The sequence below is a fragment of the Papaver somniferum genome, unplaced genomic scaffold (genome assembly GCF_003573695.1).
Source record: "Papaver somniferum cultivar HN1 unplaced genomic scaffold, ASM357369v1 unplaced-scaffold_114, whole genome shotgun sequence".
In the NCBI taxonomy this organism is placed as follows: domain Eukaryota; kingdom Viridiplantae; phylum Streptophyta; class Magnoliopsida; order Ranunculales; family Papaveraceae; genus Papaver; species Papaver somniferum.
Window position 1 is genome coordinate 4,675,579 of NW_020620381.1, and position 72,089 is coordinate 4,747,667.

The following is a 72,089-nucleotide window of genomic DNA, read 5'->3' on the forward strand; positions in this document are numbered from 1 at the left end:
AAGCCACCTGCATCTTATACTTTATCGGTTCCAGAGAAAAAAATATTATGTGAGTGGTTGAAGTCGGTGAAGTTTCCTGACGGCTATGCCTCAAACATTGCTCAGTGTGTATAGGAAAAAGATGGTAAGATATCTGGAATGAAGAGCCATGATTGTCATGTATTTCTACAACGGATTCTTCCTGTTGCACTGCGTGGTTTTCTGCCGAAAAATATATCTAGTGCATTAGTTGAGCTTGGTGTTTTCTTTAAGGAATTGTGTTCGAAGACACTAAGACTAGAAGTACTAGAGAAAATGGAAAAGAATGTTGCCGTACTACTATGCAAGTTGGAGCAAATTTTTCCACCAGCATTTTTTGATATTATGGTTCACTTGATAGTTCACTTACCACATGAAGCTATTCTTGGTGGATCCGTGTAATATCGTTGGATGTACCCAATTGAAAGTATCCGTATCAGATGATGTACATGTTTCTAAATATAATTACAGAGACGTAAAACCTTAACTGATGCCACCTATTATAAATATCTCCATCTTTAGTTTGTGTTTTTGAATTCAGTTGATAGGTGATCTGTCTGTATATGTCATTCGCGTACAAGTTGTCAGATACAAAATCCATAGATATATTTTACAAAGTGATCAAACAGAGTGGTGACGATACTATCTACCCATACTAGATAATTTTCCAAATCCCATTACTTTTGCTAAACCTGACGTGACTTTTGGTTTTGGTCATAAGACAACTAACTTTGAACTTATTGAATCTGTCTATTATATTTTTTTTCACTGAATAAATGTCTGATCTTGAAATAGGTATTTACGCACACTAAAGCAATATGTACGAAACAAGGCAAGCCCTGAAGGTTCCATTGCCGAGGCATACATCAGCAATAAATGTATTACTTTTTGCTCTATGTATTTACATGGAATTGAAACACGTTTTAACCGGGAAGATCGAAATCACGATGGTGGCTCTGGACAACCAGTTAAGGGGCTGAGTGTTTTCTCAAATGATGCTCGACCGCTTGGAGCTGCTAAAAAAGTAATGTTGGACGTGAAAGGTATCAGCAAAGCTAGATTTTGTGTTCTGAACAATACTAGAGAGCTATTACCGTACATCGAGTAAGTGGATATAATTTTGAATGAAGTTATTTAAAATGGTTACGCATAACTAAAAGAATGACGTTTTCATATATTATGCATATGCAGACAGCATATGGATGAACTAGAAAAGGAAGATGATGTAGAACATCTAGACCAAGTCACCCCTGTTTGACATTAGAGTCAAACTGTATTCTATTTCTAGTATACTTCCTAATTTATGATTCCCTATTCTAGAACTATTCTAGAACATATTAGTTTCCTAGTTTAGTATGATTTCCTTTTCTAGTTTTATTACTTTATAGTGAAGCCTATATAAGAAGGCCTAGCCTTGTAGAATTCACACATTCAACATTATTATCTTATTTGATTTATCAAAGATATTTTATTTAGTTATTGTTCTCTAGTTTTCTTATAGCTTTTTGTGAATCTATTGATTTCACACTAATTTTCAGTATCTTTTTGGATCCTTGATCCAAGTTATTACGCTTCTGCTACGAGCCTCGATTGAGAGCCTCCACTAACATGGGTGATAATAAGATTGAAGAGTTGAGGGCTAGTTTGAAGAAGGACCTGGAAACTGATATGCAGGCAATGTCAATTAGAATTGAAACAAAGTTAGATAAACGTTTTGAAGACTTGAAAGAAGAAATCAGAGGTATGTTTTCTACCAACACAAGACAAGATGGAAAGAAGGTGATTGGAGAGTTACCTAAGACCCAAGGTGAAACTATCCCCCATCAAACTTCCATCCCTCCCAACACCACCACTCATCTTCAAACACCTCCAGCCACTTCCCAACCTTCTTCCATCCATTATGCCTCCCTAAATAAATCATATTATCATCCTTTACAAGCCACTCCATCATATTCTTCTTGTCCACCTTACTCAGCCCCACAATTTGAATTCTTTGAAGATTTCAAATCTTACTCTACTCCTCCAAACTTGCTCAAATCTTCTGCAAAGCAACAAGCAATTGATGTTGAAGATTATGAGCCATATTATTATCCTCCACCACCGCGCCAGCAAAGGAACACGGGAAATACACTAAACTATCGCCCCAAAGCTGATATAACCCCGTTTGATGGACTCTTACATATTGAAGATTTCTTAGATTGACTGTGTGCAGTTGATCGCTTCCTTGCTTATATGCGCATACCTGAAGATCAACAAGTAGAGCTTGTTGCTTTCAAGTTTACGGGACCAGCTTCCTCACGGTGGGATCATCTACAAATAGAATGAGCCAATCAAGGATTGCGACCAATTCAGTCCTGGACAGCCATGAAACAACTGTTGAAGAGAAGATTTCTTCCTTCGGACTACATGCAAACCTTGTTCATCAGTTTGCAAAACTGTCGCCAAGGGAATCGCACAGTACAAGAGTATGTAACAGAATTTTCCCGTTTGTTATCTCGGAACCAACTGAATGAAACGGTTGACCAAACAATTGGGCGGTTCATCAATGGACTTGATTAGAGTACACAAGAAAGGTTAGCTACCCAACAATATACTTCTCTTCATTCTGTCATTAATAATGCTTTAAAGATAGAATCCTTCATGCTTTCTCCACAACCATATCCAAAATCCTCACTCTCTTACCCTAGAAAGCCTTCGTTTCAAAATTTTCCTACTAGGAAACAACCTTATCCATTCCAGTCCCGTGGTTCTCTTACTCCCACTACCAACACTACCAAACCATCTTCTTCGCAAACCCCACCTACCACAAAGAATCCACCACCTCCACCCCAGCCTAGTAATCTTCCACCCATTAGACCAAAACCCCAAAACCCTTATGCATACCCCACTGAAAACAAGTGCTATAAGTGCAAGCAAACAGGTCATACATCAAACTAATGTAGAAGTGGGCGTACATTGATGACCGAAGAAGAGTCTGCTGATGTGTATGAGGAAAAAAGTGAAGAATTTATTGGAAATATGGAAGACATACCTACATATGCAGAGAAAGGAGACGAAGGAGATTATGCCTCTTATGTTATTTGAAATCTATTGTCGGTTCCTCGTGTTGACTATCCAACTCGTAATCGTTTGTTCCGCACTCAATGTCGTGTGCAAAACAAGATCTGTGATATGATCACTGACAGTGGTAGTTGTCAAAACATTGTTTCATCTAAATTGGTGGATTCGCTGCAATTATCTACTCATCCACACCCTAACCCATACTCTATTGGTTGGATTGACAATAACACCAAGAACAATGTAGATTCTCAATGTCTAGTGTTGTTTAAAATTGGGACTTACAATGAGACAATGGTTTATGATGTTGTGGATATTAGTGCTTGCCATATATTACTTGGACGCCCATGACTATACGATGTGGATGTGACTTATAAAGGAAAAGCTAATACGTATTCGTTCATGTACAATGGAAACAAAATCATATTGCAACCATCTTATGAGAAACCTAAACCAAGTATACAACAAGAAGAGACTACGATGTTGGTTTCCCCGGACATCTTAACTGATGCACAAGAATCAGGTACGATCTATGCCTTAGTTGTACAACCTTTTACCCCTGAACTTCCTACAACTATTCCAACTCAAGTGCAGTCCTTACTAGATGAGTTTGCATGTGTTTTACCATCTGATATGCCTGATTCTTTGCCTCATATGAGAAATATTCAACACCAAATAGATCTCATTCCTGGTGCAAGTTTGCCTAATCTTCCACACTACCGTATGAGCCATAAGGAGCACGATATACTTCGAAGACAAGTGGATGCATGAATTGATGTCTAAAGATTTCATACAACCTAGTTTGAGCCCTTGTGCTGTTCCAACCGTTCTTGTGCCAAAAAAAGATGGAACTTGGCGTATGTGTGTTGATAGTAGAGCTGTTAATAAAATCACAATCCGGTATCGCTTCCCAATTCCAAGATTAGATGATATGCTTGATATGCTCTCCGGTTCCATAATATTTTCTAAGATTGATCTTAAAAGTGGGTATCATCAGATCCGAATTCGACTCGGAGATGAATGGAAGACGGCGTTTAAGACAAAAGATGGTCTATTTGAGTGGCTTGTTATCCCATTTGGTTTGTCTAATGCTCCAAGTACATTCATGAGGCTTATGAATCAAGTCTTGCATCCCTTCATTGGTAAGTTTGTTGTGGTTTATTTCGATGACATTCTTATCTATTCTAAATCTGAAGAGGAACATCGCTCTCACTTGCGGGCTGTTTTCAATGCTCTTAAGGAGAATGAATTATTTATCAATCTGAAGAAGTGTCAATTTTTCACTTCAAAGGTTCTGTTTTTGGGTTACGTTATTTCTACTGAAGGTATTCAAGTAGATGATTCCAAAATCACAGCTATTCGTGATTGGCCTACTCCAAAGACAGCGTCTGAAGCTCGAAGTTTTCATGGTTTAGCTTCCTTTTACCGTCGATTTATAAGGGATTTCGGCTGTATCTCAGCTCCTATTACTGACAGTTGGAAGGATAAAAGGTTCTTATGGACAGATGAAGCTGAATCAAGTTTTCAATTACTAAGGAAAGACTTAATTCTGCTCATATCCTTGCACTACCTGATTTCAACAAGATTTTTGAAGTACATTCCGATGCTTCCATATTAGGCGTTGGTGCTGTTTTGTACCAAGAAGGTAAACCTATTGAATTTATTAGTGAAAAGCTTACTGAAGCTCGCCAAAAGTGGTCTATTATGAGTTATAATTCTACGTTGTGATTCGTGCATAAGGGTGCACAAGAACCGGTCAAGAATACCTGTACCGGTCTGGAACCGAAATTCCCGGAACGGAACCGGTGTAGCCGGTACAGGGACCGGGACAGGAGATTAAGAACCGGGATAGTACAGGTACAGGGACCGGTTTTTTTTTGGGGGGGGGGGGACCGGACTGGAACCGGACCATAAGTACCGGTTGATATAAGCCGTTAGATTTTTTAATTAATATTTAATCTTGGTCGTTTATCCTAGGTTTTCTGAGATATATTATCTAAAGAAATCTTTTCAGCTTCATTTTTTTTCTTCTTCAGAGCTACACCGAACATGAGAGGAGATGGAGGCACTGAAGATTGAAGATTAAGTGAAGGTGATTATGCTGATGAAGAAAAAGAATCCATGGATCTGAAATTCGTGAAGGTAACATAGAATTAGAGTTTGTAAAGGAAGAAGAGTTGACTGTTTATTTCAATTGATTAATTGATTAATCACAACCTTCCCCTCCACTTGGTCACAGCACCACCAGCTTCTTCTTCTTTGTCTACTGGTTAAATTAATGGGAAAGAAAAGGTGAATAACTTGATGTTTGTAATTGATTTTATATGATTGATCTATCGAACATAGGGTTTTTAATTACATGTTTGATTTAGGGTTTTTTTTGAGATCTATTTGGAATATCATGGATTTATTCGATTGAATCAATTGATTTTGTTGAAATTAAACAATAACAAGTAATTGTGAAATGGGTAGGATGTGTTTGATCTTTGTTTTGTGTCTATCTAACTTTTTGGGGGTTGTTTATACTGTCCAGGACTCCAGATTGAGTTTCAGTGAAATATTGAGACAGTAGCTGGTGGAAACAAATTAGGTGGAAAGTGTAGCTGGATCTGGTAGAATTTGAGCTGGAGAACGTGAATCGTTAGTTGTTGATACAGGTGACTGGTGAATTGGTATGCTGCTCGAATTACAGAAATAAAGAGTTGGGTTTGAGATGAAATTGAAGAAGACTATGAAGCAGTGAATTGATTTTGACTTAGTTTTAGCCTTTTAGGAGAGAAAAATCATGGAGAAGATTGATCTTTCTTCCATTGATTTGTATAATTGAATGAATGCTTGTTAACTGATACAAAACTATAAAATTATTTATTTTTTGTTATCTGCAAGTTTAATTACGTAATTGTAACTAGAATAGGTAAAAACCTGGTACCGGCGTTGTACCGGACAAGTACCGGAGGTACAGGTACCGGCCCTCCAAATGAGGTACCGACCAACACCAGGTACAGGGACCGGTTCCATAAGAGAATCGGGCCGTACCGGACTATGTGCATCCCTATTCGTGCATTACGGAAATGGATACATTACTTAATACACAAGGATTTTTTCTTGTATACTGATCACAAGCCCTAAAATATATACAGAATCAATCACCATCAAATAGGATGCATGCAAGTTGGATCTCTACGTTACAAGAATATACGTTCTCTATTCAACACAAATCTGGTTTGAACAACAAGGTTGCAGATGTACTACGCCGTTTCACAAATCATAGTGCTCGTGATTTACTCCTTATTACTATCCGTGCTGAAGTGGTTGCCTTTGACTTCCTTAAAGAGTTATATCCTAACGATCCAGATTTTTCTCTACCATGAAAGAAATGTTCCATAGCCCAACAAGGTACGGGTGATTTTGCTCTACATAATGGGTTTCTTTTTAAGGGTAGTCGTTTATGCATTCCCGATGGTTCCATTCGTGAACACCTTATTAAGGAGTTACATAGTAGTGGTCTTTCTGGTCATTTCGGGCGAGATAAGACTATTTCTCTTGTGGAAACTCGTAACTTTTGGAATTCTCTCAAAAAGGATGTCCATGATTTTGTGCGACGCTGTATGGTTTGTCAACGAAGTAAAGGTCATGCACAAAATACTGGGTTATACATTCCTCTCCCGGTTCCGGATGCTCCTTGGGAAGATATATCAATGGATTTTGCTCTAGGTTTACCAAGGACAAAGAGCTCATGATTCTGTTTTTGTGATTGTTGATCGCTTCTCAAAAATGGCACATTTTATTCCTTGCAATAAGACTATGGATGTTGTGACTACAACAAATCTTTTCTTCCGTGAGATAGTCCGTTTACATGGTATTCCCAAGACCATTACTTGTGATCGAGACACCAAGTTCTTAAGTTGGTTTTGGAAGACACTTTGGACTCGTCTCCAAACCAAACTACAGTTTAGTAGCACAGCTCACCCACAAACAGATGGGAAAACTGAAGTAGTAAACCGATTATTAGGGAATCTGATTCGTTGTTTATCCGAAGACAAGCCTAAATAATGGGATCTATCTCTCGCTCAAGCTGAGTTCGCCTATAATTCAGTTCCTAATCGGTCTACAGGTTATGCACCTTTTCAAATTGTTTATTCGAAGGTTCCCAACCACATATTGGATCTCTTCTCTCTACCATCTATTCCTAGTTCCAATGTTGCGGCAGATCACATGATAGAGTCTCTACAAGTGCTACATGATAAGGTAAAGAAAAACTTGGAAGCTGCTAATTCCAAGTACAATATAGATGCTGATCGTCGACGTCGCTTTCAATCCTACGAAGTTGGTGATCTAGTTATGGTATACTTAAGTAAGGATCGTTTTCCTACGGGTACTTACAACAAGACGAAGTACAAGAAGATTGGACCTATCCGCATACTGAGAAAGATCAACAACAATGCATATGTTGTCGACCTCCCATCTAGCATGAACATCTCGTCTACATTCAACATTAAGGATATCTTTCCTTACTTTCCAGGAGATGAAGTTTCTCTTCCAACACTGAACTCGTGGTCGATTTCTTTTCAAGAAGGGGGGCCTGATGTAGAACATCTAGACCAAGTCACCCCTGTTTGACATTAGAGTCAAACCGTATTCTATTTCTAGTATATTTCCTAATTTATGATTCCCTATTCTAGAACTATTCTAGAACATATTAGTTTCCTAGTTTAGTATGATTTCCTTTTCTAGTTTTATTACTTTTAGGAAATAGTGAAGCCTATATAAGAAGGCCTAGCCTTGTAGAATTCACACATTCAACATTATTATCTTATTTGATTTATTAAAGATATTTTATTTAGTTATTGTTCTCTAGTTTTCTTATAGCTTTTGTGAATCTATTGATTTCACACTAGTTTTCACTATCTTTTTGGATCATTGATCCAAGTTATTACGCTTCCGCTACGTTAGAAGACCCTCATAATGTGGATATGAGACATGAAAGATATTTTTCTAAATGGTTTGAAGAACGGGTAAGTACTAAATCAGATTATTTTATATACCTAGACGTTATCATTGATTTTCGTCAAGTCTGGAACTTAGTATATTCATGGGGATAGATTGTGTTAGTTGAATGAGGAGTATTTTCGGTAATTTGAGAATGTCCACATAGTCAGATACTCATTTTTATCTTGATTATATTGTGTTTATATATATAGAAACGGGTAATTTTGAATTGTTGGTGACAATGAAGAAAATCAGATACGTGTTAGCCAAGATGTATACACATAATCTTAAAATAAGAAGATGACCAGCAAGTACCTAGATTTGACCCCATTTTTTTTTAATATTTTATCAACTACAATATTTTTTATTTAATGTCTTGAGTTTTAAGACTTAAATTCTTAGTAAACATAGAGTGTCATTATGTTATTTGGTTCTTGTGGTTTTGTCCCAACTTGCTCTTTTACATACTATCATTGGGACTAGAATTAACCTTTTATCACTTTGTAGGTGAATCGTTTACGAGAAGATAATCCTCTTAATGTTTCAGTTGAAATGTATTCACTAGCAGTTGGCCCTCATCCACGCGTAGTGCGATACAGTGGGTGTATCGCTAATGCAATTCGGTTTCATACAAGGTAGCTCTCTCATCATTATCTTTTATTAAAAATACATCTCATTGACTTTTTCATATTTGATTTTCTATCAATCCCCACTCTCACCATGGGCATCCCTGTCACGTTCCTTTTTTAACAGGGAGTTTTCTCAAAATCGCATCAAGGTTGCCAGACTGAGGTATGTCTGCAAAGATGTTATCAACCTTTTTCAAACTACATTAGAAAAAACTATTTCTTGCATAACCTAAATGCTAGCCTTGATTGTAAACTGAACTTGACTATTGCGTATGACTAATTTAACAGAGAGAACGGAACTGTAGGATATTTTCTTATTCCAACGCGGTCTTTTTGGCTTAGAATGTGTCGTGAATAATGGGGAATAACACATGAAGAAACTAAAACTTTAATTAAAGATCTCCCTGGGCGTCATTTATTCAGAATTGAAATATGGGGTTCCAATGTAGGATTTGGGGCTATTTTACGTGCCAGCACGAGGAGCCCAATTGTTGTTATATCTAGGGTTTCTGAAGATTGTGTTTCGCCATTTTATAATGAGTTGCAAGGATTGTCTCCGGGTTTAAAACTTGCAATGCAATATATAATTTTTCTTTTCAATATTGTTTGCATTTCCGAAGATCTTGCCTGCTATATTATGGAACGTTGGGATTGGATGGGTTCAAGTTGTTGTCATAATCCTGAGAGTCCCATAGAGAAAAGGAAGTATTGTGTTGATTGTGCAAAGAGTAAATTAGCTGAAATTGGTGAAGGCAAGAACACAAACAAAATATTACAACTCACTGATGAAATCTTCAATATAGCTTTGGAGTTTGAACGCGAAGGATTCCAACACTTTCAAGCGTGTGCAGTTTTTCTCGGCCAGGCTCAATGTATTGCTGATGAAGTAAACGGGCTTTTCCTCTTTCCCCTCGTTCTTGACCAGTACTGCGCTGATAGCATATGACGTCGCCCCTAGGTATACGGTGAGAACGTCGTTGGGCTCGGGCCTCTGCAACACTGGAGGCTCGCGATGTGTAGCTTGATATTCTGGAATGCTTCCTCGCACTCGTCCGTCCATCTAAATTTCTCCCCCTTTTTTAGTGTGTTAAAGAAATCCCTGCACCTGTCCGAAGACCGAGAGACGAATCGCCCCAATGCTGCCAGACTTCCGTTTAATTTCTGCACGTCCTTTACCGTGGCGGGCGAAGACATTTAAAGGATCGCTCTTACCTTGTCGGGGTCGGCCTCTATCCCTTTGGGTGTGACGATGTATCCTAGGAACTTACCCGATGTGACCCAGAAGTCGCACTTGGCTGGGTTAACTTTCATCTTGAATTTCCTCATCGTTTGGAAGATGTCCTGGAGGTCTCGGATATGGTTTTTGGCTTGGCGACTCTTGACTATCATATCGTCCACATATACTTCGATGGTTTCGTGGATTTTATCTTCGAACATCTCCCTCACTAGCCTCTGGTATGTCGCGCCCGCATTTTTTAACCCGAACGACATTTTTGTGTAACAGTATAGACCTCTCGGCGTAAAGAACGAGGTATGCTCCTGATCTTCGGGAGCCAAGGGGATCTGGTTATATCCCGAGTATCCATCCATCAAAGTTATCGCTCCATGCCCGACTATGGATTCCACCAGCTGATCGATGCTTGGGAGGGGAAAACTGTCTCTCGGGCATGCCTTATTGAGATCGCTAAAGTCGATGCATACCCTCAACCCTCCTTTCTTTTTGGGTACCACCACCATATTTGATATTCATTGGGGATACTGGGATTTTCTAATTATTCCTGACGCCTGTAGCTTCTTCATCTCTTCTTCGACTGCTGCCTGTAATTCTGGCGCGATTCGTCTCATCTTTTGTCGGACGGGTTTAAACTTCGGGTCAATTCTTAGATGATGACATCATACCTCTGGGTCTATTCCTTCCATCTCATATGCATTCCACGCGAAGGCATCTATATTGTCTCGTAGCACCGCCACGAGTTGTGCTGCCTGTTCGTCCGATAGTAGAGACCCGATTCTTAGTATTTTGGGTTCCTCTGCCGTCCCCACATTTATCTCTCGAGTAGGCTCGACAGCCGTGAAGTTCAGTTTAGGCTCCTTCATCGGCCTCGCGTCCTGTGATTGCTATAAGTCACCTCGTCCATTTGGCTCGTAGCCCATGACTGCTTGGGAGATTACTTTCTCTAACTCCTGTGCAGCCTCTTCCTCCTTTGCCTTATTCTTCTCTCTCCTTTGCCTTGCGCGTCGTTCCTCATTTTGCTGGATGTCGACTTGCATGCATTGTCGGTCCTCCTGAGAATTGCCGATGACTTCCACCACTCCCTTACACGTTGGGAACCGTAGTCTCCGGTGGTAGGCCGAGGCCACACCCTTGATTCCGGCGATCCAAGGTCTTCCGATAATCGCCTCATACGGCGAGACAACATCGACCACGCAAAATGTGGTTAGCGTGTCGAGGTATCCCCCTCCGTCCGATACCCGTAAAGTTACCTCTCCCTTTGGTACGGTCACAGTCCCATTGAAATAGCTCCATTCTCTTGAAAGTGTCATAGAAAAGTACCTCGACCGAGCTTCCACTGTCCACCAATATTCTTCTTACACCCCACTTTTCAATCATGAGGGTAATGACCAAGGGGTCACCGTGGGCCTGTCCATTCATGGGGAGGTCCTTGGCGGAGAACGAATTGGGTTGCATCATCCAAGGTTCCATTGGCAAGGTCTTGGCCATGCTGAAAATTTCCTTGACGTTGCGGTCCCGTTTGTGAATACGCGACGTGATTCCGGAGCCGAGATCGTATCCTTGAGTAGCCAAGTGTGAGATGGTATTGCATAAGAATTTGGTGGACCTGTCGATTCTGACTTGGTGAACCGGGGCATCGGATGTGACGATGGTCGGGGTTGAATGTCGGATGAATTGTCTCAGGTATCCATCACGTATCAAGTGATGCACGATATCCTTCACTCCTCGGCAATTATTGGTTGAGTGACCTCGGTGCTGGTGATAATGGCAGTACTCGGGGTGATCCTTGGTTTCCTCAAACTGCACCCCTCTCGAAGCAAGGTAAATAATGTCATTCCTTTTTTCGACTTGTTTAAAAATTTCTTCTAATGGGACATTCAAAGGGGTGTATTCTTTCGCCTCATGTCGGGGTATCTTTCCTTTCTCGACCCATTCCTTCTTTCCCGCCCCTCGCGGTGGGGGGTCTGGTCGCTTCTCTGTTCGTCTAGGGGCCTCGCTTGTGGTCACCCGATCTGCTGCGCTTATTTCTTGCACTCCCCTATATTTTGATTCCTCGTGTATTCCTTCCAGGGCGATGTAGTGCTCCTGCATTCTCCTCATTTGCTTCAAGGTTTGTGGATTTTCCGAGAACATGGCTATCCATATTGAGTACGACTTCCCTAAGGCGTTTTCGAATCCAAATATCTGCTGATCGACTGAGACTTTTCCGATCTCGGTGCACAACTTTTTCCATCGTTCCGTCAAAGTCCTGAGGGGTTCCCTGAACCTTCGGGCGAGCGTAAATAATCTATTGACTCTGGGCCGAGCCTTGCTGTTGTGCATGTAGTTCTCGAGAAAGGTTTCGACCAATGTATCGTATGAGCCAATCGATCCTGGTGGGAGTCCGTAAAACCATCCTCTCGTATCTCCATCCAAACTCGTTAGGAAGAACTTACACATGACTACATTGCTGCTCTTCCACTGAAGTAGGGACATGGTATACATTTTTACGTGCTCGACTGCGTCCCCCGATCCATCAAACCTAGATAGGAACACTGGCAATGTGCATTTTGGTGGGAATGCCGATAACTCCAGCTCTCGGTTGAAGGGTGTTTTTTCAGCTTCACTTATGACCTCCGCGAGTTTTTCATCTTCGTTATTCCCCGTCAGTTTCTTAATCTTTTCTTCTAGATCCTTGAGTTTATCCTTTGTTGCCTTCCTCGCCCTTCTTCCTCCTTAAGGTTCCTCTTCCTCTACAGACGAGTTCTCGGGCGGGCCATATCCTTATCCTATCGCACCATATCCTCCTTCTATCAGACCATACCCTCCTCCGGTCGGACCTGCTGGTGGAACCGTCGGGGGATGTCCTGACTGGTCCCGGTTGCTTGACTCGCCCTGACTATGTGATCGCCTAGATCTGGACCTTTGATTTCTCAATTGGTAGTTCTCGTACTCCAGAGCCAAATTTCTCTGTTGTAATTCCCTTAGATTCTCCTCATGTCTCCTTTGGTTCTCTAGGATGGCCAACAATGTCGGGTCTGTGCTCTCGTGGCTTCAATGACCATTTTGATGGTTCGGGCGGGCTGCTGGCATGGGTACAGTCGTCGGTGGTGGGGGTAGTGGCCTCATTGGGGGAACCTGGGTTATGGCAGATGGGGCGCCTCTCGTGCTATGTTGTCTCCCCAACTGCACACTCCTGAGGCGTTCCTGTTCTCCGTTGAGGGCTTCCTGATAGTCGGCTCTTAGTCTGGCTCTTCGCCTCTGGGCCTGCATGATTAGTACCTCTTCATCATCCTCGGTGTCCGATGCCGTGAGTCCATCGATTTGCTCAGGTCGTCTATGTGTCGAGTTGATTTGTTCCAACAACGGGGGGTCGTCGTCCCGTCCCAAGTCGACTTCCTCGTCGACAGTCTGCATTCCCTCTGCCGGCACTCGAGATTCCTCTGGGGGAGGTTGTCGGCTATCCTGCTGTCTGGGTTTTGTCGCCCCTCCAAGCATGCTACTGTTGTTAACTGTGCGATTCCTTAAGGTCCTTCCAGTTCCTGAGATGCTAGCCATCAGGTCGTACGTTTCCTCTTCGGCCGATTATCGTCCCTACCTACGTCAGCAAATACAAATAACACCTTATTTTGGCCCGCTTTCGAAAAATTTTCTGGGACGTATAAGTTCAGAAGAAAAGCCTGACACTTGAACTGGACTCTTAGACGTAAGATTCCCTGACTTCACGATTTTACGACTTTTTGACTTCAAGTACAGTTTTAGACGAGGACTATGCCACGTCGTGTTTTGTACTGCACGACGTCACTTTCAGTACCTCGGCTTTGCATTAATCATTATTTGTCCTACATTCCCTACGCTCCAAATCATTAAAAACCAGTACTTGGAGAATATTAAAAAAAAGAAAAGGAATTCGAAGGTGTGCTTATTATGGGACTAATCGTACTTCCCTTGCTTTTAACGAAGCTTTCTATTTTTATTGGGACTATGCAGGATGACTTTGCCCGGAATTCCCTGGATTTGCCTCGGCAATTATTAGCCTTGACGTCTGACTACTGTTACTCCCTTACCTCCGATTTATCGCCATAATTTGGAATCGATCTATCGAAGCCGGATTTGTAGAATTTAAGGTACTTAAAACACCGACGTGGAACTCCAAGTGACTACACCACACATCAGAGATGCTACTTGGGAGATTTTAGAAGTTCTGCGTCTGTTCAGTTCTGGAATGCAAGTATGTAATCGAAAACGACAATAAATACTTAAAGCAGCTCAGATCTTCTCGCTTCTCTTGTATGACTGGCCGATCTGCTAACATAAGGTTGCTATGGTTACAACCAAACGTCGATGACGTTATTTGGGAGCTCTTGCCGATTCTCTGTTAGCTTGACTGTCTAAGATCAACCTGACTGAAGACTTTGTATTACCTCGAAATTTTATAAATGAAGATTTAACTATCTCGACAATGCCTAAAAAGAAAGAAAAACTATCAATAAAGGAAAGAACCATGCCATTAGAGTTTATCTCATAGCATCGACTAACACTCAAGGTGTTCTTAGGAGCTTCGGATTATCTCATTTGATGGACGAAAACAAGGTATCCGGAGAACTTAGCCCCTTAGTCGGCGCCATAATGTAGCCGCATAAAATCGCATACTACATCCAAGGGATGAAGCTACTTGCTAATCATAAGTGGAGATACATAAACAAATAAGAACACAAAGATATACAAACTTCGGTATGATTACCTACGTCCACGGGGTGAAGGGGATGATTGGTATTACTTCAAGTTTGGTTACAAGTGATGATCTCTCTCAACAATGACTTTCTTTACTCTAAGTATGGATTTTTCTCTCACTTACAACTTACCTCTTTCTCTCTACATGCCCTTATATTTATAGGCCAAGGCAAGGGTACAACATAATTATAGTGTGAGTCATAGAATATCTAACTTGCTGTCTTCCCTCGGACCTTCACTGGTGTTTCGCCGATCTATCGGCTCGGGCGGACACGATAAGGGCTCCCGATAGTGTCACTCCCGATGCCGACTATTAGCCCGAGATCTCCTCTTCTCTTATCGCCGCTTTATCTCCACTTGCCTTCAGGGTTTGACCGAATGCCTTCTAGTCTTGTGTCAGCTTTGCCAGGTGATGGGGGTCTTGTCACATCTGACAGTTGAAGGGTTGTCACACTCTGCCCACGTGTTCCATCTTTCTTTGTGCCCGGTATATAAGATTCAGTGCTTCCCCTCTCTTGTTTCTTGGTGCGTCTTGCTCTAGGATCTTGCCACCTGGCCCTGTGAATTATTTACACATACATTTAAACGAGGATATGAACATGTACTTGAGAGAAATAAAAGGTAAAATGAGTGTGAATGTGAGAGAGTAAAAGCTAAGACGTGTCGGGAAGTCAGCATTGACGCGGACATACATGGTGATGTGGACGCAGACACGACCAATTTTTCGAAAGACCAAACATGTTATGGTATTTCTTACTCTTTTTTTTTTAAAAAAAATAATTTGGTGAACAACATCAATTAATGCCAAACTAGCGGTTAGAAGAAAATTCGAAGAAATTTCATTAATCATTGTATTAAAATTATTAAATTTAGAACATTTTTAGTCGCTAAATATATTAAGCAACCAAAGAAGCTCAGCTAGCTCAGTCACAATAAGTCTACTGCAACTGAACCTGTTTTTCTGATTAAACGAATATCTCCGCGACTGACCTTGACTGTTGTTCGTGTTCTTCAATAGCAAAAATACTTGAAAGGGATGACTAGTTGGTTACAACGGAATTCTTGGTTAAATTACAATGAACAATTCCATTATATTAAAATCTTATATTAACATATACAAGGATGCATATTGTTTGGTACTCTTACACCTTAAGGGTAAGCAACAGAAGAAAAAAAATATTCTACCAAAAAGCACCATTAAATCTCTATCTAGAAACTAAAGAACACCCCGCTGTGTTTCTTTTTCTTGCAAATAAAATATAAGTTACAATCAAAACGACATTGCAACAAACTACATCCACCAAAAATGAGCTATCTTAATACGATCTTTCCATACCTGATTGGGATTCAAATTCTCGACAATCTTTTTTTAACATCTTTCGATCTAAATTACTAAAAATCTCTATATTCTCTTCTTGAACACACAATGAAAGAAACTATTTCTATGCCAACCACTAATAGCAACACCAACCAGACACCACCCATCACCATAAATAATAGCCAACAACCACCACTGACAACAAAGAAATGCATATGCATCTACAAAGTAACAAATTTGAACAAAACTAGCTAATTAAAATTCATTTATATCTTGAAATTTTTCGATCCCCGTCAATAGATAACCATAGTAGTTTGTGCGAGGAAAAACAAACAATCACTCCAACGAATTCCCTAGAAAATTTAAACCAATTTAAAGTGTGACAGAAGACTCATCTTTGTTATCCCAAATCAGTAGGGGTTTACTCCTATATACAGAAAAAAGAACACCTGAATAGTATTAACTGTTTTCTTTTATCTTCCACTACCACAACCACCGCCGCCACCACCACCTCCTACATAGAGAATTTTAAGAATAAGGGCAAAAATCTATCTCTAAATCATCAATTAAACATAAAAATGTGTCTTATGTACATCTTGAATTTATCTTTTTAATTCATCCTCTTTGCATTTTGAAATTCAAGGATTACTAATCGCCACTAATTAGAATGAAAGCAAGAGATGAAACTTATTTTTAAATTTTTTCATTTTATTTCCCGCAAAGTTGTACACTGTTGTGACATGAAAACATATGCTTGCCATATTTTGCACGTCCCCTTTATTACCGCTGGTGGTAAATAAAATTGTGAATCATTTACAGCCCGTTCAGTTAGGAGAATTAGAATCCTAGAAACTCAATTACCAGGTAATTCAATTCTGGAATATTAGGAATATTAGGAATTCATGTTCGGTTGAGATAATTCAATTACCTTTATTTTTACTCCGAAATCCGATTCCATCGCATCATTGGACCAATGCAATAAAAGTCTATCATTTTGGAGGGAATTGAGTTTCTATGAATTAAAATCCCCAAGAGTTCATTTGCCCTGTTCGGTTCAAACAATTGGACGGATTCCATAGGAATTGGATTACCCAGTCTCCAATTCCTTGAAATGATCGTGCTGTTATTTCTTCCCGTGGGGCCAAAGTTTGACACGGATGTTTAAAGACTTACCGCTACAGTGCTACTCCTATGAGATTGTACATCAAGGAAAAGACCCAAGCTCAAACTCCAGAAGTAACACTTGCAGGAGGGCATCCACAGGACCACAAGGAAGAATAGAAACGAGTTCTTGGGGTTCATCTTTCAATTCTTTTGCTTCAATTTCCTTTTACATACATAAAGGAAGCCAGATTAACGTTCTACAAAAGACCTTTGAAATTAATCAGAGAAGTTCAAATTTAGTAAAAAAAATTGGGGCGCTGCCACTACGGTACGCCCTGTCAGTGTCTTGACAGTCAAACCAGATTCTAGAGGTTCTGGTATATCAAAATTCCTAAATGCATGCGAAAGATATATTTTAATCTACCAGAAAAAGATTCCCAATGAAATGATGCTATCACGAGGATGCTGCAACTCCTGCAGAACAAAATACTACTAGAGTTAATTAGTATTTGGGTCCTAAATTTTGGTATAGTAGAGAATTTGGGTCCAAGTTTGTCCAATTTAGTGTTTGGATCGTTGACTCGTTAGTCAACCATATACACTGGTCAAGCCGTTAGTAAAACTAACATCAGTTCACTTCCCTTCGACTGAAAGGAGAACAATTCTCTCATTCGATCCTTCATGCAAGTTTTTATGCTATTTCTTTCCTTACTTATATGAGAAATAAACGATCACCTTCTTTTCAATCTGATCGTTGAACTTATATTATAAAAGATTAGGGCAAAACAGAACCGGGAAAATCACGGCAGCAAGGAATAGATTGCTTCTTAGATAATTAAAGGGTGTTTCATAATAGCTTGTTGCTTCTGTTGTTGATTGTTGATTGAAGAATCGATCCAAGTAAGTTACATACTGATTTGAGTTTGTTTACTTGAATCTGCAGTTGGTGACTATTTGAGTTTGAAGGTATGTCTAATCCTATGGCTAATGCAAGATGGCTGGGATTCTATATGCAACTGGATACATGAAGGATTACCTTTGAACCAGGCCATCAAACTATTTAGAGAAGGATGACGAGAGTTATAGAGAAGCTACTTGATGATGCGCAAGAAAGGAAATGTTATATGCAACTGACCTATCAATGAAGCTCACTGATCATGAGTATAAGGCTTATGAATGATCAGAAATGTGTGGTTTGCAAAAGATGATTCCTTCGTGGACAACACCATTACCAAGTCCTACCCATCAAGTGTTCGACAGAACTCCCCAACACGTTTGCGGTTTGCCTTAGTTTTATACAATGGTGACTGAAGTTGCTGAGAAAACACAGAAGATTCTTGCATTACAGGACTGAAGTTGAAGCTGTTCCCGGTGATTGAGATCTGCAAAAAAATAAATTAAAAACGGAAATGTGTAAAACTATTTCACTAACGGTGGTTAACAGACATCAACAGTTTGACCCTTTGACTGTTTTGACTAACTGGTCTTAAGACCCAAACACTATAACGGACAAACTTGGGACCCAAACACTAAAGGGTACCAAAATGTAGGACCCAAAAACTAATTAACTCGTACTACTACTTTTTCTTCTTGCCTTTATTCTTTCCAGCCTGCTTCTTTAGCAGTTCTTCCCTCTTGATTTTTTTGCTGTAAGGAGTATTTTTAATAATAACCGCAAAAAAACAGTCCATGAATAATGATTTCAATATTGGAGTCTTTGCAGTCAACTTCTTCAAGCAGTCACCAATTTTTGAGTACTGTATATCATGATCCTCATTGCTGAAACAAATTAGTCAAAGTGAATGAAGTTAATAGCACATGCTTCTATGAACCAGACAGTAGAATGCTTTAAATTTAGGGGTCCCGAAAAATGTCTGCAATGCAGAGAGAGTCTGAGTTGAACAGAGCTCGTAAAAATGCAAGCTAAATGCAAGCTAAATCGCAGAAATTGCATGTTATATTTACTTTACCAAAACCAGGAGATTTACTTAAAATAACTAACCTGCCACTTAATGCAAAAGAGAGCTGCTTTAGTTCCCACATCCAGTCTTTATATTCAGAAAAGAGCTCTTTCGAAAATGGATACTCAGTATGTAGATAGCAAATGCAGATTTCCAACTGAAAAACAAACACAAACACACACACAAATGTTACAAGTTTTGTTACTGGAAAAGGGAAACAAAGAGAAAAAGAATTAGAACCATGAAACAAACCTTCATCTGTGGGTTGCAATCATGATAGGGGATGTCCTCAAAAATCCGTTTCGAAAACATGTAGACACGAGCTGTGTTCGTAAACAACTGTGAGGATTTCACAAGATCGAACTTTTTGGTTATCTCCAATTCCGCCCTTTCCATATCATCATCAGACTCGGTTGGACATTCACTATAACCCATATGGTCAAAATTGGAGAAACAGACATTTTCCTCCTCTAGATTTCCAATCTCCTCCACTTCATCGTCTATGTTAGAATCCGAGATTTCTGGGTATCAGCAAGCAACTTATCGTAAGGCATTGAGCCCCTTTTCTCGAAGATCATAGCAAACAAGGCGGCAGAACAATTATTATATCGTATTTAGTGTTGGAGTCTTGCAACAATAGAAGAAACGTCAAATGTATCAAACAATAAATATAAAAAATCGTATCAAACAACTCTACCACGAACAAGTTGATGAGGGAAGAATCACAGGTTCAACAAGCTGTCCTTAACACATTAGTTCGCGGGTATACTCTAAAGTAATGCTAAACTCCAACGTGTGAAGATGTGTTCAGGATAAGACTGCCCGATATAACTTGTATTAGCACAATACAAGTTACCCACTCTTAAACTCAGCAACGGGGATGGAAGTAAAACGCCGCACGAAAATAAAAGCAAGAAGATGAAGAAAAGAAGACCTAGAGATGGTCGCTGCTTCTGTGTTTTGAAAAAAGATTTTCAAGTTGTATTTATAGGAAAATTAACTTGCAAATCAAGTTAGGTTTAGGTTTTTTCTTATAAAACGAGTTTTGTTTCTTGTAAAACAATTAAACACAAAAAAAAAGAATTTTTCCATAAATAAAACTCTTAAATAAATTATTTATCAAGTTAAAAAACTTGCAAAAAATAATTTCAAGTAGACACGAACTTGGTGCTTGGTACACGCGCATGGGCATGGGTCGAAACATGTATTTTTACAACATATTCATGAGAACATGGTAATATAGTGGAGCACCTCTTTAGTTTTCCACAATGTGGGACTAAAGTTTTCATTTTATTCACTCAAAAATGAGTGAGTATCCTTAGACCCATAGGTCATGAGATCAAACCACACCAAGACCAAAAAATCATTTATTAAATAACTCATTTTCTCCAACAATCCCCCACATGAATGAAATCTCGGTAAAAAACGAAAAAATCAGAATACGAAAAATACCATTTAGGCAAAGGTGTCCATCAGGTCTTGAACCTTGCTTAGTGAGAAGTTACCGGAACTACTAGCTAGACAGTGAACTATGTCTTGAACTGCTAGCGTTTGGTGTAATTCTAATAACATCCATGCATGATATCCTCCAAGTGTTGCTAAGTTCGTGCCGTTTTGTCCATTTTGGCCCTGGACATATCCTGTTTCTCAAAATGCTTTAGAGAATCGGCTCCATTCTCATTGGAAGCGACCCACTTCCTCATTCAGATAGGTGAGTTCCATCAAGAGTGTTTACTGCTACACCCCACTTCAATCTTAAATTGAAACTATAAAACTCATTAAGACTTAATTAAAAGTCATCCTCCACATGCAGTCACACTATCACATCAACACCATAGTGAAGGGACAGAGAATGAAATTCTCTGATAGTGTTTACCTTTACCCACCATAAATTAGTTGTCTCATTCGAAACCTTGTTATTAGAATCTCCAGTCAGCAAGGTTGAGTATCCTTCATGGCAAGTTTAATTATTTGAGCCTAAGCCCCATCCCCTTCGATGCTTTACTAACTATCTCCTTGGGCAAACCTTTCGTCAAAGGGTCCGCAATATTCTCCTTGGACCTTGTCCAATCTATGGAAATAACGCCTGTGGTCTTGCAAGCCACTGTACAGCAAATCATTATTAAATAACTCATTTTCTCCAACATCTAGCAAGCAGACTGTACAGCAAATCAAAGTGACGTCCACAATTCAAACATATTAAAGTAAGCAAGAGAACCAACTTGAAGACCAGATATGGGTAGTAAGCCACTCTGTCAGAATCACGTTCCCAAAGCCATTCTAGCCTACTAGAAAATATTTCTTTGATCTTGGATGCTATAAAATCGAAAGACCTCCTCGAGAAAACTTTTGAGTCAGCTACTGATAAGGAGCTGGCATTGCATCTTAGATTCTCCCAGGGAATTGTTTCATAGACAGAAGACTTAACTGTCAAAAAGGAACCATGCCAAGATGAAACCAAAAAAAGAAGACGTTCAAGGAAATAAACGAACCAGGAAGCTGGCATGATATCAAGGTCGTTTTTCCAGTCGTGGTTAAATGCTTCTTGTAATGATTTTTCAAAATTGCTAACCAAACAAACAGAGACCTCCTGATATCTTGCTCCTTTTCAACTGCTTAATGAAAGCATTATAGGATGGAGACAAATCCGAACGTTGTATTATAACTTGATAAAGTTCTTCGCTGAAGTTACCAAACATAAAAATCTGCAAGACCACACTCCACATTTCTGTATACAGTAACCTGCCTTTTTTGCTCATTATATCTATCATCACTTCGTTGATCAAATCCTTGGAAAGCTCAGTTATTCTTAGATCCATCACATGTTTGTAACACGCATGTTTCGGGACCCTCGTACAAAACTTCACGAAAAAACGCTGCTTGGAATGTCCCAAAAACTTGAGCAGATCCCCAGGAAGCTTTTTGTCCAGTATCTTGGACTCTATAATCGATTTTGCAACCTGGTAATTGTTAAGAGCGGTTAAAGCTTGTCGAAAAGGACCATAATTGTGCACGAAATAATCATTACCAACTTTGACTATATCAGAAAATTTATAGAGGCTTTCCAGCTTCTCCAGTACTTGCATACAGAGACTAAGCAATGTAGATAACCAATATCTACGAGCAGAAGACGCAAATTGGTGATCATTCATGCTAAGTAAGTCTCTGGTTTTTCGAAGAAGTCGATCCTCAATTTCATTTCTCCAACAGGCATCACTGTTCAGCAAAATGTATATAGAACTTTGATTATGTTCCTGCTTATGCACACCTAAGTAACCCAAACAAAACTTCTCATAGCTTTTGTAGTCTTGTTTATCTTGCGTTCCAAGAGAATTGAGATAATTCACTAAGTTAACTATTTTTTCCTTCCATAAATTCCAGAAGTAAGTCAACGTCTGAAGGGAGACCCTGTTCTTGGATATTGAATTCTCTACATGCTGCATTGTATTTACGAGCAGATCATTCCAAACATACTCAGAAGGTGCTATATCAAGATGGTAATCGATGATTTTCCTCAAAGAAATAATTTCACCCCGCAGACTCTTAAATCTTTGTGAAGCAACAAAACAGTCTTTCATCACTGACAATATGCTTTTGGTGTCCGACAATATGATTGCCTCTGTGCTAACGAATTCGTAAAATACATCATATTTGCTTTCTGCCATCAACCTAACTTTTGCCAAAAGTTTTTCTTTGTTCGGAAATTTTTTCAAGGGCCAACCTTTGTTTCCATTTGCCCAAACAGAATTGCCAAGAACATAAAACAGGATGACCTCTGCCGCGTCTACTATGTGCCCTGCCTTCTCTAACATATCTGCCTCAAGAAGACGATCCCCTTTTAACCTCGCAACAGTGGCAGCTTCCATAAAATTTTCGGACCCAGCTTCGAGAAGGACGAGCTCATCAAGATAATCATGAGACCTTAAAAATGTTCTTTTCATGTCCAACGAGCTAAAGGCTTCGATAAACTTCATCATGTTTTTAGTATTATTCTATTGATGATAGTGAAGGGCACATTTCCCAAGAAAACTTTGTTCCATATCTGTCAGATCCTGACTTTTGGCTGTATCAGTGTTTAACCTTGCACTTTCTTTCCAATATTCTATGAACTGAAGACCGGTTTCAAAGAGACTACCATTCGTGCAAACTTGCACGCACTTGGAAAAGCAGTTACACCTAGAATACACATCAGCTGCAGTAGAACAACATCCCGCAAGACTGAAACAGTCACCAGCATCTTCTAGCCTAGAATCTCCACAGTTTTCCAAATAAATCATACCTACATAAAAACAAGTTAAAAAATATAAGCAAGCTGAACATAACCTCAGTGACTGGAAGGATGAATTCATATCCATACACAATCAATCACCTGAAGGTTGATCAATAATCAAAATTCAGGGAGCATGTGGAAAAGGCTAGATTTTATTATACTACTGCTATACAGTGATAGAACTTTCAAGGGAAAAAACCTGATCTTTCATGCGCTATAGTTTAGTTGGAGTACCATTTTAGCTTTGAATCGTTGTACTACAGTTATTTCATGCGCCTCAGTTTCATTTCTACAAATATTACGAAGGAGATAGTATATTAAAAGATTCCTAAAACCGCTTCTACCCTACTAACTGCTAACAAGTCTTAAGTGTGACAAATCAGCTCTCTAGAAAGTCGATATTTCAGGGAATGCAACATCTATTACACGATTTGACAAAAAACTGATCCAACAATATAGGTATTCAAACAAAGCATTTTTCAATAAATATGATCGCTAGTGAAGAAAATAACAACCCATAAGTTTAATATGCATTATTACAATGGGAAAATAGTCCATACCTGCTCTTTTGTAATCCTTCAGCTCCATGAAACATTTGGCAGCAAAATCAGCCTTGCCAATGGATTCATAAATCTCAGCTGCCTCTAAGAGAGCAACGCGAGCTAGTTCAGTATTAGATCCAAGCATGTGAATACCAGCAGCTCTAAGACCAGAAGCTTTAGCCAGCTTCTCCGAGAATGAATCACCAGCTCTTTCAAAGCACATTGTTGCCATTTCAAAATTACCTTCCTCCAGTAACTGCACGGAAAATAAGCACGTAATTTGGTATTTCCAGAGCACAATAGGATATAAGTTAGTAGTGCCGATGCAAGGAAGGCGTGGAAAACATGGTCATTCACTATGTAACTATATATCTATATGAAAAAATAGGATATACTCGTGTGGCGCCAATCTATAAACGAATCTATATCTAGTTACATTTCATCTAGATATCCAACAGATGTACAATTGATGGTGCAGTCCATGCCAGGTGGCTCATGTAACTGTATAAAACAGAGACCTTTAGCTATCGGTTAACACACCTATATAGCAAAAACTTTAGGGAGGGTAAATTTTGAAAATCCAGCTAAATAAAATTTCCTGCACGGAAATTTTGTTACAATGAATGTGCATAAGAGGTTAAAGTTCAAGTTCAAAATTTGACCTTGATACCGCGTGAATTCCATTCCTCTTTGCTGCTAGTAACCTGCATTGCCTGTACAAGTGATTCATCAAGTTCTCCAACTTGAACGAGACATAACTTCTTCCAGTAATCAAACATAGGCTTCGAAAAATCATCTATATTTTCACAGATCCACAGTCTCTGCCTAGTACCAGTGATAGCAACATATAACTGCTTCAGTTCAGAGCAGAGAATTTGGTGTTTCTGCTTCCTAAACTTTGGAAATTTCACATCATTGGAGCTGAGAAGACTTTGTTCCTTCATATACCCATAAATAACTCTCCATTGACTCTTTAAAGGTGATGTTCCAAAAAAGTTGTAAAGCAAAACATCCTATATAAAAAACAAATGCAATGTCAGGCTGAATCATACACTGCAGTATATACTCACAAAATACAATAAATAGTATTAAGAAAAAAATCTAACGGAGCAGGAAATATAAAAAGAATACCATAAGCCACTATTGTATACCTGAAATTCTAAGCCCTTGCATTCGGCTATAGTAAGAACAAGAGCTTGTTTTCCAATATGTTCAGCAATTTCCTTCCTAACAGAACCATCACGCACCAAAATGACTTGTTCTGCGCCAAATCCACTCATACTCCTACCAGCATTTTCACCGCTTTTCCCGAAAATAGTTATTATTGCACTATCGTCATTCGCAGATTCAAGCCAAATTGGTGCTTCTCCATAAATAAGGCTTGTTTCGGGACTTAAGTTGTCAATGTGATGTGGGAAGAATTTGTGCAGAAGTTCAACTACACTCTGCGACAAATTGAGAACACCTGCATGAGTACGGAAGTTCTGGTTCAAATGATAGATGTCTGAGATATGAGATGGATCCATGTCTTTTGCATTTCCCATGACATCACTTCCTGAATCCAAAATAAACTCGTTGTAGAACAAAGATCTTGCATCTTGAAATCTGAAATCGACCCCACCAGCAATAGTTTGCGCAGTATCACCAGAAAAAACAAATCCTTCCACAAAATTCCTACAAATATATTTAAATAGACCAATCTGTCTCATGGTGAGATCCTGTACTTCATCAATATACACGAAATCCATTTCCTGACCCTCATAACACCCAGTTTTCAGTCGACGGTGAAGGTCAATCACAAAATCAGCCGAATCGAACTCGTCATGTAGTATTTTCTTCTTCTCGTATTCAAGGAAAATATCATAAATCATCTCCCTTCTTTCCCTGCTTAAGGATGACACCCGTCCGTCAGATAGTAATATGTAATCCTCCCGACTAAGTTTATCATCAGGTAGCTTTCCAGCAAAAAGCCCACCTTTTATGTGTGAAATAATCTCGATAAAAACCATAGATGAATCCAGCTTCTTGGTCAACTGGCAATTAAAATGAGGCCAGTAAGATGAGTTGAATCTTTCATAATTGACCTCTTTTGTTCTTATAAAAGCACGCAAAGCAAATGACCTTGAGGTTGCATTTTTAGATTGTGAAAGTTCCCTTATAACACTGAATCTATCAAAATACGAGTTTCCCATACTTCCATCAAGCATCATTAAGAATTTCTGAAATGTTATGACAAGTGGATAACTCTCAGGTGGAATGTCCCTCAGAGAATTTGGTATATCTTGATATTGAACTGCGTCATTGACATCAGGCAGCTGAACGGAATTGTGTTCTGTTGAAGCCCTGCTACTGCTGCTGAAGCTGTATTAAAAGTACAAGAAAATTAATTAGAATACATTAAGTACTCAAAAGTAATAGAGAAATTACAAAGCTGAATCTAGAAAAGTAAACTGATACCTTTTCAAGTTAGAAATTTGGTTTTTAACAGCAGAGCATAGTTTTGGACTGACTGTTACGAATAATTGCCTTAAGACAGTACAATTTGTCTCATTCCCAACAACTCTGCAAATATTCCCAGTTGGAGCACTCAAAGAAATATCTCCCAAGGGTTCCACAAATCCTTTAGAAGAAAAGTAGTGTTGCTGCTCCTTTTGAAACAATCTCATTGTCAAAACAGTGGTTTTCCCTGTTCCAGACCTGCCCAGAATGAAGGTACTTCTAGGGTAAAGAATGATGTCTAATTCCTTATCTGTTACTTCAAAAGGAAGATCCAGCTCTTTTCCATCACTTCCGGAGAGCAAATGGTTCACTAAGCCAGCTGATAAGGAGTAGAACTTCATCAGCAATAGACTATCTCTCACTTTTGAGCTTTCAATGTAACATCTCCCACCCGATACCCCGTCACTTGTACTATCTACTGACTCAGCATTGTTAGTTTTCTTATATCTAACGATCTCATCATCTATTCTCCAAGTAATTGGCACTACCAAATCCCTGCAAAAATAAATTATGAGAGTATGTTCATGTATTACTAAAATCTACCGTAAAATATTGTTAACTTTCACTATGTAAAGCAACATTGAGAATAAGAATTGATCAATACTCACCATCTGAAGTTGAATACAGAAATCAAGAGACCTTTCAATGGAAATAACTGGTGTTTTATGAGATTAAAATACATACCCCTTCATATGTTCCAGCTTACAGCGGTTGAGGTAATCATCAGTGTATATGGAGAATATGCTGTCCAGACTCTTCACTAGTTTAGGTATTTCCTCAAGAGACAAAATATCCCATATCCTTAAAACTTGGGTGTAGCATGAATATTTTGCAACATCAACGCTAGAAATAATATAAATCCTTCCAACCTTATACTGTTTCACAAGCTGGACCGAGTTACCACATAGAATTTCAACCTCAAGCTTCTTTGGACGCCAACCATTGGAAAGTTTAACCAATAGATTAACCACAGACTTTTGTGTTTGTGATGACTTCAACTTCCCAAATGACTTTCTAAAGTTATTGCTGAACAGGACCTATAAATTTGAGGTAACAGAAATGATCAATGAGTGGAAACTAAGAAAATGGTAGATATTTGATTCATTGTTGGAACAGTTTACCTTCCATAATGCACTTTTGAAAAGCATACTATCTTCATGAAGTAAGTTATCTAACTGATCAAGCTCTTTCTTCGCCTTGATCATTGCTTTGACTAACTCTTCATCTTCATCAGCATTAAAAAAACATCCCCGCTGTTTCGCATCACGAATTAAATCTTCCCAGAAAGATCCATTTTTACACAACTTTTTGTCATTCCCCAAAATCCAAAGGCAGTGCCTGAAACGTTAACACACGACAAATTAACAAAGACTAAACGATGTGTAATCAGCATATGTACAAATCTCCTACAGTATTATTTTTTTCCCAAAAAAGTGAAAAAACACACACTACTTGTACCTAGCCCGTGTCAGAGCAACATTAGCACGTTGTGGATTAGATAGGAACTCATCTGACCCCCCACTATGATTAGACCCGACAGTAGATATTATTATGACATCTTCCTCGCCCCCATAGAATCCATCTGCAGACATCACCTTCACTATAAAGTTCTTTAGCTTCTCATATTTTTGACCAACTTTATTCTCTATTGCAGCAATTTGGGCAGTGTACGGAGATATAATACCAACGGTTAAGCTATGCTTTGAGCCTTCCCATGCTGTGAACATTTAAAAACATCCTTTATAAGTAGAATAAATGGACATATCATGATTCAACAATTCAAAAAAGAAAAATTAAGACAGGCTTAATGAAATGTGTCATTATGTCTATCACATCTATAAACTATGGTATTTATATACAACAACAGTTGTATCCTCACTAATGCTTAGAATAATGCTGAGCATGAGAATGGAAGAGTAATAAAAATGTAAACCTACTTTGAATCTTCTACTCAATAACAAATAAGCTATTGCAATCAACTTACTAACTTTGAACACACCTTGATAAAGGTTTCGCACTATTGCCATTACAACTGCCACCTCAACCATATTTTTTATACCATGCCCAGCTTCATCTGGCTCCTCCATTCCATTTGAAATGTTTATGAATGAGTAGAGACCAAACATAGGTCCTGGTAGATAATGTTTTTGAAAATTTTCATGAAGAACACTTGGAGCATCTATCATCTGATCTTTATAGAATTTACGATTTGGGAAAGAGCTTATTTCAGGATGCATTCTGTACTGCATGTTGAGAAGGTCCTCCGCATGCTCAAACAAACCCAACCTTTCAAATAGACTTCTTCCAAACCCAGCTTCATCAGCCACCTAATATTAAAATGCATTGGAAAATATTAAGAATGAAAACCTTATGTTAAAGCGAAGAAATTGATGTTATACACTTACCCTGCTTTTGACCCTGGCTTGTGGATGGCACTCATCGCCAATTAGGACAGCGTGTCTTATAGCTTCAAGCTGCATGGGAATCACTGATTCACACTCTTTCAACTGAGCAGCTTCGTCGATCACCAACAAATCCAGTGGTTCCAGGTCTACCTCATGCAGATTATATGAGCTTGACACCGTGGAAAAAATGAGGGATGAATTTTTCAAACAGAACTCTGTTAAGAAAATTCTGTTAGTGGAACTTGGAAGGCGATCACCAAGAGAATGACCGACAGATCTTAGAACCTTCATAACATCAATCCTCATCTTGTGTAATGTGTCCAATATGTAATTAAATGCTCTACTCCCTTGTGCCACCTTGGAATAATTTTCTTGTCATGCAAAGAGTTCTTCTAATTCCTTGTCAGTCACCTGACATTCAGAGAGCAAAGTTCCAAGAGATTCAAGCAAACCACAAAGAATTACCATCTTTTCGAAAATGTCCGGCAAAATAAGTCTTTTAGGGAGATGGGTGCATAATATTCTGATGCTTCTTTTTAATGGCACCACTAAAGCTCTGAATCTGTTGTTTGCAAACATGAGAAGTGACATGCGGATTTCAGAATTAGTTCCAGTTTTCTCTGTTACGTGAACCTCTGTAATTATTTCACTCTCAAAACACGAACCATACTGATATACACAATCATCAAGAAAATCCACCATGGAATCGAAATGTTTCTTCCAACCAGTTAATGGAGCAAAACACTCTACAAGACTGTCCACATGATAATCCACATATATCTTTCCAAGATCATCAGATAACTCCAATCTATTCATAGTCCCAAACAAGAGAAAGTCCCCAAATGAGCGAACTGACAGTTTCTTTCCCATGTCTGATTCGCAAGCATCTCTGTGAAGGCTTAAGGTACGCAACGCAAGTTCAGCAACTGCAATGTTTTTTGGGGCACAAGCAAGCGTTCTGTAATCCATACTTAGCAAGCTATACAGTAATATACTAATCATTTTGGTCTTTCCTGTCCCAGGTGGACCCCAAACATTTTACAGAAGCCCTGTGGTTGCATTGCACTGCAGATATAGTACCCAAAACCGCAGCTCTTTGAGATTCATTAAGAGAGAGCAATAATTGTGAATCAACTTTTCGGGCCCAAATCCTGTCAACTTGTGCAGAACAGGAACCACAATTTTCCTTTACCTGCATTACCATAAAGCCACTGCAAAAATCGTTTCCCACACAACAAACATCATAATTAGTATAATTATTACTATGCTAAGAATTTACTTGTCAAAAAGGGAAGAGATATATTATTATCTATTTTCCCATATATATTCCAGTGTAACATAAAAGAAAGAGAGACCAAAACCAACATAAAAACCAATTCTGAAATTGGAAAAGAATGCTGAGGTTAAAAAGTGAAGCCAAATCGGCGCAATTGCAGCATTTATTTCACATTGCAACAAGGTTTTCAAAGACTTGAGAACGTAAGTCATACAAACTTTTACACTTAAGTGGTGAATACATCTTACCGTGGAATTGGCACACAGAACTTCCTTGATGATATTCAAGTTTCGAAACATATGTAACGCCTTCCATGTTCTAGTGTTTGTTTCCAAGTTCACCAGAAACACCAGAAACAGTGATTTCCTCCTGCCCTCTTTCTTCTCTATCTTTATCGGCTTTGAGGTCTTAACCTGAAAGCATATAAGTCTGTCTTCGTGCCCCACATAATCACACTCTTTCACATCTTCTACAACTGAAGCCAAAGACCAACTACTTCCAAACCGCTGCAAGTCCGAAGCAACATCAGGTACAGCATCACCCAAAATAAACAGATCTGAAGGTTTCGGACTATATGGTTCTTTGCCATATACACCATACCGGTTTTTCCAGGAGTCAACCTTGATACAATACAAGAATGGTCCGCCATCCAGCTTAGACTCCTCTACTGAGATTACTTCAGCGTGAGGTACACCTGACATAAACTCCATTTGTGAACAAATCTTCTTGCGAGTTTCTTCCAGCAACGGCATAGTATAAGAGCCAAGATAATGTTGTACGGATTCAAAACGCTTTGGTATTACTAAAAAAATCATACACAATTTCCAGATATAAACAACATACAAAATCCAACTAATCATAATCCAAAATCCACATCTGAATACCACATATTAGCTAAACCAGCTTGAGAAGTTACAAACCAACACAGAATATCACAAAAAGACATAAATGTAAAATAGATCATAAAATTGGAAGTAATTGAAGGCCAATAGTACTTAATCCCGTGCAGATTCAAATAACCGCCTAGGTTCACAGTCCATACGTAAAACTTACATAAGATTTGGGCCTGCAACCACCACCACTACTGCGGCAGTAATGGGTGTTCGTAGTGATGGTCTACACTGGGCCAACTCTAAAACTCTCATAATATCTCTGGAAAATTGCCATAGTGATTACTAATAGAACCTAAAATGTTCTAATAAAGCATACGTGTCCTGTGCAGCTTCAAATAACTGCTACCAAGGTTTATAGTTCATACTGTAAAAACTTCCATAATAGAGCCTGTGTGGACCACCAACATCACCAGAACACCCATCACCACCACCATGGTGGTGGTGGTCCACACAGGCCTAACTGTAGTACACGAATAACAGCTTTGGAAAATGGCCTTAGTGATTATTCATAACACCATCCTATCCTGATCTGCATCATGAATTATCACTGTGGTGATCACTAAATTGGGGATAAAATGCTCTATTCAAGCATAATGGACCTCATCGATGTAAACTATTCAAGAATTTAAACTAAAAATTACAAAAATCTACGGCAAATTTCGGTAACCACCGCTGACACCAGTCTATCCTGCACTGCACCATGAATAATCACCACTTAAGCATAAATCAAGCATAATAGACATCATCCGTGTGAACTATTCAAGTATTTAAGCAAGAAATTACAAAACTCTAAGGCAAATTTCAGTAACCACCGCTAACACCAGCCTATGCTGATCTGCATCATGAATTGTCACTATGGTGATCACTAAATTGGGGATAAAATGCTCTACTTAAGCATAATCCACATCATACACGTAAATTATCCAAGAAATTAAGCTAGAAATTACAAAAATCTACGACAAATTTCAGTAAACCACCACTTACACCAGCCCATGCTGCACTGCATCATGAATAATCACTATGGTGATCACAAAATTGGGTCAAAATTGCTCTACTAAAGCATAAAACCAGGCATAATCGACATCATCAACCCCAGCTATTCAAGAATCCAAACTAGAAATTACAAAAATCTAGGGCAAAAGCTATAAAATGAAGAGTAAGTTATTGAGAAATTGAAAGAGAGCGTGAGAGAGAGAGATTACCTTGTCTTTGTAGAGATCTTCATTGAGTATATCTTCAACACTCCAAGAAAAGAGATGATCCATCAAATCTTTTACATAAGAGGAAGTAGAAGAAGACGATGATGAACAAGGTTCATCATGAATTCCTGTAGTACCAGAAGTAGACGCCATTATCGAGTTTCACAGTATGACAGTATACGTATTCTTCTTCGTCGTCGTCAACTGCTACTTCTTCAGATTTCTACGAGAGATACAGAGAGAGAGAGGAAGGGGATAGAGGAAAACTAAAACCCTAGAAAAATTGTGTGAATGAATAGTGAAATGGGAAAAACAAGAAAGAAAAAGCTGGGACTGTCACTCTGAGAACCTTCTGGGCGCGTGCCTTCTAACTTAATGTTTAAGCGTGCGAGAAAATTATAGTTTTGGTCCTACACTAACACTTACATTCGTTGGGTGAAGAAAAGTGGGCCACTTTGCATTCTCTCATTTTTAATCAAATAACGCTTTGTGTACCGGGAGCAAATCCCGCAGCCAAACCCGTGTAAGGAGAGGTGAGAGAATTCCGGGACTCACGTTAGCGTTTACCCTCCCGATGCTAAGCACGTTCTCTTTCTCTGCCGCACGATCCTCTCATGGTATTTTTCCCGATTTTTTTTTTTGTGTCAAAATTTAAATTAAATAAGATTGTGTTCAGAGGCTTATTCCTATGCACTGCACCGAAAAAAGAAAAAAAAAAAGAAAACAACAGGTTTGCCAGAAATAGTAAGGGCCAGAGTTTTTAGCAAATTGAGATAGATAATATCGCGAGCGATAAAGGCTATATCACCCGCGCTGCCATGAATGTCGTCCAGTATTAACTATATCGCCAACGGTCGATTTTCTAATGCCTATAAATATCGAACCATCTTTTCTTCCCCTTCACACCTTCCCTTCCCTTCCGAACTATTCTCTTATGTTCTCTATTCTTATGTTTCTTTTCTTCTGTTCTCTTCTCTTATGCAGTTTTACAAAAATTTCCTAAATGAGAAAAGAAAAAGAAACAAAAAACTCAAAGGATCTACTAGTACCCAGCCACTGGATTAAGTAATTAATCTTGTGGATAAAGAATACGAGTTTCAAAATGTTAGACAATTAGTCGGTGATGGTGTGCTCCCTAATCACATATTTGGCCATCGGGAGCGACTTACTTCAGTATTTCTAAGAGGTGGATGGTCTGAGTTATGTACGGTGTTTGGTTCTTCCTCCTACTATTCAAGAGGGAGTCTGAATATATCCTTGGCGGCATTTATATCATATACAACCTAGAAACGACAAGACTCAAATAATTCAAGTTATATTCGAACGATGGTGGAAGACTACAAACATGTTCTTTTTCAAAGATTTTGAATGTGGTAAGTTAGTTTTTTCTTGTAATTAAATTTTGGGGTATTTTGACTTTGGGTCACAGAAAAGTGACCAAAGTTGCGTTTGGGTCACACAGAAAGTTTAATTAGAGTTTGGGTCACAGGACCATTGTTGGCCGCCTTGAATGTTTGAGAACTCTGTTATATCCTGAAATTACTAAAATGACCTTAACAGTTTCCTAGTTTTACTAACTAAACCAAACGAATCTTCACAAACCAAACGGATCTTCATCTTCAATGTCCAAACATAAAAACCGGAGATAAAAATCCACTAATTACTGAAGAGAAGACCCCAATTGAAGTTATGCTTCGAGAACACATCAAACCATTTTTGCTTCATGTCGAGGTTATGGGAATAACCCGGATCCCAAATTCTTATGTTTAGTTTGTGTAGCAACATCAATTAACATGACCGAAACTCTAGCCACTTTCTGCAACCACAACTGCTAACTTTTACATCTTCTTTGTTCTTCCTCAGATTCAAAATAAATACAAGGGATATTTTGACTTTGGGTCACATAAAAGTGACCAGAGTTGCGTTTGGGTCACCATGAAATTTTAATTAGAGTTTGGGTCACGAGACCATTGTTGGTCGTATTGACTGTTAGGAAAGTTTGTTAAATTCTGAAATGACCAAATATCTATTAAACTTCGAATTATTTACCAACCCTGCCATAGTACTTTCCGTTAAATTGGTGTATGGTTGGGATTTCATAAATCAATTCAATTTTAGTGCAAAAAGTCATATAAAGAATTAATAGAATTACCACAATGATGAAAAAGGGCTTCCACCGTCGTCCCAGTGTTGGGTTTACCTCCTCATATCAAAAACATGCTCAAAATATTTATTCATAGCTCCAAAGTGTTTGAAGAGAGTGAAAATACAAGAAAAAGATAAAACAGATCAATTACAACGTGTATAAGCGTTCCACACTGACTGTTACAAAGGACTACAAAGAATATAAGACTGCCTCCTAAACGATACTTCTCTGCTGCAGTAACTAAACTACACCTCTCTGCGACTGACTTAGGACGTCAGTTCTTCTTCTTCTTCCTTCTCTTCCCTGAAAGTGCAGAAACGACTCTGCAACTTTCTTTCTCCGAGCAGAGACCTTTGTTGTCTCTCCCTAAGCCTCCGTATCAACCCCAAACTCTATACTTCTCGACTCCCCTTTTTTTTGTGAGTCGACACAACCTTTATATAGCCCACAGGTCCTCGAATATATTAGGTTTATTTCATCCGTTTCTTCTCTGCCAAGGTAGGATAATAACTCTGCCACCTCAGTTAACGCGTCTTTTGATGGTTATGAACTTCCCAAATCTGGAAGATACGAATCCATGAAGATTATACCTTCTCCCATTGCACGTAACTGCCAAAGATAAATCAAAACAATGCCGAGAATATCTTTCCTGACTTGTCGACAACTTCTATTTTCTCTCAATTCTAGCACGCGTAGAAATATTGTTGTGTTATTACAACTAGTACCAAATCCAACAGTTGAGAAAATCCAACAAAACATCGACCAAATCTTTCCGTGTTTCGGTAAATAGTTTTCTCCCCTATTTTGTTTCTAATCGATACCTAACCCAATTTAGTCGGAGTAAAGGGCTATACCAGACCTGTTTAGCATTAACAGGCCTAAATAAATCGTAATCGATGGTTGAATCTCTCCGTAAAAGCTTCAAAACTCGAATCCAAACTGCCAGTAGCGTGTAATACTTTCCCACCAAAACTTACGTTTCTAATGTTGAAGAACGGTTACCCCATAACCAGAGTAGGGATGCGATTAGCGGCTGCCTGGAAATGGGATGCCCCTTAGTAATTAGGTTACCCCTTATCCAAAGTGAGAGTCCGAATAACAAATGTCCTCCTACGAACGCAAAAACCACTTTTCGAGCCAATTTCGCCGCAAAATCGTATTTCTCCAAAAACACCTACAAAGATATAAAATAACCAAATAAGTACCCAATCGAGCACTAACAATATGTACAATTGAGATAAAAATAGACATATAAATGCGTCTATCAATGACCCTCTCCGTTTGTTGTACTATTTCCACCATTAGTGCTTTGAATAGAAATCGCGAAGTGCTTCTTCGTCGTGCTCCATTATGGAATTCTCTATATGTGCCTTAGATGCTTATGAGCAAGTAGGCTAGCACTTCATTGTGGTGCTTCTATTGTTTGTTGAAGGGACTGAGCAATAAAAATACTATTTATTAAAAAGTATTAATACTTGCTCCTATCCTTACGTGAAGTTACAAGACTTCCATCGCGCATCTTGATGGCGTAGTTTTTCCAGACATCTCGTCATTAGTATCTCCTAGTCTCATCGTTAGGATTTGGTATAATGCTCTTTGGAAAACTGCAGCGGCAGTATTGTAACTTCTAGTCCCTCGCTCGGTACGCCCGTGGTTATCATGCTTACTATTTAGAGAGTAGTTATCAATGCGATCTCCAGGATAAGCGTCTTAGTAAATTTGGTGGTATTTTAACCGCTTTGCTCCTTGGTGGGGTGTTGTTTTCTCCCTTGCTCATAGTGTGTAGAGGGGAATTGCCCCTGCGCGCCTAGCTTCTCATCGTAGTCGTCATCGTATATCTAAGAGATGCTCCATCGTTTACAGGCCCTCTTAAAGATTCTCTTTGCACGGCGAGAATAGAAAATTTTATCGTCAATCGTCATCGCAGGGTGACGACCTATTCTTTTGCTGCGCCATTTTTTGGCACTATTGTTGATGTAGGAACTGTGTAGGGGAATACGATTTGCTCATTTGTAGTATGCATACTTGCCCCTATTCTCATGCTCAGTTCCGAAGCACATGTGGTGCCCCTGCTTGATTCGATTCATCATGTTATTTCCCGATACCATTGTGAAGGGTTGGTTGGGACGGGCATCGTGCTCCTCCATTTTATTATGGTAAGGATGGACCTCGTGTTCCTCCATTTTTATTATTAGATCCTGTCTTCGTCAACAAGATTGGTGTATGGCTATTCGCCTAATATCTTAGAGATGGGTCTGCCTCGCTCGGCTTTTGTTTGTATCTTTCCTCCGATTGAGTTTTAGTTTGTAGTGTTTACCTCTTGCTCGTGGAGCAATTTATTATATTTTGCGCCATTGGCTTGTTTGACCGAATCGCCTTATTTTTGCTGGCCTTCAGTTGGTCTTTGACACAAACTGGAAAATGTATTTTTAACATTAGCCCATCCGCCTTGGAAAGGAATTTTTATTCTTCGCCTTGACCTCTTGAGTATGGATAGGTTGTAGCATAATTGTAGCATATTTCCGGCACGTCTTTGTCATTTCTGCGATTTAGAAATAAAATTGTTTAGGATGATTTTTCATCTCCTGGCCATCGTTGCTGTGTGGTGGTGTTGGCGAGGTGGCACTTTTCTAGATGCATGTGCCCATGCTTATGTCTTGGGTTCCAAGTACTCCCTTGGATTGTTGCGCTTCGTATTGCATCGCGCCAGAATTTCTACTACATGGAGTTAGTTTGTATCTCCTTGCATCGGGTGGCCCGTCTGATGGCTTGATATCATTTCGTACCAACTACCATTAGTAGTTTTCGTACTGAATTTTTTTGAATTGCTAATGTATTTGTCTAGTGGCAGCAAGGTAGGTTGATGCTTCACGAGCTAAATTCTCCTTCGTTCATGTAACTAATTTTAAATAATTACCGAGTTTAATAGCGTTATGGGAGATGTGAAGCTCCATTTGGCATCCTTAGCACATCGGGCTCCACCACGTAAAGGGCTATTGTTTGTAATAATTCCCCGATACCTTCATCGGGGAGAAATATCTCCATTCTTGTGCCTGTATAGCTTTGAGTGTTGATAACGATGGAATGACTTTCCATTTTGATTGTTTTCGCCTTTTTCACCATGTAACCAGTATTGGTGAAGTCCGATGTCTCACCATTTTTGCTCCTGTGGTATATTGTTGATTATGTTTTTTGTAAGCCCTCGTGCATGGTCCGAGGCAATAGCTAGAGGTCTAGGTTCCCTCCGATACGTCGTCGTTTATCGTCCGAGGCGATAATATTCAATAAGTAATTTTTTGTAACTCTTTGTTGAATGTCTCATCTTGGAGACTTTTTGAGTAAGTCCTCGTGCTCCTTCCGAGGCAGTATGCTACTAACATTGTTGATATTTGATTTCCCCTAGGTCAAGTGATCAGGTGTTTGAGTCACTTGTTTGTTGATCATTGTGGGTAGGGCGATATCTCGGTCGAGTGATTCTTACCCTAGCCAGAGGCAAGTATCCCGATTCTGGATATCTTCTGTTATGGCAGGACATCATCTGATTTCATGATCGTGATGGTATTACCTTAAATCTGTTTCCGTCTCAGGTAGTTAGGGTATTGTTCCCCCATCATTCCTTGTAGAATGGAAGGTGTGACTAGCACCGTGTCATAATTTTGATGGGCTTTCTAGAAGAGTATTGTTTGGAATCCAAATTTTCTTACTATATGCAATGCAAAAAAGCAAATAAACAAAACAAAAGTAAATCCTAGATACGAAAAAATTCAAAAGAAAAAAAATTAAAACAAACAAGAAGAAAATGTTTATATTATTGTTCCACTGAAGGCATATAGCCTTTGCTAGTTCGACTTCGTGCCTCTTTGAGCGATTTGTATAATCCATGTTTAATGGTATTGATGGAACGTACCCTCATAGCTATACCATATTTAATGGTTTTGAAGGGATGTATCCTTCGAATTTCGTCATTCTCGCTGGAACGGTAAGGGACTCTGTTGTTGGAGATGTCCGCTGTTGCTTGGATAAATGACCTTTTTAGCAATATTTTCCTTTCACAAGAGGATTATATGGAGATCTTATCTGGCTCCCCTATTTCGCACGTCATCGTGGCTTAAATTGCAGGTGTCTGGCTTGTCTGGCTTCCGTGAGATTTATTATCTCGGACCTCCAATATGTTGTTCGTACTGTGACATCATTGTGTATACTGACTTATGATCGTCAGTGCCATCTTTTGGCTGATGGTGGTAGTAGTTACTTCGAAGTTTGGCCTTCTAGTAGGACTCCTTGGATTACTGAGCGATGTAGCTTTAGGCATGATTTCATGGGCGAGTCTCACTTAATTTATTGGGCTTCGCCTCTAGCAGCAGGATTGTGCGTCACGGGAGTCATAATTCATTATGGAGCTGAATCGTTACGTTAACGATTGCTTCGTCTTGTTAAACTAATCAGTGTATAGGGGTCTTTGTTATGAGTGCTCTTGTACGTACATAACCACTTGTGCTGTCTTGACTTTTCATTTTTCCGTGAATGCGACGAAAGTGAGATAAGAAATTTCGCTCATAGCGTTTTTGCGAGTGATATCTGTTACTACAAAATTTTCATTTCAAGTTTTGATAATTTTGAGAGTAGCATTTCTTCGATGCCCCATTCATGGGTTGCTGTTGGTGCAACAAATAGTGTGGACGGTGGTCACCATTTAGTATGTATGGCTAATGGTTCCTTTAATAGTCGTCATCGGAGGGGAGAAGTCGTCCTTCATAGACTCCCTGACGCCATAGCTTGTGTTATAGGGTGTACGCCTTGTCTGAAAATCGTTCTCCTTAACGTCATCCATTTTTGTAATGGCCTTATTATTGCATTATGATAAACATCCATCCGTTATTTATTTACGTTTTGGATTCAAAAATCCTTGATTTTTCCTCGTCATCGTTAGTGAGGTAGAAGCCATTCTTCACTGGCTAATTTAGTGCGCATTTGTATGCGGATACTTAATATGAGAGTTCGTCTCTCTGTTATGGTGGAGATTGGTGATTAAATCCAATCAACCACTTCTTCAGCCATTGGTTTTATTAGCCTGCCTAGCTGGATGACTCTTCTGGGTCTCGCGTCTTTGGCTATGGACCCTCTTAGTGTGTTGGGAAATAATCTCAATTACGCACTTTATCACCTTTGTGAAATTTAGGACCTACGTCTTACGGAGTATGAGCATAAAAGTGGTTTTCATTTAATGTGCTTCTTTACTCTAGACTCCTTCCTTCCTGGCAATGACAAAGACCCATATTCATTTCATGTCTGTAGTCCAGGCCACTGGAGAATATTGGTGATTAATTTTAATCATTAATTAGCTTCATCGGGGCTGCGGGACCTTGCTCCATGGCGCGTCTTCTTCAAATTTTGTTGCATTTTACCCATATCTCAGCACGGGATGTTGTTATTCCCGTGACATTCATTTGTGTCGTGGTCTCAGAGTCCTTCGTGCCTCCTTAGTTATATAGGGTGGCTCCATTGATCTGCGTAAGTTTTCAAACTTCTGTTTTGTCTTAACATGAGTTGTTGATGGCCGTGCCAACTCGTCGTTGTTGACTTTGTGATAGTCAGGTAGTTCGCCGTAGTAAAAATAGTAAGTTGGAGCTCAGGATTTGCGAGCTTCTTGAGTTAGTACTTGATAGTAATGGATATTGGTGTCCTAATCTTTGCTTTGATTGCTTTTGGGACTCACTTGGTTTCATGACGACTAGTATTCCCTTTTGTCTTTATTTATGAAAATGATTCATATTAAGTAATCATCAGCATTTTTGATCACCAGTCTCCATCATGTGGAGTCGTCCCTCCAGTGAGCTCGTTGTGGGATTGCCACCATTGTTTGTCCCTACTGTGAGGTCCTTTAGGCCATCTCATTGTCTAGGGATATCGTAATCAATTGTCCCTCACGAGTTGACTCGTCCGAGTTAATCGCTTGGGCGATATGTCTGATGAGTCCGAGCGAGTCAATCTGTCCTCCTCGAATCGCTTCGTCCCATGTGACTATAAATTACTCGAGATGGTTTGTCCAATCTGAGTTAAGTGGAGCTTATGAGCCTGAGTTTCCTATCCGAGTTAGTATGATTACATCATTATCTTTCCGATGATCGGATGGGCAATAACGAATTGGTTCGTCCGAGTTCATCATAGTAATGTTATTTGACCTGGCTTCATCCATTAGGAGGCATGCAGCAGCAGTTCGTCTTGGAACCATAGTGATAGAGATTGGTGATCAACTCCAATCTATTATGATGGCAGCGAGCCATTACTCCGTCATTCATCGTCATGGTCACTTCGTAAGTGCGTGCACAATTGGCAGCTCTGGTGTCTGTGGTTTCTCCCTTCACAGCACGAGTTATTGCTCCTCCGATGAGGTTAACCAAATCAATTATTTGGCTCGTCGAGGTAGCGAAAGATGGCATCACCTTCATCTGGTGGGTGAGTTCTCCTTTCATCATTAGAGCTTCTCCAATGAAATGTGTGTGAGGATAAATGTTTAACTCCACATAGGATACACATCAATTTTCTTTAAAAACCTTCTCCAACCCTAACTTGTTAAGTGAATGTGGAGGGACGTGGCTTAATTTTGGGAAGACTAGTTTTAGACATTTACCTGACAGTTTCTTCCCATCCTAGTCACCTTTATGTTAGTGAAATATTTTATAAAATAAAAATGGAATGATTGTTAACCAATTATTAAATGACATTTAAGAAACAAAATATTAAAATTCATTTGGGTTGGAAATGAATTTTCTTAATTCCCAATATTTAGGGATTTGTATTTATATAAGGGAATTTGTACCAAGAGAATGTCAAGACAATATTGACACACATGAAATAAGCACACCAACAATTGGAGAGACTCTTAGTCGCCGTGGATTGCGACCATCGGATAGCTTGTCCTTCTGGGTTGGTATTTCTCAAGATTTTGTTTTCAAAGGATTGGGTATCTTTTCTACGTCAGCAGTAACATATATTTAACTACCTCGTCGTATGACTCCTTTATCGGCAGCATTTTTCCTGATGCCATCATGCATTATTAACAACTCCTTGTTTTGGGGTTGTACTTCTCCGTTCGTCACATTAGGATGGCAATGATGGTGACTGTTTTTCGAGACTATGTTAGGAAGCTTAGTTCCATTGTCTACAGATTTTTAATTTTCAATAATAATGACGATGATCTCTTTCGTCATTATTGGCAGCACGAGCTGGATCCATCTTGGCATCGTTTGAGACTTCGTCTTCACGAGATCGGATGATTCCATCTGCTGTTAATACTTGTACTTCAGGAGATGACTCGTTTGGTCATCAGGATTGTGGTCTCATGACATCGGTTGATTACTTCTATCACATTTGGTAGCTTACCTTCATGAGATTGGGTGATCTCTTTCACCTTTAGGTTCATGCCTCCACGAGATCGTATGATCTCTTTCTCCATTTCGATAACAGATGATCCTTTTGGCCATCTTTGGTATTTCGCATTCATGAGATCGGACGATCTCTTCCGCACCAAGATTATGCCTTCACGAGATCGGTTGATCTCTTCCTCCATTGGAGTTTTTCCTTCACGAGGTAGGATTATCTTTGTAACCTACAGGATCATGCTTGCACGAGATCCAGTGATCTGTTTTCCCCGTTGGGATTTTTCGAGAATGAGATTACTCGTTTTCTCATAGGGCTTATGTCTTCAGGAGACTCTTTCTCCACTTGGTTCATACCTTCCCGAGATCGGATGATCTCTTCCGCCATTGGTATTCGAACTTCATGAGAAGACTTGTTTCCTCCTGATGATTTCATCTATCATCTTTGGTATCTTACCTTCACGAGATCGGATAATCTCTTATGCCATCGGGATGATGCCTCCATCAGACCGAATGATCATATCACGAGATGAGATCGTCTTATGAGGTTTATTTCATCTCGTCTGCAACGAGACATGGCATTATGATTACGTGGGTTGGTCGTCTTAGGATAAACTCACTACTAATTTTCATGGGTCATAATCACCGGACAATTTGTCCTTCTTGGGTTGTTACTTCTAAAGATTATTAGGAAATATAATTATTCTATATATATCCTGATTGCATCATTAGGAAGTTAAGTTAGGAAAGATACCATCTAAAGAGAGTATGATATTATTAGATTATTTTTATGTGTTGTACACATCATCTTCTTTCACCATTCGTATATCGTCCGATTGTTCGCTATACGATACAATCTTAGGACGGGTTGATCTCGAGGTCTCCCCTCACTTGGGATTTGGGGCTGCGAGGTTCTTGGCCTCATAGTTGGTTTTAACTTCGTCGATTCGATTCTTGTCTCGTTTGTGTTTGTGATCGATATTTGACGATCCCTCGGATGGGCTATCCTCGTGGTCGAGGACACCTTTGCTTCATCTGGGAAAGCGATCCGCTGTTTTCTGATTAGAGGTGTCAGGGATGTTGATTCGTTCGTCATCTTGCAAGTGTTCAAAAGGGTTTTCTTCCTCCCGGATCTCTTCGACGGTGGCTAGTGGCACCTTCTTCTTTGCTTTACGTTTCAGCCTACGGTTTCTCCGTTCCAACCTCCTATTACGCCTTTCTAATTTATCCATTCTCTCATCCTGAGCTTCTTGGGCTTTCAGTATGGCTGCGATGGTAGTATTGGCATCGCCGAGGTCTGAAGGGTCATCCTTCTTGGCCTCTCTATTTACCGTTTTCCTTGGCAAACGGTTCAACCCTCCTGGTTGAGTTAGATGAACATCATCATGCCTCTCGAAGGGGTTTCCCTCGCCTTCGGAGCTAGAATTGTCAGTTAGTCCTTCCCTATACTGGTCATCGGGTTGTCCCTCTCCTGGAACTTCACCATCTAGCATGGCCTCGCCTGACTCCATGTCGTCGAGTCCTTCTGGCTGGGATCCACCGTTTTCACCTTGTCTCATGCGAGAAGATCGTCACGTCACCATTATCTTCCCTGTAATATATGCAATAATACTTAATTTTTCCTTTCTTCAGGAAAGTGGGACCCTAGATTTGCAGGTCATGTGCAATTACTAAGTCATAGTTCAGACTGGACAGTTTAGTACAGGAAGACTTTACAGTAAATTTTGGAGCCATGTGAAAATGTCAAAACATTCCCTCTTTGCATGAGTAGCTTATGACGAAGAAAAGGTGTTTTATTAGTTCTCTTTTTTCAAGAAAAATACCTCCTCCAACATGCTATGCCTCAATTGGGAAAAAACCAAATTATGACCATTGAGTATATGTTCCCCTTCTAGGAAACATCACTCATCATCTTTTAACTTTTGATTTTGAACAAACTTTGAGTTTGATGATTGATTATATACTCATTAATCATTTCCCTTGACTTAGATTTAGGTTCTTAAGAAGGAGATCTTGGACTATCTTGAGTTTGATGAAGAACATCATGAAAAATTCGTCATTTCAACTCTCATAAGGTGATATTTTCCTTATGTAGTTTACTGACTAGCATCTCTTCCCATCTCTCTCATGGAGGAGATCGTTTGAGCACCGAAGTGTTTTAAACTCCATTTTTACTCCGATCTACAACTCTGCTGAGCTATTTGAGGAAGGCAAAAAAAAATATTTGAAATAACAAAAAATCTTAAAGAAAATAGGTGAAAAAACGTAGATCTGTTGATTTGGAGGTTCTTCTAGACTTCTCAGATCGTGGAGATCATGTTTGAGTCCGAGCTCTACTCATTCATATCAACATAACTCTACTCAGTAGTATGGAAAAAACATCTCCCTCATGGAGATTATGAAAACAATATAGAGCTGTTATTAGGGAGGTAGATTAGATCTTCATACCTCCCTGTTTCTAGCGCCAAAATGTAGTTGCACATTTTCTGATGACTACAGCCAAGTGAAATTAAAGACTAAAAACTACTAAAACATACAAGTTTCAAGATGAACAAGATGTAAAGAGTATGAAATATAAAAATTGACACAAGCATATAACGTGGTTCGACCATGAATACCTACGTCCACGCGAAAGAAGATGTTTTCGTATTGATTATAAGGTCTTACCCTTGAAAGAGTTACAAATCTCTTCTACATTTCTTAGTTTTTCTCTATCTAGATCTCTCTCAGGAATTCTTTGTAGAAAGACCATCTAATCTTACATAAGTTGTCCATCTCCTTGTACATGGACTGGTATTTATAGGCGAAATAAACTCTTGGTGGCTTGATCGTCCGAGCTTGGTGAGCTGTCATTCATCGCCCTTGCTGCTGTGTGGGTAAAATACTCAACGGCCACGTGTCAACATCCCAAGGGATGAATACATGATAAGATGATAAGATAGGAGCATCAAATCATCCTTTAAAAAGGAGAGTTTGTCTCAGTCGAGGAAACTGCACGAGCGTCACATGAATGATGCGTGTATGTAAAGGTCTAATCTGCTCAGACGGTCAAGTCTTAAAATCAAGACCGCATTTAATGAAGGATAAGAACAAGACCTGGGTAGTTCTGCATCGTGGCGGAAGGCTCGGACGATCTATACTACGACCCCGAGGTGATAGAGCACGAGGTTCTCCACAGAAAGGAAGCACGATCCAAAGAAGAGCAAGATAACTCGGAGAGAGAATCATACGGGCCATCACGAAAGACAGTATAGAACCAGTCCGAGGAAACCAAGGCGATGGAAGAAACCTCACCCAACTCGGACGATCAAGCCACCGCGAGTTTATTTTGTCTATAAATACCAGTCCATGTACAAGGAGGTGGACAACTTATGTAATGCTAGATGGTTTTTCTACAGAGAATTCATGAGATATATTTAGATAGAGAGAAAGTTAGAAATCTAGAAGAGATTTGTAACACTTTCAAGGGTAAGACCTTATAATCAATAAGAAAACATCTTCTTTCACGTGGACGTAGGTCTTCATGGCCGAGCTACGTTATATGCTTGTGCCAATCTTTGCATTTTCATATCTTTTTAATATTGAATCTTGTATGTTTAAGTAGTTTTTAGTCTTTAATCTCACTTGGATGTAGTAGTCAGAAAATATGCAACTACATTTTGACGCTACAAATAGGAAGGTATGAAGATCTAATCTATCTCCATAACAACAACTCTATATTGTCTTCATAATCTCCATGAGAGAAGTGTTTTTCACACCACAAAGTAGATTTCTGTTGAGATGAATGTGTAGAGCTCGTACTCAAACATGATCTTCACGATCTGAGAAGTCAAGAAGAACCTCAAGATCGACAGATCTACGTTTTTTCATTAATTTTCTTTAAGATTTTTTGTTATTTCCAAGATTTTTATGTCTTCCTTAAGTAGCGCAGGGGAGTTATTGTAGTTGCATCTTTTCTGGTGACTACATCCAAGTAAAATTAAAGACTAAAGATCTATCAAGATGTACAATATTCATAGGAGAACAAGATGTAAAGAACATAATATGTAAAGATTGACACAAGCATATAACGTGGTTCGGCCTTATAGACCTACTCCCACGGATAAGAAGATGTTTTCTTATTGATTATAAGGTCTTGCCCTTGAAAGTGTTACAGATCTCTTCTATGTTCCTCACTTTCTCTCTATATAAATCTTTCTCAGGAATTCTCTGTAGAAAGACCATCTAATCTTACATAACATGTCCATCCCCTTCTACATGGACTGGTATTTCTAGACGAAATAAACTCGTGGTGGTTTGTTCGTCCGAGCTTGGTGAGCTGTCCTCCATCGTTCTTGTCACTTCGGACTGGCTCTATACTTTCCCTCGTGATGGCTCTCTTGGTTCTCCCACGAGTCGTCTCGCTCCTCTTCTCGCTCGTGCTGTTCTTCTAGGGGAGACCTCGTGCTCTATCACCTCTGGGTAGTAGTATAGATCGTCCGAGTCTTCCTTCTCGATGCGAACCTACTCACATCTCGTTCTTATCCTTCATTAAATGCGGTTCTTCTTTTTAGACTTGACAATCACTCGTTCTCGCACAGACTATACCTCGCACAGATCTTCACACCTTATCCGTGACTCTGCTGACGTCACTCCTTGCGTCACTTGAACTTTGCTATGTGCGATTCCGCTCGCATACGTTGTTCTTCTTTACTTCGCATGGTTATTTACATGTGGGATATTTCACTCCTACAGCACTTAAGCGAACATATGCATCCGTTGACTAGTGTTATGAACACAAGGAGGTGGTAAAGCACCACTTTCCCATAACCGTCACATCATATTCCATTGAGGAGGACATGAGAACTACTCGCCCCAATGGAATAAAATAGTGTTCATCAAATTAAAATAAATAATAAAAAAGGACATACCAAAATGTATCCTCCATTGAAATTGTAACATATCAAGAACCAAAATCATCAAAACATCCACAGAACATTTACTGTTCATTTTTTACATTTCTTCCTACAATAAAGATGTTTGTTCTTTTTGGAAGCAAAAAAAGATTATGTAGTATATATAAGTATAACCCATGAAATTATAAATTTTGACCTCCAAAAGCTTTAGAGTTCATAGTCAATTGTAAGTCCTACTGATCGTACTTTCCTTTAGTTTCAGTATGTTAGTGGTTCTTGTTCTTGATTACATATGCACGACTCCATGCAGATAAAAATCTTTTTTTTTTTCCTAATGAAACGCATGAATTCAGTAAAACAACACCCATAGTCGCAGACATGAAGATTAGCCAGCACGTTTAAGCCCAATAATATTTTCCATTTTTTGTGTTTGTTACAAAAAAAAACTGGAAAATTGAACAAGACATGCCTCTTACAGCCGGGCACATCTATTGCGCGAAGAAAACATATGAGGAATATAAATAACTGGCAAGCCGTTGGATATACTTGGAAGAGTAGATTACTTGAAGAAAACAGAATTTGACATAAACCATTTCATTTTCTCTCCTCCACCACAACCACCACCACCACCATACTCTTCAGAAACCCGGGATTCATTTAACTCTTTGTTTCAAGCACAGAATAAAAATATTTTGAGGAAATTGTTATTGAAAAAGTAAAAAGTGAAGACATCACAGGTGTGGGCAGAGTTCAGGGAGTTCTGACCTACAGCACAATATGCCAGCGCCGCGCCCCAGACCACCTATGAAGGGGCCGTTTTGGATCATTGCATTGATTCCTTTGATTATCCTCTTGCTAATAGGTGCTTATATGGTTCCTTTAGGAGGATATTCATTTTGTTATTTCTTCTCTGGAGTCGGTTGCAAGTCTATCTCCGAGTGGCTACCACTACCTACTCCTACCAGGGAATATAGTGATGCTGAGATTGCAGCTCGTGGTGTCATTAGAGATATCTTGCAGACACCTCCTATTCAAACAAAGACACCAAAAATCGCTTTCATGTTCTTGACTCCGGGCACATTACCTTTTGAAAAGCTATGGGATAAGTTCTTTGACGGGCATGAAGGTAGATTCTCCGTTTACGTACACGCATCTAGCGAGAAACCCGTACATTTGAGCCGTTACTTTATCAACAGAGACATCCACAGTGAGAAGGTGGTCTGGGGGACAAATTCTATGGTTGATGCAGAGAGGAGACTTCTGGGATTGGCTTTCCAAGACCCTGATAATCAGCATTTTGTACTTCTTTCGGACAGTTGTATTCCACTTCATAATTTTAATTACGTCTATAACTATTTGATGGATACAAATGTCAGCTATATTGATTGCTATGAAGATCATGGACCTCATGGATCAGCTGGAAGGTATTCCGAGCATATGTTACCTGAAATTGAGTATAAGGACTTCAAGAAAGGTTCTCAGTGGTTCACAATGAAGCGGCAGCATGCCCTGACAGTCCTATCAGACAGTCTTTACTACTCCAAGTTCAGTCTTTACTGCAAGCCAGGTTTTGAGGGGAAGAATTGCTACTCTGACGAGCATTACTTGCCGACGTTCTTCTATATGATGGATCCTGAAGGCATAGCGAATCGGTCAGTGACACTCGCCGATTGGTCTGAAAGGAAATGGCACCCGAAAGCGTATCAAGCTCAAGATATTACCTATGAGCTCCTGAAGAAAATTACGTCTATTAATGAGAGTTTGCATTTTACTAGCGATGAAAAGTTGGTGATAGATGAACCTTGCATGTGGAATGGGATGAAGAGGCCGTGTTATTTATTTGCAAGAAAATTCTACCCAGAAACTCTAGATAATTTGATGAATAATTTCTCCAATTACACAACAATTTGAGTTTACTAGTGGTAAATTCGAATGGTGGTAAATACTGGCAGAGTGTTAAAGAGATGTCTTTTTATCTATTTTAATACTACCTCTGTTTCTAAATAGTAGGTAAGTTTGTGTGTATATTTGCACACAAACCTGCCTATTATTTTGAAATGAAGGGAGTAGTTGTTAGGTTCTTATTATTTGCGTTTATGTTTTAGTTGTGTGTGTCCATCTTTTGCTCTACTCTTTCATCTCTCATTTTCCTCGCCCTCAGGGTAGACTCGTCTTTTCTCATCACCATTTTGGCAGCTAAAGACTAGGTAATAAGTAATACTATGCGATGTCATTCAAATATAATGCTAGTCTTATCACAAAATTGGTCGATTAATCCAATAACGATAATTTCTGGGTGAAAAAAATATGTAAAATTTGATATTGTTTTAATGGACGAGAATGTAAAAATAAGCAGGATGTAAACAGTTTCATTTTACTTATTTTTAATTTACATCAGAATGCATCTAGTTTCATCCTCGCAATTTCTTAAATTTAAGTCAAAATGAATCCAAATTCATTTTGGCTATTTATTTTTGATGTCCGTTCATCCATACTAATTTTTCTAAAAATATTTGGGCAATTGAACCAATTTTTCTAGCCCATGTAGGACTATTAGGTGATTAGGTGGATAATAGAAAGAGATTAGTTGGTAGGTACAAATGCATACATGATACTGCCACTGCTAGTGCTGTCCGACTTGGTGGCAGTTGGGGTTGTCTGGGCCGGTGTAAAGATGGTAACCTGTTAAGGTGTGCATGTCCTAATCCCTACACAGTTGGTGTTGGGTGTGTTACCCCTTTGACTTGGACCAAGTACTATATTATGACTTCCATGCTTCTCCCGCTTCTTTTAGTCCCAACTTTCTTCGTGCATCCTTTCTTTGATGATTTGATCTTTGACATTGCTACATCAGTTCCCCAATGTTTTGATTTCTATATCCAGTATGTGTACTCTAGACATTTGAGTTCCGAAACATGATAGATATATAACCACTATCTAGGAACACAGGAGGTTGTAAAGCACTACTTGTCAATAATTGTTTGAAATTTTATAAAACGTAAAACTATTATGGATAACAGTGACATTCCGTAACGGAGGACATGAGGTTGTAAAGCACTACTTGTCAATGCAACAGCTGAGTTCAGTAAAACAACACCATGAAGAACAGCCACGACGTTTAGCCCATTTAATATAAGTCCAATCTCATAATATTACATCTTTTTGCGGTTGTTACAACAACTGAACAACATTCCATACTAGTACTATTTTTGATAATACTCAGACTACCAGAAAGATGCCAATGATTGTATATATTTCTCGGAACTGCCTATCATAGCTGACATTATAAATTCGATCAATCATATGAAATTTGATATTTAAACAGGACATGTCGCTTACACCCGGGCACATCTATTGCCTAATCGTCCAAAGCATTTCGTGGCCGAAGCAAATATATGAGGAACATAATTAATGTGGCAACCCGTTGAATATGCTGGGAACACAGTACTTAAAGAAGACAGCATTTGAACTCGTAAAAGCTTTCTCTCCACCACCACCATACTCTTTTTCTTTTAGCATCATCTTCTCTTTACTCTTAATCAATCCATGCAATCGTAACCTCTGTATCGGAACTCTTTACTGAACTTTTTTTTCAACTCTTTATTTCAAGCACTATACAACATAGCTCTTTCCAGGTGTATTCAGGACGTTGTTTCTGGCTGATTTTAGAACCGTTCCAATAAGTTGGTGATTTCACTTGACTCGGAAAAGAATCGTAGGCATAGAAAAACATAAATTCTACACACGATAGTACTCGGATGAGATTGTTATTGACAAAATAAAAAAAATGAAGACATCACATTACTCGTGGCACCGTCCAGGCATTTCTGATCTTCAGAAGAATATACCACAGCCCCGCCACAGACAACCTGTAAAGGGGCCAGTTTGGATCATTGCATTGGTTTCTTTTATTAGTCTCTTGTTAATTGGTGCTTATATCGTTCTTCCAGGAGGATATTCATTTTGTTATTTTTCTGGAGTCGGTTGTAAGTCTATCTCCGAGTGGCTACCCGTACCTACTCCTATTAGGGTATACAGTGATGCTGAGATTGCAGCTCGTGCTGTCATTAGAGATATCTTGCAGACACCTCCTATTCAAACAAAGACACCTAAAATTGCTTTCATGTTCTTGACTCCGGGAACATTACCTTTCGAAAAACTATGGGATAAGTTCTTTGAAGGTCATGAAGGTAGATTCTCCGTCTACGTACACGCTTCTGAGGAAAAGCCGGCACATTTGAGCCGTCATTTTGTCAACAGAGACATTCACAGTGAGAAGGTAGTATGGGGGACAAATTCGATGGTTGATGCAGAGAGGAGACTCCTGGGATTGGCATTCCAAGACCCTGATAATCAGCATTTTGTGCTTCTCTCAGACAGTTGCATTCCAATTCATAATTTCGATTATGTCTTTAACTATTTGATGAATACAAATGTTAGCTTTATTGATTGCTATGAAGATCTCGGACCTCATGGATCAGCTGGTAGGTATTCAGAACATATGTTACCTGAAGTTGACTATAAAGATTTCAGGAAAGGTTCTCAGTGGTTCACAATGAAGCGGCAGCACGCCATGATAGTCATATCAGACGGTCATTACTACCCGAAATTCAAGCTTTACTGCAAGCCAGGTATGGAGGGGGATAAGAATTGCTACTCTGACGAGCATTACTTGCCGACATTCTTCTATATGATGGATCCTGGAGGCATAGCTAATCGATCAGTGACACACGTTGATTGGTCTGAAAGGAAGTGGCATCCGAAAGCTTATCAAGCTCAAGATGTTACTAATGAGATCCTGAAGAACATTACTTCAATTGATGAGAGTTTACATTTTACTAGCGACGAAAGGAAGTTATTGGTGGATAAAGCTTGCATATGGAACGGGATGAAGAGGCCGTGTTATTTATTTGCTAGAAAATTCGATCCGGAAGCTCTGGATACTTTGATGCATTATTTCTCCAATCACACAACAATTTGAGTTTACTGGTAGCAACTATTGGCAGAGTGTTGAGAGAGCTGTCAGTTTATCTGTTTTAATAGTTGTTAGTTTTCTGTTATGTGTTTGGGAGTGTTGTATGTGCATCTTGTGTGTATCTCATTTCAGTTTCAATGCGATCTTTATTTCATCTGCTTTTAACAATGTTATCGTAATATATAATATAGTGGTAAAGTCATTGGGATGATGATACTAGGAACAACATATTCATGTGTTGGAGTATGGCAAAATGGCCGCCGTGTTTAGAATCTTGAGATTATTGCTAAATGCTAATGATCGAGGAAATCGTACTTATCACGTATGATTGGTGATGCTGCTAAGAACCAAGCTGCTCTAATACGACCTCCATCCTCAATTCTTTTTCAAAATCTAAACACTCAACCAGTATAAATTCCTATACTTGTAGAAATAGATATATAAAACGGCGGATATAAATTCCATTTATATATATATATATATATAAATAGAAAAGAGGAAACATCTACAAACAATAAGAAAACACGCTGGAAATGAAAACCTAGACGGAAATGGATTAGCACGAGGTGACCTTGGTGGTATTTCAGAAAGCTGTCGACCATAAACATCATACTTGAGGTGACCTCGGTATTTCAGTTCTTGTCAAATGGATGAATTTGGTTTTCTCAAATGTTTGAGGTATATTTTTGTGCTGTATATATGTTATGAATTTAATTTGTCCTCCTTTGGTGGGTACAAATGCATACATAATATTAGTGCTGTCCGACTTGGTGTTGGTGGTAGTTGGGGTCGTTTGGGCTGGTGTAAAGAAGGTCAACTGTTAAGGCGTGCATGTCCTTATCTCTACAGAGTTGGTGTTTGGTATGTTACTCCCTTGGACTTGGCCCGCCTACTAATTTCTTGACTTCCATGCTTCTCCAACTTCTGGTCCCAACGTTTAATTATTTTTTAGTAGTGGTACTCTTGTAGAAAATTAGGAGGTTAAGCTTTGTGCTAATTGGCCAATAACTAAGATGTGTTAAAAGAAGATGAGGAAATAACAGAGATTTTATAAGTAGGAATTACCTATAGATCCTATTATAGTGTTCTTAGTTAGTGGCAGGTCCACCCACTAAAGCCCAATAACCAGAGGTCCATAATTAAAAGAAAGAAGAAAAATGGACCCAATTTTTTATCACTTGGTCATGTACATGTGCGAAACTAGGAAAATATTTTCGATAAATGTCTGGATTACCCTTCATACATAATAACGATAAGACTAAATCAGTCACAGAGATTTTCATTTTTATTTTCATTTTCTCTTTCCACGACTCCAGCTCTGCGTTGAAGATAGAAGAAACTCCATTTGAAAGCATCACCGACGAGTTTTATTGAATGAATCATCAATAAAATCCAACAAACAAGATAAGTTTCATCTATTTTGATTGTTTAATTCGGTCGTAGTCCTTGATTTATCAGTTTGGATAAGAATTTACAGAAAAATCTATGGTTTCAAAAACCCTAATAGCACTAAATTCACTTTGAATTCCTAACTCGATTCACAATTAGTTTTTAGATCTGTAATCACATTTCCTTTCTCGGTGATTTTAGCTAACGATTGGTTGTATAGATCTGAGTTGTTGATGTTTGACTGTAGATCCGTGGTTGCAGGATCCGGTAGTACATATATGTCGTACTGATGGTATTATAATTGTTGTATATGTTTAAGATGTGTAAAATCCATCTCTTTGTTTTGAATGTTTATTGCTTATGAATCTCTTTTTGTAATTGATATTATTTTGATTGGGTGGATTGTCAATTTGAGATAATTTTCCGTTTTTGGTAGATTATTTTTTTCCCAGTTAAAATCATACTTTTTCTTGTTGTTTTAATTTCATAATCAGGAGTACACATGTGATGTACTGAATATAATACGGTCGTTGTATGTCTATAAAATGTGTAACATCTAAATGTTGTGTATATGTGTGTGCTTTGTGTAAAAAAAAATAAGTATCAGTTTGATAATCTAATGAATCAGCATTGGTATATGTCTTACTTTTAATTTGGTGCAGGCCTTTGTCGTTGGATTCATGCTCTGTTCTTATTCGGATCTAGAGACTAACATAATTCAGGTAGGTAGCTCTTAAGTTTTTTATTCTGATTATTCTTTTATAGTTGATTCTATTTTCAGTTGATTTTGGGTGTGATCCAGCAGTGCATATATGATGTACTGTTTATATCAGTATGTTATATATGTAGTGCTGCAAAAGAATCCAGCAGTGCATATATGGCGTACTAAAAAAGAATTGTTTTTCTTTTGTTATATTCATTACTTTTTTTGATATGCAATTTATTTTTAGTTTTTGATTCCGTCTAGTGGATATAGGTCGAAGAAGAATGATTTGTCTGTTGGTAGTTTAGTTCGGGTTAGGCCTAGGAATGGATCGTGGTGGCCGTGGCGTATAATGGGATTTCCTGAATTTCCTGATGGTTGTGTCCTTTCTCTGAAGGATCAAACTCCGGTGAAGTTCTTGGGACGATATAATGCAAACATGTAAGTGTTTCGATATTCTTGTTTATGTAATCTTGTTTAGTATGAAGTGTGTTTTAATGGGTGTGCATAATGTATGTACTGCATTCTCATGCATTTTTAGTGTGTTTTGATGAGAGTGTGTAATGCATGTATTGCATTCTCATGCATTTTTAGTGAGTTTGATGGAGTCCATAACGAATGTACTGTATTATTCCAAGATAAGTATTGTAGAAGGTTTTTGCAGCTTCATTTGGTATAATTTGGCAGTGCGTATATGCTGCACTGCTGAAAATTCAGTTTATATACGCTACACTGACGAGAAATCAGTGTATAAATGTTGCACTCTGTAAAAATCACAGTCTACACTTCATAGAACATTACAGTAGCTGCTGGTTTTTTGCTCCATAACTATTATTCTGCACTAAGCATAACCAAGTAATCCGCTTGGAGTTTTTATACATTTTTTGATCATCTCAGTTGGTCACTTAGAAGGGGGCTCAACAAGACGTGATAGTTGATATGGTTGCATAAAGTCATTCTTACAAGCAGAGGTTGGTACACCTTATCAACGCAACTACGTAAGACTCTTGCTTAAGTTTCTTTTTTCGCATAGAGGAATACCAAAAAAAAAAAAACTAATAAACAGTTTATCTCCTTGCTATACCTTTTTATCTTAGTATACCAGCACCTTCGTCTATCCGCTGGACAACCCATAACGATTTTAGTTTCAATTTTTAAGTATATTAACTCTATAATTACCCAAGTTGGACTAAGTGAAGTATTGTTAATTATGGGACATTGATAGGATCTTGTACATATTTTTCTTAACATTAAATCCGTCTTATTATGTTTAAAATCCACTGAAAATATGAGTGCATCCAATATGTACTGATAGTTGTGAAACGAAGACTTGCCTTTCTTAGCATTACACATAGGTTTAGATAGAATTAGTTGTGTTTTGTAACGCAATCACTCTCATGGTGTGAAAGGAAGAATTTTGTTTCTTAGCATTATCCATTGGTTATATGATCTTTTTGGGTTGGTAATGGAATTGGCTTATTAAGCAGTTTATGTGTCGGTTCGAGAACGATTTTTTTTTTGGATTATACAGTATGAATTGAGTTTATTCAAGGATGATTTTTGTAGATGTAAAATATGAACTGAGTGTAGGTATACTGTCAATAAATTGGGTGTATAAGTACTATCAAGAAATAGTTATTTGTTGCCTTCGAAAAAGAAAGGACCGAATAAATTGAGTGCAGATGTACTATCAAGAAATTGAGTACATCATTTATAGACTGGAAAACATTTTGCAGGATTATTACTCTTCGTTAGTTGGTATGGTTTGCTAAACGCCTACACGTCTTAAGAGTTTTCATTGGTAATGGGTGATAAGTGCCTTAAATACATCTTTTGAATGTCAATTTTTTATGCTTTTCTTAGTTATTTCTCTTGTATTTTTGTATATTACGTTTGTTTTATTTTGCAGGCATTTTGGAGTCATGTTACATGAAAGAAGAGGAGAAGAGGCATAATTCATCATTTTGGCTACGCTAGGTGCTAATGGATTTGAAGCCAAGGCAGTCACACTTATTAATCGGGGTAGCCACCTGTTGTGATAAGGGCCAGTCTTATACACAGCAACAACAAAGCTAGGTCCTAATGCACTCGACCAGTTCCGCTCATTTCATCTTAGTCTACAACCAAAATACGAAGATCTTCTGCCAAGAGATCACCGTTGTCCAACAAAGTCGACCAGCATCTAGTCACGGTTCTTTTGGTCGTGTTTGATGAGGAAAGGCGTGATCCAGAAGCTCAGAACAACACGACATAGTGAGAGATTAATACCGAGAAACCAGTTGGGAAAGAGTTGTTGTCTGTCATTGATTGGAATGAAGATCAAGGGAGATCAGGACTGGGATCTCGAAGCTGAGAAGGAAATAAAGATTGGGTATTCAATTTTGGAGAGCTTGGTTTGATTTTGAAGTCGTTTTTCTTCCAAGAGAAGGCAGTGAAGATAAGACAAGTTGTTGCCGATATGATGATAAGTGATGATGAATGTTTTTGAGTTTTGAATGAATTAGAAATGTTGATGCTTGTGTAATTTAATTATTGTCGCAGGGAAGGAGATTGAAAGATCTTAGGATTCAACATCAATTTCGGAACTGTATATAAGCAAACTGCACACAGGTTGTTTGTAGAAAGGCCGAAAAGAGCATTTCTTCACAGTTTCAAGATCAGCTGCGACCAGCTTAGAATGTCAGATGTAGGAGATGTTAAAAATGCAGACAAGGGATTGTGCAACCAGTATTCACAAATCCAAGTAAGTCTTTTGCAGTTATCATCCATGGTTACATTGGTTGTACAAGGGTTCGACCAGACTTTCGACAAGAGTTTGAGGCGAGTAATCAGTGAAGAGGGCAACAGTTCTGCCCAAGTATTGTGTAGCTGCTAGTCTTGGCTCGAGGCTGTGCACAAGGGCTGTCTGACAAAGGAAAAAGCTTGATTTAGAACTTGAGATAAACATGGAAACATTGGTCGAATATTCAAAGATTGGGTTTGTAAAACTTAGACGAAAAACCAGTTAAGAGAGTGAAGCTTCTTGCCGTTGATTTTGATAGTTAACAGTGCAGAAGATATGTACTCGAATTTATAAGTATATAAGCTATGTGTACTCAAATTTGTAAGCAGTGCAGCGGATATGTACTCAATATGATAAGGGTGTAGACACGCACACGTTTGGTAGTAGAGGGTATTATGGTAATTTCAATGTTTTCAATTAATTTTGGACCTCCAGATAAAAGAAAATTCCGGTTGGACCCTATTATAAATAACTATATGGGCCCAGTACCAACCAACAAATTTTCCATTTTATAAAGGGTTTGGGTCAAGTGTTACAGTACAATACTTATGACCCAAACCCTCTAATATACCAAAATTCACGACCCAAACACTAATTAACCCATCCTCGTTAATTAAGCTCACAAATCGGTGTTTTCATTACATTCATATTGAAAATCACCACCGAAATAACAATAATCAATGAAAAAATTGATGCCTCACTAGGTTACTTATCTATTTTATGTCGATTTCTGACTTCAATTTCTCTGTCATAAACTCGAGCAGCGGTTATGTTCTTGTTGCGAGATGTAAATTGCATCTCCTGGTTTTCCAACATTTGGAACACTCTCTTGTGCTTGGAATCGTTTGGGGGAATGTAAACCTTCAGATCAGAGTAAGAAGAACGAAAATGGTTCCCTGGATTTATTGGTGATATTGGTTTTGTCCCGAGAAGGAGATGGTGGTGATGTTGATAAGTTAAATGAAGAAGAAGAAGAAAAGAGGGACGCTGGTGGTCGTGGGTGATTTGCTCTTCGTTGAAGTCTCTTGACATGTCTCATCTTGTGTTTATACTTGAAACACTTTGAAAGTTCATGACCCTTGAGTGAACAATAAGAACATGCCAATGGATATGCTGATTCGGACTCCCGAGATATGCAAGCTGCTAGGCACAGAGTGGAACCTGAAAAATCAGACAGAGAGTTTCCAATAGAAAGGTTAATTTCTTCTTCCCTATTGGTTGAGTTTCTTTCTAGAAGAATATCAAGATTTATGTATGTATTGCTACAGTTATCAAAATCGATATCTTCACAAAGAAGTGCAACACTTGATATTTCGTCTTCATTGGAATCATAGTGATCATACATTTCATCAAGAGTTGCATCAATACCTTTGTTTCCAGTGTATTTTCTACGATTTGGAAACTTATTCGCAAAATGACCAAAACCTTTACACTTAAAGCACTGTGGCATATCCTCATCATCAGCCTCGTCAGCATCCCTGTTTTTAGAAGGAACGCGATTGTGAGGTTTAACTGACGACCTAGGTTTGTCTCTTGAACCGTTCAATTTTCTTCAATGGAAGAACCCTAAACTGTCTTGTGATCATAGAGACTGATTTGTCAATATCTTCATCTGATGAATCAGTCTCAGAAAGATCATCCTCAGAGACATAAACACTTTTACTTTTGTCAAGTAATTTAGTGTTATTTTGTGCTCATCCTTTCCGATTTTGGATGTGTGCTCATGGTCAAAGATCTTTAGCTTTACAACCAACGTGTTTCTGGAAAGAGCATCAAGGTTATTTCCTTCAACGATGGCATGCTTCTTAGAATCATATCTAGATGGCAGCGATCTGAGAATTTCATCACAATGTCCTTTTCAGAAATAGTCTTACCCAATGCAAAATATGCATTAACAATTTAAGACACTTTGTGATTAAACTCATCAAATGAATATTTATCTGCCGTACGAAAGTTTTACCAGTCGGAATTAAGGTTTTGAAGCCTAACTTCCTTTTCTCTGGTATTACCTTTGAATACAGTTTCTAAGATATCCCAAGCATATTTAGACCTAGTGCACGTAGTCACATGGTGCTGAAAATCTGGGGTACTGGCATGTATGTTGCAATTCAAACCGTCGGAGTTTTGCTTTGCAACAAGTATCTCGGCAGCATTGTATTCACCGATGTTCTTTGGAACGTTCATATTCGCTACTGCCACAACGGGAGCAACATAGCCATTAACTACATAAACCCATGATTGAAAATCACGCGCTTGAAGAAAGGCACGCATAAAAATTTTCCACCATAACTAATTAGAGTCATCGAAGACTGGACGTACGTTTATAGAGATAGCACCTTTGTCCATATCATATCCCTACAAACACAGACTTATGAGGTCTTTAATGTGTTTTCCTGCTCTGATACCAATTGAAAATGCGGGGTCTAACAACCACACCCAACAATTCGTTTGGCAATCTGAGAGGACTTACTCCAATACACTTTCTAGAGAATCAACTAGACAGTCAGACTCAATCTAGATTAAAGTACGTTTATAGAGATAGCACCTTTGTCCATATCATACCAAAGACCGATGTTCAAGTGTCAATCAATGTAAATCAATAACCAAAGGTTGGATATTCTAATCAATTGATCTTAACGCACAACCTGTGATATTTCAATTGTATAACAAAATATAATGCGGAAAAGAAATAACACAGACACCAGAATTTTGTTAACAAGGAAACCGCCATTGCAGAAAAACCCCGGGACCTAGTCCAGATTGAACATCATACTGTATTAAGCCTCTACAGACACTAGTAAGAATTGTTACGACCCAAAGTCGAAGACTTGATAGATAAATCTGTCTAACAGAAAAGTCTATAGGATTAAATAAATCTGCCTCCCACAGAAATACCCAAGAGTTTTTGTTCCGTCTTTCGATAAATCAAGGTGAACAGGAACCAATTGATAAACCGGACTTATATTCCCGAACAACAACCTAGTATTATCAATCACCTCACAATAAACTTAATAGACTAGCGAAACAAGTTATTGTGGAATAACAAACGATGAGACGAAGTTTGTTTGTGATTACATTTCTATCTTTCCTACGGAGATAAAAAATCTCAAGCCAATTATTTCAATTATACTCAACATGATAGAAACAACAAGATCAGATCACGCAACTACAAAGATAATAGGTTGGTCTGGCTTCACAATCTCAATGAAGTCTTCAAGTCTTTAACCTACAGGGCCTCGAGAAGAAACCTAACGTTAAAGGAGAATCGACTCTAGTTATGCAACTAGTAACACACAGGAAGAATTGGGATTAGGTTTCCCAGTTGCTAGAGTTCTCTTTTATATAGTTTTCAGATCAGGGTTTGAAATCCAAGTTACCTTGGTAATAAAGCATTCAATATTCACCGTTAGATGAAAAACCTGATTCAACCAAGCTAATATCTTTCGACCGTTAGATCTAACTTATCTTGTTACACACAAATGAAATATACCCTCATTTAGGTTTATGTAACCGTACCTAAATGTGTACACCATGTTTGTTCACAAATAGTTAACCGAGGTTAGCCATATGATTACTCTCATATCAACCTTATTCATCTTAACCATAACTAGTTCAAATGACTCAAATGAAACTAGTTAAGAGTTGTTCAATTTTTTAGAAAACACAATTGAAATCAAATCAATTTGATTGATTTGAATCAATCATGAACACTATAGCCACGGTTTGCAGAGATTGCATTCCTTATGATTTAAATTTTTAAGTTCATGGACTTGACTGATTTGATAAAGTAACCAGCTTAAGTACGCGTACGGGTATGCGTACTTAAGCAACCGATTTTTGAGTTTGTAAAGTTTCCAAACTCAGCCGAAATTTTCGGTTCAAAATCTTCCGCCAGTATGCGTAGGGGTACGCATACTTAAGGTGACTAGTTAAGAGTTTTGCCAAAACCAAACTCAGCAGAAATTCTCGGTTCGAGAACTTCCACCAGTATGCGTACGGGTACACATACTTAACCTGTTTCCTTCACCAATTTCGTATACACACATATGCATACTCTTGACTTCCGATTTATGGACTTATACACTAATGTGCGAACACACTATATATGCTTATATCCAAAGATGGTTACATCATCAACTCTTTATTTCAATCATTGAAACATTCTTCTATTCTTCTATAATGTCAATAGCCGTTTTCACACACTATTAGCATCAAATCAATTTTCAAGATATTGAAGTAATCAGTATTGAAACCTTCCAAGTCTTACACCAAATGATTCTATCACACAAACCATGTAAGATGTTACTCGGCAATTTTCTCATGATATAAGATGAACTTGGTCGAAGCGAAAGCTTACCCACACATATTTCGAGAAATATGTAAGCGAGATATGCTCAGCTCGAAATCTCAAATGTGTATAGAGAAAACTATATCGTAACACGACTTATGTTGCAATATAGGAGATAGTAAAAATAGACTTTCCAAGTGATAGATAAGTTCAAGTCTCCACATACCTTTTTTCGAAGAAGTTCCACAAGCTCCCCTTAGTAGTTCTTCATCTTCAAGAGATGAACGTTAAGAGATTTAAGCTCAACTACACTATCTATGTCTTAGTCCGAGACATCTACAAATAGGCTAGAAATCAAGACTTATAATTTTGATCACTAACATTGACAAACATGCTTGAGATAGTAACACATGCGAGTTTGACCGAGCAATGCTCTAACACCAACCGTTGCACAAATTCGTATCAACGTTTATAGACTTCCCAAAAATGTTGTTTTGGTATACTTCAGCAGCATCTAAAACCTATTAATATAACTGAATCCGTTCATGGACAGTATACTACCCGAACCCGATTGGACCGATTAACACCCCTTTCCTATAAAAACTCCCCCATTAGTGGTTCCATGTGTCATACCGTACATACAATACAATTCATTTAATCACTTTTACAAGAACCGCCGACTAGGGACGAAACCAAAATTCTTAGGTTTGGGTGTAAAAATTAATTTTGGGTACAAAAAATATTTTTGGGGATGAAAGAGTATTTAGTCTTAATCTTGAATTTGGATTTTGGACTAAGTTAGATTTTGGATGTAGCTGAGATGGAGTTCAAGTTTTATACACCTGCACCCAGCTGGCTCTTTCCCTACCCGGGCCAACAACCAACATAATCCAGTGGTCGACATATTTGGGGAAGTTTCATGGACCTTCTATAGTATAGGCTCTAGGTCATTATCTACACCCCCATTTGTTGTGTTCATATAGTATTTAAATTGTTACAAATATAACTTTTATTAAATCATTATGTCACAATTATTCATGCTATAAATAATTGTGCCGGATTTATTTATAATAGCAATAGGTGTTAGCAATATTTTGACTTAAAATGTTGATAACCAATTTTGGGGAGTTTTATGTCAAGTGACATGTTTAGAACCCTAAATATAATCAAGAAACTCAAAAAATAAAAATAAATGAATAAAAGGGCGGCCAAATTTAAGTTATTAGGATTTCCGTTCAAAGTAAAGTAAGTTAACTTATTAGTCTTATTTATCTCCATGTTCTTTGTAGGTTATATGCTATTGTGCTAAGAATAGTTTCATACTCTTACTCGTATTTCAGGGCCACAAAAAATAGATTACTTCCATATCATGGGAGCCTTTACACCTGACTTCTCCATGCCCCCGCTTTGCAACTCCAAGTAAAGATTGGGATGTAAGTGTTTGGGCTCTTAGAGCAATTGTAGTGGACGAGTAAACCCAAATATTTGGTCCAGTGGGCTGGCGCAGTGGGATGGATTATCGATCAAAATTTGATCAAAGAGTAAAAACCAGACCAAATTTGGTCGGCGACCAAGACCAAACCAAAATATAGTCAGGCGTTTATATAATCTCCGCCTACACTACGGACGTTGATATAGTCTACGCCACTCATCAGGCACTCGTATAGTTAACGCCCAACGAACAGGCGTTGGTAAAATGTACGCCTGGATGGGGCGTTGGTTAAATGTACGCCCCGTCGGGCGTACGTAAAGTTAACGCGGGCAACAGGCGTTTATATAGTCAACGCCTAAAGTTTTAAAACTTTAGGAAATTTGCTTGGGGCGTTGTCTTTATCAACGCCCCATTTTTTTTTATTTTATTTCTTTTTATTTTTGAACCCGGGCGAACGTATAATCTCCGTCCCACACACCAGGCGTTGCTATAGTTCACGCCCCATACCAGGCGTTATCTTTATCAACGCCCCATACCAGGCGTTATCTTTATCACGCCCCATGCCAGGCGTAATCTTTATCTACGCTGGACGATGAAGCGGACTCTATATCAACGCGCGACCAAATTTACTCGTCACCTGCTACGCCACAGGACGGACTAAACCCAAATTTGGTCTTTTTTTTTAGTCTTTGGTCTTTAGTTATACTCGCAACACTGTGGACGCTCTTACGGGGCACACGGTTGCAGTAACTTGTGTTAAGTGGAGTGGAGAGAGAGCTATATATTAAAGGTACACTTTTTTCTTTGATTTTATTATTCCAAGGACGAACACGTGGAAATGTTTAACAGCTTCTCTTCATATCAATATAAAATTTGTAGCTATAAACATTAATGCCAAAAGTAATTGATAACCAAACATATTAACTATTGGGTAAAATTATCTATTGAATAAGTTCTAAAGGGTTTAGCTGAGTTCACTTACCAATTCAGTAAGTTATTACAGCTCTTATGATAATAGAATTAAAGTATGGGAAACTACACAAGGCAAGTTGATATGCGAACTGAAGGTAAATCTTTTCTTTTGTTGCTACTGGAAGCATGCACACTGGGTATACTCCATTCTTTGAACACTGAATGTACAGGGGCATTTGATCATACTGGAAAACAATATTCATCACATGAGGACTGCTTGTGCCTATTTGCTTTAAACCCTGAACTTTATTTGATCATCAATTCAGAATGCAATGATGAGATTGAAGGTTTAACATTGAGTGAATTTTTTATTGATGTTAACTGCAGTCTCGGAAGATATTTTTAGACTATATGGATGCGGAGGGTTTGAAGAAGCTTAAAAAAGAACAAGAAAATGGTCAAGAAGCTTGCTAAGAAATACCATGCTTTCTTATTGTAGGTCTGTTTTGATTTTGCAGTTGGAAGAAAGAATGTGGATTACAATGCTAATACGTCTCCACAATGCTGGAAAGAAAAATAAGATAATGTTATCTTTGTAAGTTTCTAAATAATATCTGCTTATAGTGGTTTATGTTAGAAGAATTTGTGAACTTAGGAAGTTTCCAAAGTTTCTATGAATTAAACTTAGGAACATGGTACTTAAAAGAATTTATTTCCTTTTTCTGATATGAATTGAATGAATATTATATGAACTGGCAGAAAATGGACTGTCAGTAATATTGACCTGGTCAAAATTGGTAGATATTGACTAATTTTGACCAGGTAAATGTTGACTGGCAGTAATTTTTTTACGGTTATAAAAAAGTTCGTAATGGCTCAAGCCTGTTACGACCGTGTAGTTACAAAAATTTTGTAACGGCTCTCAGCTGTTACCACGTGTCAATTAGTAACGTCTCTCTTCTGTTACTAACGATACCCACATTTGAAAAAGGCAGTGGCCATTACAACCCCGATTCGTAACGGCTTCATTCTGTTTCTAATCCCAGAATTTGGTGTAGTAAAAGCCATGCACAATAATGTCATGACCCCGGGTTTGAAAGAGTTTGTTTTTAAAATGATAGGCTTTGCAATTCAAAAAGGGCTTGCGGCACAGCTTGTTGCTCGCTTGCCTTCTATGTAAGAACTTATTAATTTCTTTATTTAATAAATCGTATGCTATTTAAAAAAAAATTAAAATTACGTCTTTTTTTTAGATAAATGATTGTCACATTTGAAAATAAACTTGACCGTACACTATCAGTTCACAAGAATATAGAACTTGCGACATCTAATAAACGAATGATTCTAGATTTAAAAGAAAATGAAGTATATTATATACACTCATCAAGCAAATTTGATTTTTTTTTTTTCATTTTCCATCAGTAATAGGCTCATATAATTTTATAGGTGGGCTAAGTCTAATTTTTGTGGAAATTATACGTGTCCGAATGACTTTCGGAAAAAATTTGGTGTGCGAAAGCCACCCTAGCCTCCCCCGACTCCGTAGTTGGGAGGTGTAAATCACTTCTTTTCAAAAATTGCTTGACATTATTAAAAAACCACAACATCATATGAAAATTTTATATTATTCCTTGGAGCATCTCCAATGTAAAGGGCAAGGTATGTCAAAAATATGACAACCAAGGTTTAAGACTTTCTCCACCAAAGTTTCGTCTCCAGTGCAAAAGTGAAGGTCATATAAAAGGATGACATGATTAAATTGGGTTAAAGGAGAAAGTCTAGTTTATACTTTATCTACAACATTGGGTTTTATGTCTACATCATCTGTTTCTAAATTTAAACAAAGTTTTCCAAATAAGACCTTGGAGATTGGAAATGAACTTTAGGTGAATTTTTTTTATTTTTTTGTTTTTTATCAATGATCCACTGGAAAGGTGTTAATAAGAGCTCCCATATGGTAACCTTGACCCCAGGCATTCGAAATGCTCTTAGAAATCCAATTAAGATTAAAGAGAATAAAATGAATGCTCAAAATCGCAGATAATAAACCCTAAAATCAATTATCATCCTAATTTCAGAAATATGATTAAATTTGAGATCTAAGAATCCCCATTTATTTCGATCTCTAGAATATTTTGATGATCATCTACATGTTTTGAGTGCTAATTTGTTATTCGAATACTCATTCTTAATATCAGAATCACTTATGAACAAGTGATCAAAGTATATGCAATGAATTTGTGGTTCCAATAATCATGATACTGTTGATTCCTATTAATCTTTATTCACTTTAAATTTGGATTAGATAAAAATTAAATGAAGAGAAAAATGCATTCTAGATCGTCTTGTTGTTGGTCTTGGTGAACCACAATGGTGAAGGTTGATGATGAAGGTTGTATAAGGAAAATATGCAAAGATAGACGACGATTCATGAATAACTAAGAGACAGATATGATATTTATTTGTGAAACTGGTTCTGTGATGAGCAAATCTTCTAATAGGAAGCCGAAATTTGCACCCTTGTTCTATAAGGGTGCACAGACTCGACTCTTCTACGAAGCTTGAAAAGGTGCCTTGTGAATTTTTTCTTTTGTATTGTTTTTTTATTCTTTTATCTGTTAGTTAGATATATTTCCATGACAAATGAATTATGGATTGTTGTTGATAGTTTTTATAACTAATTATTCTCGATAGTCTACATAATGAGATCAACTAATAAGATAATCGTACATATACATGTAGGTTCTCTACAAAAGGTGATGCTCAGGTTTAAATTAGCATCATGATAACAATGATTACTAATATATATATATATAAGCAAGCAAAGTAAATAATCTTAGTTAAAGTTGGACAACTAAATTAACAAGTAACACACAAGATAGTTCAACTTTCGCCTATGTCCACATGATAATGTGCTATGATTGTATTAATGATTATCGGTGTGGTTACAAGAACTTATGACTAATGAAAAATGTTATATGAGACACAATGAAATAGAGCAAAACAAATATCGCGAAACAACAACATATGAAATTTGTCACTGATAAAGTCAAGATGTCGTTGTGCCTGGACTTCAATTGACTTGTACAACGACATATGAATGGTATGGCTATCTTGGTAGAAATTATAGACTTTCTACCAAGACTTTATAGATATTTATAGACTTTCATAGATTCTTTATAGATTTTTGTAGACTTTAATCAATCGATTTCTATAAATATTCATAGATTTCTAGTAATTCTATGACTTTATTGAGATTTCTATAGACTTTCATAGATTTTTTATTTGACTGACTCCCGAAGATTATCTAAAAGTATAAATATATTCTAGCAATTTTCTAAGAATATATTACAGGGTCTTTGTGACTTGTAGAAACAAAAAATTAAGATACGTAAAGAGTCTATGTGATTTATAAAGACAAAAAAATTGTAAAATATATAATTATAAATACAAAAAATCTAAAAGTTACTTTATTATGCACATTATAATCTTAATAAAAGCACCATGGTCATGGAGTCGTGATTCTAAACATGGAGGGTACTGAGGCCATCAGTTAAATAATCAACTAATCAGAAGAATATGTGAAATATACACTCGTTGGAGGAGTGTGAACAAATTTGGACTCTGTTTTCATTATCTTTATGCTACTCATCCCACATTTTATTTTTATGCTATCTCGCCACTGGTTTACTGCGCACATAGCATGTTACTTGTTCATCAGTTCAAACAAAATACCGAGAAAAAAAAATACTTGGTCATCATCTAAAACAAAAAATGAGAAAAAAATAAATTGGTCATACTCTCAAAAACAAATTTTCCCAAAGTTTCCTAGTCTCCCAAAATATCACCTCTTAAATACAGATTTCTATCATTCCTATTTTCTTAGAAAAGTCTATCCAAATCTCTGTAAACAACAAATCAATGACTTTCAATTCTCATTCGAGTAACAAGGGTGTTGGACTAACTCTTATGAAATCTTAATCCAATAACATGGTCATGGAGTCTCAAAGAATTTTGATAACTAATAACAAGAGATACGAGGAAATTCTTCAAGAATCTCTATGGATTAACACTAGATTTGGAAACTCCGGGAAATCTCATTTAAGGTACCCCTATAAGAGGCTAGATCATATAACCAAAAATATTTTGCTTCCCGAAAAGTTTATATTTGGAAATCGTTGATAACATTACAAACTGATTTTTAAAAGTTAAAAAATTAAAAAGTTACTTGTACATCCAAACACCCTCCTAGTCTCTTTCTCCTTCTCCCTCTCTCTGTCGTCTCTCTCTCTCTTTCTCTTTTACACTGATTGATTGAAGAAGATGACCAACTTCATCTCCTCCACAGAACCCAAATGGCAAATACCCAAAGATGACCGCAACAATTTCTTTCTCATCTTCAAAACGAAAAACATTTTCTGAACTATATTCATCATCATTAAACCCCTTACTTCATCTCCTCCTCATCTCTCTCTCAATTTTTTTTTTTTTTTTTTTTTTTAAGAATTTCAAAATCCTAATAATCCTGCACTCTCCTAACAGATCTATTCGAGGCCGTCAATTGATTAATAACCAGTATTGTTTTTGAAAAGGTTCAAGAAGTTAAAAAGGAACTTCAATTAGTATCAGATCTTCCACAACAATCTCCTGCTCGTCATAAGTTTTTAGATGATTGTGAAGCTGCCATTACTGAACAAATCAAGTAATTACTCTCTCACTTTCACCTAATTGCGTCTCGATTAAGCAAATTTTTTATTCGATAAGTTTGTTTAGAACACATCTTTTATTTGATTTTGATTTTGATTTTGATTTTATTGCTAAATTGCTGCTTTTGATTGAATCTGCCTGCAATACAATGTATGTTGTGTGAATCATGTGTAATGTCTCTTTCAAAAGATTTTCTAACTAATCTAGAACCCTTGTGAATTTTGATTTTGTGAGTTTGTGTTTAGTTTTCTACTGTTTGGAATTTCTTAGGTTCTTCTAGGGAAGCTAGCTTAGAGGAAAGTGGGACGGGCTGAGCTACTTATGGAATATCAGGTATTTGCTTAATTGCTTGTGTTGAAATGACTTTGTATGATCTATTTTCGGGTTCGATTTTGCTAATTAAGGATGTTGTTTTGGTAATACTACCTGTAGGAACTTCCCCCACTAGTATATCCCTGAGAATACATACAATAATACAATTCATTTCATCATGTAACATATACTGATGATATACAAGGAATCAACAACCAATTCGCATAACTTAGTCTAGGGATTATTCGGGGTAGTTTTGTATTGTTTTACAAGAATATAATTACTAGTATGGGGTAATCTGATGCGCGTAGTGTGTCGGTGTCCCATGACGTCTTCTCTGTGGATTCATTTAACTGGAAATGTTTTTGTTTTTGTTTTATTGAAGCATTCCCAACGACCAAGTACTCGGTGAATATATTCATTATTGTACTGTCAGGAAACACATGGTGGTCGTAAAGCACTACTTGATATTAGGGAGACATTGTTTCAGAAATATAGTGGAGAACATGAATACTACTCTGCCCCAGTTGGAATTAATTAGTTCATCAAACTAAAAGATAATAAATATTGTTTGTTTATAACATATACATAGCTGGCAATCCGATGAAGATGGTGACAAGAGTACTTGAAAGAAATAGAAAATTTGAAATCGTAAAAACCTCTTCCTTTTCTCTCCTCCACCACCCCCACCATACTCTTTCTCGTTAGATTCATTTTATTTTATCTTCTTCTCTTCTCTCCCGAATCTCTGCCCGATTCTCTCTAGTACTTATTCTTAATCAATCATAACCTTGGTTCTCTCTGTATCTAAGCTCTCGAGATATTCAAGATTCATTCAACCCTTTGTTTCAAGCATTCAAATGATTGAATGTATTGATTAAAACTCTTTTATTCTTAATCAATACATCATAGATTCATTCAATTAAAACCTTAGTCACTACAGAGTTAAGGTTATCATTTAATGTATTGATTAGAAGTCTCTTAGTCTTAGTCAATACATCCAAGATTCATTCAATCATAACCTTAATTCTCTCTGTATCTCCCAAATCTCCTCCTGATTCTCGCTAGTTCTTAGTCTTAATCGATACATTCAATCATCACCTGAATTCTCTCTGTATCTAAATTCTACTTACAATAGTTCTCTGATGAGATTGTTATTGAAAAATAAAATAATGAAGACATCGAAGTTGTAGCAGCTAGCGTCTAGGCAATTTGGATCTACAACACAGTATGTCAGTGCGGCGCCACAGACCACCCATTAAGGGGCCGGTTTGGATCATTGCGTTGATTTCTTTTATTTGCCTCTTGCTAATTGGCGCTTATATCCTTCCTCCAAGAGGATATTCATTTTGTTCTGTATTCTCTGGAGTCGGTTGTAAGTCTATGTCGGAGTGGCTACCACTTACTCCTACCAGGGACTATAGTGATGCTGAGATCGCAGCTCGTGGTGTCATTAGAGATATCTTGCAGACACCTCCTATTCATACAGAGTCACCTAAAATTGCTTTCATGTTCTTGACTCCGGGCACATTACCTTTAGAAAAGCTATGGGATAAGTTCTTTGACGGGCATGAAGGCAGATTCTCCGTCTACGTACACGCATCTGAGGAAAGACCGGTACATTTGAGTCGTTATTTTGTCAACAGAGACATTCACAGTGAGAAGGTAGTTTGGGGGACAAATTCGATGGTTGATGCAGAGAGGAGACTTCTGGGATTGGCTTTCCAAGACCCTGATAATCAGCATTTTGTACTTCTCTCGGACAGTTGTATTCCACTTCATAATTTCGATTATGTCTATAATTATTTGATGGATACAAATGTCAGTTTTATTGATTCCTATGAAGATCATGGACCTCATGGATCAGCTGGCAGGTATTCGGAGCCTATGTTACCTGAAATTGAATATAAGGACTTCAAGAAAGGTTCTCAGTGGTTCACAATGAAGCGGCAGCACGTTATGATAGTCCTATCTGACTGTCTTTACTACCCGAAGTTCAGGCTTTACTGCAGGCCAGGTATGGAGGGGGATAAGAATTGCTACTCTGACGAGCATTACCTCCAGACATTCTTCAGTATGATGGATCCTGCAGGTATAGCGAATCGGTCAGTGACTCTCACCGATTGGTCTGAAAGGAAGTGGCATCCGAGAGCTTATCATGCTCAGGATATTACCTATGAGCTCCTGAAGAAACTTGCGTCTATTGATGAGAGTTTACACTATACTAGCGATGAACAGTTAGTGTTGGATGAACCTTGCATGTGGAATGGGATGAAGAGACCGTGTTATTTGTTTGCTAGAAAATTCTACCCAGAAACTCTGGATAATTTGATGAATCATTTCTCCAATTACACGACAATTTGAGTTTACCAGTGACAACTGTTGGCAGAGTGTTCAGTTTCTGTTATTTGTGTGTGTAACTCATTTCAGATTTAATTTAATTTTCATTTCCTCTGCTCTGCTCTCCAATTCTCTCATCATTGTCTCGGTCAAGGCCGAATCGATGCTAGTGCTAAGAACCAATTTAACTTTTTTCTAAAATTAAACATTGTTGAAATAAGTACATAAAACATCCCATAATAAGAAAACATACAGAGACTTAAAAGCTTCCATCTTTTGCAACTGGAAATGAAAAGCTTGACGGAAAAGGATTAGCACGAGGTGACCTCGGTATTTCAGAAACCCGTCGGCCATAAACATCGTAGTAAATAACCCCAGAAAAATCAGGTGGTTGACATTTCTCACCCATCAATATTCCTCTTTGCCATAAACCACCATCGCCAAGTGACCCCTCGTCGTCCCCAACGATTTCGTACTGATTACAACTTCTTTTCTTGTAGATAAAAGGAAACGCTTTGTTACTTACACTTGCAAAAAATCTTCCAGGTGAGATCATTGTAGATGAACTAGTTGTGAGTTTTGAATCTTCGGGACAACATCCTAGTGTCTCAGTAGCAAGCTGCCGTCGCCTTATTGTGTGTTTGGCACACAGAGCTACTAAAACCGTTGCTGATACAAATAAGGCAAACGCCACTGGAAGAGAACAGAAAACATTGACAGTATGAAAACCACCACCCTGGTGGTGATTTGAGTTGAGTGTTAGTTGACGGACCATGTCGATCGACCCGTGACAAGAACTGAACTTGAGGTTTGGATAATAATTAAGTTAGAAACGGATGAATCGGGTTTTTCTCGATTTGAGGGATTTTGATATTTTTTTTCTTTTTCTTGTGCTGTATATATATATATATATATATATATATATATATATATATGATAGGGTAGGAAGAGATTAATTAGGCCTCCTTTGGTGGGTACAAATGCATACATAATACTAGTGGCTGTTCGACTTGGTGGTAGTTGGGGTCGTTTGGGCCGGTGTAAAGATGGTCAACTACATGCTAAGGTGTGCGTGTCACAGTTGGTGTTTGGTATGTTACCGCTCTTTGGATTTGGATTGAATACCAATTTCTTGACCTTCTCCGACCTTCTGGTCCCAAAACTTATTTAGTCTTGAAGAAATTAGGAAACTTAGTGCTAATTGGCCAATAACTCAAAAATGTTTAAGTCCTTCTGGTCCCAACACTTATTTAGTGTTGTAGAAATTTGGGAAACTTAGTGCTAATTGGCCAATAACTCAAAAAATTTAAAGAAATCAAGGTCCAGTAGTAAATTTACTATATATAGATTCAAGGTCGGAGTAAATTACTATATACAGATTTTAGGTCCAGTAGTTTCCATTTACGCAAGTAATTGTTTCTTGAATACCAAGTTATGATATCACTATATATATAACGGTATGGGTTCTCAAAACAAAAAATCTAAACTTTTTCAATCTTCGTCGTTGTTGTTAGCCTTAGACCTTGTTTGTTTGCAGCTGACTCGGTGTCTGGATCTGAGTCAACCCCTGACTCGCACCGAGTCAGCACTTAGACTGTTTGGTTTGCATTTTTTATAACATCTGACTCGGCATCTGAGTCGTGCCTAACCCCTGACTCGGTCCCTGTAGAGTCAGGCATGGAAATGCTCCTGAGTCGGTGCCTATTACCCCTGAGTCATAGA

The 72,089-nt window shown here is 38.2% G+C and overlaps 6 protein-coding genes across 10 annotated transcripts; 3 read left to right on the forward strand and 3 right to left on the reverse strand.

The window, feature by feature from the left end:
* Positions 1-10,811: 10,811 nt before the first annotated feature.
* Positions 10,812-12,411, reverse strand: LOC113328880. The gene is made up of 2 exons (XM_026575873.1): positions 11,248-12,411; positions 10,812-11,183 (listed from the first exon to the last, which is right to left on the reverse strand). The coding sequence occupies exons 1-2, from the start codon at positions 12,409-12,411 to the stop codon at positions 10,812-10,814; spliced, it is 1,536 nt and encodes a 511-aa protein (XP_026431658.1).
* A 9,064-nt stretch (positions 12,412-21,475) lies between these two features.
* On the reverse strand, positions 21,476-32,437 carry LOC113328826 (TPR and ankyrin repeat-containing protein 1-like). 4 transcript variants are annotated; one of them, XM_026575833.1, is made up of 13 exons: positions 32,111-32,437; positions 30,616-30,709; positions 30,264-30,521; positions 28,740-29,950; positions 28,334-28,661; positions 27,793-28,051; positions 27,456-27,672; positions 27,019-27,371; positions 26,293-26,829; positions 24,987-26,196; positions 24,498-24,848; positions 23,854-24,091; positions 21,476-23,302 (listed from the first exon to the last, which is right to left on the reverse strand). In XM_026575833.1, exons 4-13 carry the CDS (start codon positions 29,043-29,045, stop codon positions 23,016-23,018), a joined length of 4,086 nt encoding a protein of 1,361 aa, XP_026431618.1. In that variant the 5' UTR covers positions 29,046-29,950; positions 30,264-30,521; positions 30,616-30,709; positions 32,111-32,437; the 3' UTR covers positions 21,476-23,015. The 4 variants fall into 4 exon arrangements, with proteins under 4 accessions (XP_026431618.1, XP_026431617.1, XP_026431616.1 ...); XM_026575832.1 differs by having other exon boundaries at positions 30,616-30,817; XM_026575831.1 differs by having other exon boundaries at positions 30,264-30,709.
* Positions 32,438-47,100: 14,663 nt separating this feature from the next.
* LOC113328679 lies at positions 47,101-48,697 on the forward strand. Its single transcript, XM_026575708.1, has one exon. It carries the CDS (start codon positions 47,305-47,307, stop codon positions 48,436-48,438), a length of 1,134 nt encoding a protein of 377 aa, XP_026431493.1. The 5' UTR covers positions 47,101-47,304; the 3' UTR covers positions 48,439-48,697.
* A 1,306-nt stretch (positions 48,698-50,003) lies between these two features.
* LOC113328719 lies at positions 50,004-51,640 on the forward strand. The gene has a single exon (XM_026575740.1). The coding sequence runs from the start codon at positions 50,315-50,317 to the stop codon at positions 51,506-51,508; it is 1,194 nt and encodes a 397-aa protein (XP_026431525.1). The 5' UTR covers positions 50,004-50,314; the 3' UTR covers positions 51,509-51,640.
* Positions 51,641-67,267: 15,627 nt separating this feature from the next.
* On the forward strand, positions 67,268-70,496 carry LOC113328788. 2 transcript variants are annotated; one of them, XM_026575799.1, is made up of 3 exons: positions 67,268-67,710; positions 67,986-68,048; positions 68,413-70,496. In XM_026575799.1, exon 3 carries the CDS (start codon positions 69,258-69,260, stop codon positions 70,389-70,391), a length of 1,134 nt encoding a protein of 377 aa, XP_026431584.1. In that variant the 5' UTR covers positions 67,268-67,710; positions 67,986-68,048; positions 68,413-69,257; the 3' UTR covers positions 70,392-70,496. The 2 variants fall into 2 exon arrangements, with proteins under 2 accessions (XP_026431584.1, XP_026431585.1); XM_026575800.1 differs by having other exon boundaries at positions 68,464-70,496.
* Positions 70,497-70,540: 44 nt separating this feature from the next.
* Positions 70,541-71,249, reverse strand: LOC113328789. Its single transcript, XM_026575801.1, has one exon. It carries the CDS (start codon positions 71,140-71,142, stop codon positions 70,627-70,629), a length of 516 nt encoding a protein of 171 aa, XP_026431586.1. The 5' UTR covers positions 71,143-71,249; the 3' UTR covers positions 70,541-70,626.
* Positions 71,250-72,089: the final 840 nt, after the last annotated feature.

Excerpts from the sequence above, each read along its gene's own strand:
- LOC113328880 (XM_026575873.1), bottom strand. The coding sequence starts at position 12,411 with ATGTATACCATGTCCCTACTTCAGTGGAAGAGCAGCAATGTAGTCATG. Across the intron at positions 11,184-11,247 it reads ACAGTGGAAGCTCGGTCGAG|GGAGAGGTAACTTTACGGGT; the intron begins GTACTTTTCTAT and ends ACCGTACCAAAG.
- LOC113328826 (XM_026575833.1), bottom strand. The coding sequence starts at position 29,045 with ATGAGGATTGATGTTATGAAGGTTCTAAGATCTGTCGGTCATTCTCTT. Across the intron at positions 26,197-26,292 it reads CAAATTTCTAACTTGAAAAG|CTTCAGCAGCAGTAGCAGGG; the intron begins GTATCAGTTTAC and ends CTTTTAATACAG. Across the intron at positions 24,849-24,986 it reads GCAAGGGCTTAGAATTTCAG|GATGTTTTGCTTTACAACTT; the intron begins GTATACAATAGT and ends TTTTTTATATAG.
- LOC113328679 (XM_026575708.1), top strand. The coding sequence starts at position 47,305 with ATGCCAGCGCCGCGCCCCAGACCACCTATGAAGGGGCCGTTTTGGATC.
- LOC113328719 (XM_026575740.1), top strand. The coding sequence starts at position 50,315 with ATGAAGACATCACATTACTCGTGGCACCGTCCAGGCATTTCTGATCTT.
- LOC113328788 (XM_026575799.1), top strand. The coding sequence starts at position 69,258 with ATGTCAGTGCGGCGCCACAGACCACCCATTAAGGGGCCGGTTTGGATC.
- LOC113328789 (XM_026575801.1), bottom strand. The coding sequence starts at position 71,142 with ATGGTCCGTCAACTAACACTCAACTCAAATCACCACCAGGGTGGTGGT.